This window comes from Salvelinus namaycush, chromosome 25 (genome assembly GCF_016432855.1).
Source record: "Salvelinus namaycush isolate Seneca chromosome 25, SaNama_1.0, whole genome shotgun sequence".
NCBI classification, from domain to species: Eukaryota; Metazoa; Chordata; class Actinopteri; order Salmoniformes; family Salmonidae; genus Salvelinus; species Salvelinus namaycush.
The window spans coordinates 11260322-11332410 of NC_052331.1; the positions used below are offsets into that span (position 1 = coordinate 11260322).

Here is a 72089-nt window from a genome sequence, read left to right on the forward strand (position 1 = left end):
AATACTGGAGGCTGAGACAGGAGGGGTTGGGAGACACTTGTCCCATCCGACGATACCACCGGACAGGGCCAAACAGCCAGGATATAACCCCACCCACTTTGCCAAAGCACAGCCCCCACACCACTAGAGGGATATCTTCAACCACCAACCACAAGGCCGAGTATAGCCCACAAAGATCTCCGCCACGGCACACCCCATGGGGGGCACCAACACAGACAGGAAGATCACGTCAGTGACTCAACCCACTCAAGTGACGCACCCCTCCTAGGGACGGCGTGGAAGAGCACCAGTAAACCAGTGACTCAGCCCCTGTAATAGGGTTAGAGGCAGAGAATCCCAGTGGAGAGAGGGGAACCGGCCAGGCAGAGACAGCAAGGGCGGTTCGTTGCTCCAGTGCCTTTCCGTTCACCTTCACACTCCTGGGCCAGACTACACTCAATCATAGGACCTACTGAAGAGATGAGTCTTCAATAAAGACTTAAAGGTTGAGACCGAGTCTGCGTCTCTCACATGGGTAGGCAGACCATTCCATTAAAATGGAGGTCTATAGGAGAAAGCCTTGCCTCCAGCTGTTTGCTTAGAAATTCTAGGGACAATAGGAGGCCTGCGTCTTGTGACCGTGGCTACATGTAGGTATGTACGGCAGGACCAAATCAGAAAGATAGGTAGGCGCAAGCCCATGTAATGCTTTGTAGGTTAACAGTAAAACCTTGAAATCAGCCCTTGCCTTAACAGGAAGCCAGTGTAGGGAAGCTAGCACTGGAGTAATATGATCACATTTTTTGGTTCTAGTCTATATTCTAGCAGCCATGTTTAGCACTAACTGAAGTTTATTTAATGATTTATCCGGGTAGCCGGGAAAGTAGAGCATTCCAGTAATAATCTCAAACACAACCAAAACAACCTGTAAATGCATCCAATAAATTTGCAGAGTCACAAGCTTGATGTAGTCATTGTGTTCTGTGTGCAAGGAATATGTAACCAAATACCAAACTTGACTACACTATGGGTTCTATATTCGGCTGGCATTGAGGCGCAAATGTCAAACACACATTAGCTTGCAATTTCGTCATCCCAAAAAATAAAATGCCCCTGGCATTTTCCAGCCCTAACGCCAAGTTAAGCAATTTACCTGTCAAACATCAGCTCGTTTTCCCTGAGATGGGAAGGGTGGACATTTTAGAGGTGTGTCCTTGAAGCAGCAATCAGCAGTTGAAACAATAACAAAGCTGACTCCCCGCCCATTTCGGTAAAAAGATGAGGAATGGGGCTGGAGAAATGTAACCGCTCTCAAATACATAGACAGAGCTACGGATTCAAGGATTGACCATCCATGGTATCAAAATTATGGTTTTAACCATGCTTTGATGCTATATGGCGTTTGTTTACATTTACTTTGTTTACAAACAATGGAGTAAAATAATTACATTTTGGGTAGTGATGGGGTATGACAGTTGAACTAAGCTCATGAAGCATTTATGAGTTAAATTCTTCCAGAATTGAATGGGTTCATATGATTAATTTATAAATCCAAAAATGGATGTAGCATCTGCAGATTGACCCTATTTTTTTTTTACATTTGCAAAAGTGACAATTTCATGCAGTGCTAATGGGATGTTTTAAGACCCACAAAAAGCAGGTCTTAACAGTAACGCAGTTGATATAATGGCATGAATTTTGAGAGCAGAAGCGCAGCCTATCCAGCCATGACATACAGTGCCCATGGAAAGAGAAAAGTGCCTTTTGTCCCAATGAATCTCATATTTAGAAACATAAAGGTTGGTTTCCCCTCATTTAGTTTAATTTGAATAAAAACCAAGCATAGCCTACCCACCCCTTAATCCATGCTGGTTTAGCAGCATTGCATATGTGCCTATTTTTATCCTGGGCATTAGCCAAGTAGCCTATGAATAAAGGGGTTTTAAATGGTCTACTGAGAGTGCTTTGAAATATTTTGGATTTTTGCCCTCATGCATTTTCATTATTTACAGTTCACATACCTGCATATTTCATTTCGCTTGTTCAAGTCGGCTGTCGATCCCCATTTTCATAGAGCGCTCCTCGTCCGATTACCAAAAAACACACGCTCCAGTCCAAACTATTCAGTCTTCCTATAATGCTGTATCAGCTGCAGATTGTTTTGAGAATCTGCCTCACACATAGGCAACGATATAATTAACAGGAGCCTAGTATGTTGTATAGATGTGCAAATGTTACACGTAAAGACATTTAGGCCTACGCGTGCACACAGTGCCAGTGCCACAGAATGAGAGAAGTCATTTATAATAGCATGCTTCTTACCTGATCCTATTTAGGAATGAACTTATTAGGAAGATTCACCTTCCATGGGTTTGTGGTGAGGAACGTACATGGCTCGAATGCAATGTAAATTAATCTGCTATTTCTGGAGAAGTGCAAAAATGATCTTTAAAACTTCTCTAGGATAGGGGGCAGCATTTTCACTTTTGGATAAATAGCGTGCCCAATTTCAACTTCCTTCTACTCATCCCCAGAATATAAGATATGCATATTATTAGTAGATTTGGATAGAAAACACTCTGAAGTTTCTAAAACTGTTTGAATCATGTCTGTAAGTATCACAGAACTTATGTAGCAGGCAAAACCCCGAGGACTAACCATTCAGATTTTTTTTTTTTTTTTTTGAGGTCACCGTCTGTTCAATGAGTTTATTGGGATACTAGATTTCTAATCAACCTGTTTGCAGTTCCTACCGCTTCCACTGGATGTCACCAGTCTTTGGAAATAGGTTGAGGTTATTCCTTTGTGCAATGAAGAAGAACGGCCATCTGGAATCAGTGTAACGTTATGTGTACTGTTTGAGAGTTGCGCAAGACTAGAAAAGTAGCGTTAGTTTGTTGACCTCCTGTATTGAAAACAGATAGACCCGTCTTCAATTTGATCGTTTATTAACGTTTACAAATATCTTAAGTTGTATTACAAAAGTAGTTTGAAATGTTTTGGCAAAGTGTAGAGGTAATTTTTGAGATATTTTGTAGTGACAAATTGGAAGCTGTTTTTTTCTGGGTCAAACGCGCCAAATAAATGGACATTTTGGACATATATGGACGGAATTAATCGAACAAAAAGGACCATTTGTGATGTTTATGGGACATATTGGAGTGCCAACAAAATAAATTTGTCAAAGGTAAGGCATGATTTATATTTTATTTCTGCGTTTTGTGTTGCGTCTGCAGGGTTGAAATATGCTACATTCTCTTTGTTTACTGTTGTGCTATCATCAGATAATAGCATCTTATGCTTTCGCCGAAAAGCCTTTTTGAAATCTGACATGTTGGCTGGATTCACAACGAGTGTAGCTTTAATTTGGTATCTTATATGTGTGATTTAATGAAAGTTTGATTTTATATCATTCTTTTGAATTTGACGCTCTACATTTTCCCTGGCTATTGGCCAAGTGGGACGCAAGCGTCCCGCCTATCACAGAGAGGTTATAAGACGGTTCTATGATGTTTACAAACCATTACATTTGCGAGCGGTACAGCGGTCAGTGGACATTCCCCCATCCTCTTTATATTGGATCTTTATCCAGCTCCTGTGAAAAGTTTGGATGTGCGTAAAAAAAAAAACATAGTCTTAATTTGCCGTGTCTGTGTTTAATGCCCACGGGGAGCTATTATGGTGCCTGTAACTGTATTTAAAACAAGGTGTTGTTTAGTTTTTATTCAAATTTGATTAGAATGATACACTGTCTTTGAAGACCTTATCAATAGCCTAAACTTGCTTATTGACTACGTTTGGCAAGTCCATATCCAGACTCTAATTTACAGTAGGCCTAGCCCCTATATCAGTGTGAATCCTATAGCCTATATTTAAAAATGTACTTCCATATTTAAGTAATGCAAATAGAACAATGTGGACTGCAACCATGTTCAACATACCGGTATTTAGCAAATATGGGGCAGGCTATTTAATGAACTAGGCTATAATGGACTAACATTTGAATTGGAGTTGATGACAAGGCAATACATAAAAGACTGTAAATACACAACTTGAAGCAACCACATATTTAGTCAAGAGGCATGTTCTGATTGGCCAGTGAGGTGCCAAGCCTCTACACACCCACAGCTTGTTTATACATCAAAACCCAGCCCTTTCGTGCCACCGCCAGCTACTGCGCCCATAATTCCGGTTATGAAAATAGCAAAAATATTTCTGACACACCCCTGAACCTATGTTGCTTCCGCCAGCGCTTAGATTTACCATTGCATTAGGTTTGTTCAACTAGAGCCATATAGCTGAAATTTGTCCAAATAGTTATGATGATCTATTCCCTTCAAATGGGGGGACTAGATCTATAAAGTGCTTTAAGAGATCTATGAAAATACCCTCGGAAAGTATTCAGACCTCTTGACTTTTTCCACATTTTGTTAGCCTTATTCTAAAATGGATTAAATCCCCCCCCCCCCTCCTCAATCTACACACAATAATACCCCATAATGACAAAGCAAAAACACCTATTTTTTTTGCTAATTTATAAAAAATTACAAACTGAAATATCACATTTACATAAGTATTCACACCCTTTACTCAGTACTTTATTGGACACATTTGGCAGCGATTACAGCTTACACCGAACCCAAACCGGCTGCGCGAGTGTGCCATCGTGCATATATTTATTTTGTCCCCCTACACCAAACGCGATCACGACACGCAGATTAAAATATCAAAACAAACTCTGAACCAATTACATGAATTTGGGGACAGGTTAAAAAGCATTAAACATTTATGGCAATTTAGCTAGCTAGCTTGCACTTGCTAGCTAATTTGTCCTATTTAGCTAGCTTGCTGTTGCTAGCTAATTTGGCCTGGGATATAAATATTTTGGTATTTTACCTGAAATGCACAATGTCCTCTCCTCTACTACTAATTAATCCACACATAAAACGGTCAACCGAATCTTTTCTAGTCATCTCTCCTTCTAGGCTTTTTCTTCTCTTGAGTTTATATTGCGATTGGCAACTTTCATAAATTAGGTGCATTACTGCCACTGACCTCGTTCGTCTTTCAGTCACCTACGCGGGTATAACCAATGAGGAGATGGCACGTGGGTACCTGCTTCTATAAACCAATGAGGAGATGGGAGAGGCAGGACTTGCAGCGCAATCTGCGTCACAAATAGAACTGACTTCTATTTTAGCCCTTGGGAACGCAGACGCTCGTGAGCAGTGTGGGTGCAATAACCTGTCTAGGACAGGGGTTCCGCTAGCGGAACTCCGCCCACATTCCCAGCCACATTCTCCGCCCACATTCCACATTCCACTGAAAATTCAAAAAATATTTTTTAGAATATTTAACTTTCACACATTAACAAGTCCAATACAGCAAATGAAAGATAAACATCTTGTGAATCCAGCCAACATGTCCGATTTTTAAAAATGTTTTACAGCGAAAACACCACATTTATGTTAGCTCACCACCAAAAACAAAAAAGCACAGACATTTCTTTCACAGCACAGGTAGCTTGCACAAAACCAACCAAACTAACCAAGAACCAACCAAACTAACCAAGAAACAACTTCATCAGATGACAGTCTTATAACATGTTATACAATAAATCTATGTTTTGTTCGAAAAATGTGCATATTTCAGGTATAAATCATAGTTTTACATTGCAGCTACAATCACAAATAGCACCGAAGCAGCTAGAACAATTACAGAGACCAACGTGAAATACCTAAATACTCATCATAAAATATTTATGAAAAATACATGTTGTACAGCAAATGAAAGACAAACATCTTGTGAATCCAGCCAATATTTCAGATTTTTTAAGTGTTTTACAGCGAAAACACAATATGGCATTATATTAGCTTACCACAATAGCCAAAAACACAACCCATTTATCAGCAGCAAAAGTTAGCGATCGCAAAAAAACAGCAAAAGATATATAATTTTTCACTAACCTTGACAAGCTTCATCAGATGACAGTCCTATAACATCAGGTTATACAATACACTTATGTTTTGTTCGAAAATGTGCATATTTAGAGCTGAAATCCATGGTTATACATTGTGAAAACGTAGCAACTTTTTCCAGAATCTCCGGATATATTTCTGACACTCACCTATTCTGACCAGATAACTCATCATAAACTTTACTAAAAAATACATGTTGTACAGCAAATGATAGATACACTAGTTCTTAATGCAATCGCCGTGTTAGAATTCTAAAAATAACTTTAGTACGACATACAGCTTACGTTATAGCGAGACAGCGCCCAAAATCAGGGCGGAAAATAATACTAAATATTTGACAGAAATACGAAATAACATCATAAATGGGTCCTACTTTTGCTGAGCTTCCATCAGAATCTTGTACAAGGGGTCCTTTGTCCAGAATAATCGTTGTTTGGATTTAGAATGTCCTCTTCGTCTGTCGAATTAGCAACCAAAGCTAGCCAAGTGGCGCGAAGCTGTCCATCGTCACCAAACGCAGAGAACGGAACACGCTAAAACTCCCGATAAACTTTCAATAATCTGATAAAACTATATTGAAAAAACATACTTTACGATGATATTATCACATTTATCAAATAAAATCAAAGCCGGAGATATTAGCCGTCTATAACGAAAGCTTTTCAGAAGGCAATCCAGAGTTCCTTCCCGCGCCTTGCTGAACAAAGGAAATTGGGGTCATGTCATTCCAAGAGCTCTCTTTTGACCTCATAAAGCTAGACACCCCATTCCACCTCTCACTGCCTATTGACATCTAGTGGAAGGCGTATGAAGTGCATGTATATCCATAGATATACATGCCTCCCTATTCAAGCAAATGAATAGGGAGGCCCTGGAACAGAGCCTCGATTTCAGATTTTTCACTTTCTGACAGGAAGTTTGCTGCAAAATGAGTTCTGTTTTACTCACAGATATAATTCAAACGGTTTTATAAACTTGAGTGTTTTCTATCCAATAGTAATATGCATATTGTACGAGCAAGAATAGAGTACGAGGCCGTTTAAATTGGGCACGATTTCTTCCCAAAGTGAAAACAGCGCCCTCTATCCCAAACAGGATAATTGAATAATATAGATTTCAACATTTATTTTTCAACGCTTGCGCACGCAACACGAGCGGTGTAGTCAGCCTGTTAGTCTTCTTGGGTATGACTCTACAAGCTTGGCACACCAGTATTTGGGGAGTTTCTACCATGCAGATTGTCTCAAGCTCTGTCAAGTTGGATGGGGTGCGTCACTGCACAGCTATTTTCAGGTCTCTCCAGAGATGTTTGATCAAGTTTCTCATGGTCTGAGAGTCCTTTAGGTATCTTTTGGCAAACTCCAAGCAGGCTGTCATGTGCCTTTTAGTGAGGAGTGGCTTCTGTCTGGCCACTCTACCATAAAAGCCTGATTAGTGGAGTGTTGCTGTCACGTTGGTATAAAGGGTCGGGAGACAGGCGCAGGAATGCGCAATAGTTTTTAAAATGTCTTTACCCACAGCGTGCCGTGTAGAGGCACGGGGACGAAGACCAAACAAACACGTATACAACACACAGGGTTGAAACCCAAACAAAAGAGTGAGGAGTATCTCTAATAAATAACACAAGCGCACAATGATTATCACACGGGGCGAGACCTGTAATCATCTACGCAATCCACAATGGCACGAAAGTCAAAACAACATAGCACAGGTACTTACACGAACCAACGGACATTGTAACAATAATGGACAGCACCATGGTGAACAAAGGGCACAAATATCCAAATACTAATCAGTGAGAATAGGGGACAGTTGTGCGTGATGAAAGTTCTGGAGGGATCCGTGACAGCTGCAGAGATGGTTGTCCTTCTGGAAGGTTCTCCCATCTCCACAGTTGAATTAACCACAGGTGGACTCCAATCAAGTTGTAGAAACATCTCAAGGACGATCAATGGAAACAGGATGCACCTGAGCTCAATTTCAAGTCTCAGGGCAAAGGGTCTGAATTATGGGGTATTGTGTGTAGATTGTATTTGTATTAACGTAACAAGATTCAACAACTGAGACATAAACTGAACAAGTTCCACAGACATGTGACTAACAGAAGTGGAATAATGTGTCCCTGAACAAAGGGGGGGTCAAAATAAAAAGTAACAGTCAGTATCTGGTGTGGCCACCCGCTGTATTAAGTACTGCAGTGCATCTCCTCCTCATGGACTGCACCAGATTTGCCAGTTCTTGCTGTGAGATGTTACCCCACTCTTCCACCAAGGCACCTGCAAGTTCCCAGACATTTCTGGGGGGAATGGCACTAGCCCTCACCCTCCAATCCAACACATCCCAGATGTGGTCAATGGGATTGAGATTCGGGCTCTTCGCTGGCCATGGCAAAACACTGACATTCCTGTCTTGCAGGAAATCACACACAGAACGGGCAGTATGGCTGATGGCATTGTCATGCTGGAGGGTCATGTCAGGATGAGCCTGCAAGAAGGGTACCACATGAGGGAGGAGGATGTCTTCCCTGTAATGCACAGCGTTGAGATTGCCTGCAATGACAACAAGCTCAGTGCGATGATGCTGTGACACACCACCCCAGACCATTACGGACCCTCCACCTCCAAGTCGAGTACAGGCCTCGGTGTAATGCTCATTCCTTCGACGATAAACGCGAATCCGACCATCACCCCTGGTGAAACAAAACAGCAACGCATCAGTGAAGAGCACTTTTTGCCTGTCCTGTCTGGTCCAGTGACGGTGGGCTTGTGCCCATAGGCAACGTTGTTGCCGGTGATGTCTGGTGAGGACCTGCCTTACAACAGGCCTACAAGCCCTCAGTCCAGCCTCTCTCAGCCTATTGTGGACAGTCTGAGCACTGATGGAGGTTATTGTGCGTTTCTGGTGTAACTCGGGCAGTTGTTGTTGCCATCCTGTACCTGTCCCACAGGTGTGATGTTCGGATGTACCGATCCTGTGCAGGTGTTGTTACACATGGTCTGCCACTGCAAGGACGATCAGCTGTCCGTCCTGTCTCCCTGTAGTGCTGTCTTAGGCGTATCACAGTACGGACATTGCAATTTATTGCCCTGGCCACATCTGCAGTCCTCATGCCTCCTTGCAGCATGCCTAATGCATGTTCACGCAGATGAGCAGGGACCCTGGGCATCTTCTTTTGGTGTTTTTCAGAGGTAGTAAAAAGGCCTCTTTAGTGTCCTAAGTTTTCATAACTGTGACCTTAATTGCCTACCGTCTGTAAGCTGTTAGTGTCTTAACGACCATTCCACAGGTGCATGTTCATTAATTGTTTATGGTTCATTGAACAAGCATGGGAAACAGTGTTTTCAACCCTTTATAATGAAGATCTGTGAAGTTATTTGGATTTTTAAGAATTATCTTTGAAAAACAGGGTTGTTTCTTTTTTTTTAACACACATACTTTCTCTCTCTGATTTCCTCTTTTTGTTTCCCCCATAACGTCTCTAACCTGTCCTGTCCCCTGCTGGCCGAACGGTCCAGGTGGCCATAGAGGAATGTGTGTTCCTGTTCCCAGTGCTGTACAGCAGTATTTCCCAACATCGAGTACCCCCAACAGCACACATTTTTGTTGTAGCCTCGGATAAGCACACCTGATTCAACTTGTCAACTAATCATCAAGTTGAATGAACTGTGTTTGTCCAGGGCTACAACGAAAATGTATGCTGTTGGGGGTATTCGAAGACCAGGGTTGGTAAAAACTGCTGTACAGAATCAAAGAGTCATCTCCTCTCCGCCGGTGTTGTCCTCGTGAGACAGAGGAATGCTCAAATCCCACACAGCTGAGTTAACAGGCCACTTCTTTCAAACGACTGGCTAATGACCACAAACAAGTGTCTCAATAACAGATGAACGTGGTACCTTCAGGCGTTTGGAAATTGCTCCCAAGGATGAACCAGACTTGTGGAGGTTTCAACTGAAGGTACCACATTCATCTGTACAAACAATAGTACGCAAGTATAAACACTGTGGGACCACGCAGCCGTCATACCGCTCAGGAAGGAGAAGCGATCTGTCTCCTAGAGATTAACGTACTTTGGTGCGAAAAGTGCAAATCAATCCCAGAACAACAGCAAAGGACCTTGTGAAGATGCTGGAGGAAACAGGTACAAAAGTATCTATATCCACAGTAAAACGAGTCCTATATCGACATAACCTGAAAGGCCGCTCAACAAGGAAGAAGTCACTGCTCCAAAACTGCCATAAAAAAGCCAGACTACGGTTTGCAACTGCATGTGGGGACAAAGATTGTACTTTTGGAGAAATGTCCTCTGGTCTGATCAAACAAAAATAGAACTGTTTGGCCATAATGACCATCATTATGTTTGGAGGAAAAAGGGGGAGGCTTGCAAGCCGAAGAACACCATCCCAACTGTGAAGCACGGGGGTGGCAGCATTATGTTCTGGGGGTGCTTTGCTGCAGGAGGGCCTGGTGCACTTCACAAAATAGATGGCATCATGAGGCAGGAAAATGATGTGGATATATTGAAGCAACATCTCAAGACATCAGTCAGGAAGTTGCAGCTTGGTCGCAAATGGGTCTTCCAAATGGACAATGACCCCAAGCATACTTCCAAAGTTGTGGCAAAATGGCTTAAGGACAACAAAGTCAAAGTATTGGAGTGGCCATCACAAAGCCCTGACCTCAATCCTATAGAAAATTTGTGGGCAGAACTGAAAAAGCGTGTGCGAGCAAGGAGGCCTACAAACCTGACTCAGTTACTCCAGCTCTGTCAGGAGGAATGGGCCAAAATTCACCCAACTTATTGTTGGAAGCTTGTGGAAGGCTACCCGAAACGTTTGACCCAAGTTAAACAATTTAAAAGCAATGCTACTGTAACGGATGTGAAATGGCTAGCTAGTTGGCGGGTACGCGCTAGTAGCGTTTCAATCAGTTACGTCACTTGCTCTGAAACCTAGATGTAGTGTTGCCCCTTGCTCTGCAAGGGCCGTGGCCTTTGTGGAGCGATGGGTAGCGATGCTTCGTGGGCGACCGTTGTTGATGTGTGCAGAGGGTCCCTGGTTCGCGCCCGTGTCGGGGCGAGGGGACGGTTTAAAGTTATACTGTTACATTGATGCTGTTGACCCGGATCACTGGTTGCTGCGGAAAAGGAGGAGGTTGAAAGGGGGGTGAGTGTAACGGATGTGAAATGGCTAGCTAGTTAGCGGGTACGCGCTAGTAGCGTTTCAATCAGTTACGTCACTTGCTCTGAAACCTAGATGTAGTGTTGCCCCTTGCTCTGCAAGGGCCGTGGCCTTTGTGGAGCGATGGGTAACGATGCTTCGTGGGTGTCAGTTGTTGATGTGTGCAGAGGGTCCCTGGTTCGCGCCCGGGTCGGGGCGAGGGGACGTACTAAAGTTATACTGTTACACTACCAAATACTAATTGAGTGTATGTAAACTTCTGATCCACTGGGAATGTGATGAAAGAAATCTCACATTCTTAAAATAATTTCACATTCTTAAAATAAATTGGTGATCCTAACTGACCTAAGACAGGGAATTTTTACTAGGATTAAATCTCAGGAATTGTGAAAAACAACTGAGTTTAAATGTTTTATGGCAAAGGTATATGTAAACTTCCGACTTCAACTGTATGTGAGAATGCTGTTCATTGTTTACAGCTCAGCATTCAACACCATAGTGCCCACGAAGCTCATCACTAACCTAAGGACTCTGGGACTGAACACCTGACTCTGCAACTGGATCCTGGACTTCCTGACGGGTCGCCCCTAGGTGATAAGTAAGGCAACAACACTTCTGCCACGCTGATCCTCAACATTGGGGCCCCTCAGGGGTGTGTACTTAGTTACCTCCTGTACTCCCTGTTCACCTACGACTGCGTGGCCAATCACGACTCTAACACCATCATTAAGTTTGATGACGACACAACAGTGGGTGGCCTGATCACCGCCATTGAGACAGCCTTCAGCCTATGAGACAGCCTATAGGGAGGAGGTCAGAGACCTGGCAGTGTGGTGCCAGGACAACAACCTCTCCCTCAATGTGAGCAAGACAAAGGAGCTGATTGTGGACTACAGGAAAAGGCGGGCCGAACAGGCCCCCATTAACATCAACAGGGCTGTAGTGGAGCGGGTCAAGAGTTTCAGGTTCCTTGGTGTTCACATCACCAACAAACTATCATGGTCCAAACACACCAAGACAGTCGTTAACAGGGCACGACAGCACCTTTTCCCCCTCAGGAGACTGAAAAGATTTGGCATGCATCTCCAGATCCTCAAAAAGTTCTACAGCTGCACCATCAAGAACATCCTGACCGGTTACATCACCACCTGATATGGCAACTGTTCGGCATCTGACCGTAAGGCACTACAGAGGGTAGTGCGTATGGCCCGGCACATCCCTGGGGCCAAGCTTCCTGCCATCCGGGACCTCTATACTAGGCAGTGTCATAGGAAAGCCCCAAAAATTGTCAGAGACTCCAGTCACCCACGTCATAGACTGTTCTCTCTGCTACCGCATGGCAAGCGGTACCGGAGCGCCAAGTCTAGGACCAAAAGGCTCCTTAACAGCTTATACATCCAACCCATAAGACTCTGGAACAATTAATCAAATGGACTATTTACATTGACACCCCTCCATTTGTTTTGTACACTGCTGCTACTCGCGGTTTATTATATATGCATAGTCATTTCACCCCTACCTACATGTGCAAATTACCTCGAATGTACCAGTACCCCCCTGTACATAGCCGCTTTATTGTTATTTTATTGTGTTACTTTTTATTATTTTTTACTTTAGTTTATCTGGTAAATATTTTCTTCACTCTTTCTTGAACTGCACTGTTGTTTAAGGGCTTGTAAGTAAGCATTTCACGATAAGGTCTATACTTGTTGTATTCGGCGCATGTGACAAATAACATTAGATTTTATTTTATTTTATTTAGAAATCTGTCCTTTGGTCGGATGAGTCCAAATTTGAGATTTTTAGTTCCAACCGCCATGTCTTTGTGAGACGCAGAGTAGGTGAACGGATGATCGTCGCATGTGGGGTTCCCACCGTGAAGTATGGAGGAGGAGGTGTGGGGGGGGCTTTGCCGTTGACACTGTCAGGGATTTATTTAGAATTCAGGCACACTTAACCTGCTTGGCTACCACGGCATTCTGCAGCATTACATGCCATCTGGTTTGTGCTTATTGGGACTATCATTTGTATTTCAATAGGACAATGACCCAACACACCTCCAGGCTGTGTAAGGGCTATTTGATCTAGACAGAGAGGGATGGAGTGCTGCATCAGATAACCTGGCCTCCACAATCACCTGACCTCAACCCAATTGAGATAGTTTGGGATGAGTTGGACCACAGAGTGAAGGAAAAGCAGCCAACAAGTGCTCAGCATACAGTATGTGGGAACTCCATCAAGATTGTTGGAAAAGCATTCCTCATGAATCTTTTAAAGCTGTCATCAAGGCAAAGGGTGACTACTTTGAAGAATCTCAAGTATTGTCACACCCTGATCTGTTTCACCTGTCTTGTGCTTATCTCCACCCCCCTCCAGGTGTCGCCCATTTCCCCCATTTATCCCCTGTGCATTTATACCTGTGTTTCCTGTTTGTCTGTTGCCAGTTCGTCTTGTCTCATCAAGCCTACCAGCGTGGTTTTCCCGTACTTCTGTTTCTCTCTTGCCCCTGTTTTTCCTAGTTTTTCTGGTTTTGACCACTGCCTGCCCTGACGCTGAGCTTAACTACCGTTCTGTACCTGTCTGACACTACCCTGGATTACCGACCTCTGCCTGCCCTTGACCTGTCGTCTGCATGCCCCCTGTTTTGTTAATAAACATCTGTGATTCGAACTCTCTGCATCTGGGTCTTATCCTGAGGTCTGATAAATATTAAATATATTTGTATTTGTTTAATATTTGTTTTGGTTACTACATGATTCCATATGTGTTATTTCATAGTTTTGGTGTCTTCACTATTATTCTTGTCACGTTCTGACCTTTATTTTCCTTTGTTTTGTCTTTAGTTAGTATGGTCAGGGCGTGATTTGGGGTGGGCAGTCTATGTTATGTGTTTCTATGTTTAGGTTTGTCAATTGGCCTGATATGGTTCTCAATCAGAGACAGGTGTTTTGCATTGTCTCTGATTGGGAACCATATTTAGGTTGCCTGTTTTCACTGTTGGTTTGTGGGTGTTTGTTTCCTGTGTCTGTGTTCGTGCCACTGGGACTGTTTCGGTTAGGTTACTTTGTTATTTTGTATATTTTGTCGTGTTCAGTTAATTATATTAAAACATGGACACTTACCACTCTGCGCTTTGGTCCGATCCCTGCTACACCTCCTCTTCAGACGAAGAGGAGGAAATCAGCCGTTACAGAAACACCCACCAACCAAGGACCAACCAGAGTGGTAAAGGACAGCAGCAGCAGCGGCAGAAGACACAGGATTCATGGACTTGGGAGGAGATTCTGGACGGCAAGGGACCCTGGACTCAGCCAGGGGAATATCGCCGTCCCAGGGCAGAGTTGGAGGCAGCGAAGGCAGAGAGGCGATGGTATGAGGAGGCAGCACGGCGACGCGGTTGGAAGCCCGAGAGTCAGCCCCAAAAATTTCTTGGGGGGTGGCACACAGGGGAGTGTGGCTAAGCCAGGTAGGAGACCTGAGCCAACTCCCCGTGCTTACCTTGGAGAGAGAGGGCGTCGTACTGGTCAGGCACTGTGTTATGCGGTGGAGCGCATGGTGTCACCAGTACGCGTGCTTAGCCCGGTGCGATACATTCCAGCTCCTCGTATCGGCCGGGCTAGGTTGGGCATCGAGCGAGGTGCCATGAAGCCGGCTCAACGCATCTGGTCTCCAGTGCGTCTCCTCGGGCCGGCGTACATGGCACCAGCCTTACGCATGGTGTCCCCGGTTCGCCAGCACAGCCCAGTGCGGGCTATTCCACCTCGCCGCACTGGCCGGGCTACGGGGAGCATTCAACCAGGTAAGGTTGGGCAGGCTCGGTGCTCAAGAGCTCCTGTACTCCTTCACGGTCCGGTATATCCGGTGCCACCTCCACGTACCAGTCCTCCGGTGGCAGCCCCCCGCACCAGGCTGTCTCTCCGTTTTCTCTCTACAGTTGCTCTTGCCTGTCCAGCGCTGCCAGAGCCTTCCTCTTCTCCAGCGCAGCCAGAGTCTCCCGTCTGCCCAGCGCCGTCTGAGCTGCCCGTCTGCCCAGCGCCGTCTAAGCTGCCCGTCTGCCCAGCGCCGTCTGAGCTGCCCGTCTGCCCAGCGCCGTCTGAGCTGCCCGTCTGCCCAGCGCCATCTGAGCTGCCCGTCTGCCGAGGAAATCAGCCGTTACAATTCTACAACGTAGAAAAATAAAAACCCTTGATTGAGTAGGTGTGTCCAAACTTCTGACTGGTACTGTACATTTGCAAACATTTCTAAAAACCTGTTTTCTCTTTGTCATTATCGGGTATTGTGTATAGATGTTGAGTAAAAATATATATTTAATACATTTTAGAATAAGGCTGTATCGTAACAAAATGTGGAAAAAGGGAAGGGGTATGAATACTTTCCGAATGCACCGTCCGTGGCATGCCAATTGATGTTGTACTGAATGCCAACTGCTGTCGCTCTGACAGTGGGTTCCAAGTATTTGGAGAGCAATACAAATAGTTGCAGTGATGAATGCTGATGTTAACTGGTTGTCTATAGGGTCACTCAAGCTGCCATTTATATTTGACTAATAATAGTTCCTGGAGAAAGCTGCAAATGCTACTCTATATAGTGAGACTTGGCTACTTTCAGGCTATGGAGTTCGAGAGGGACTGGCTGACCTGCCAGTCAGCAGGGGTGGCCAACTGGTTCTGTGCTGTGAACTGCAGGCCGTCAACCACTCTCAGGATCTCATCAAGGTTCCATGCCATTGTGGGAGGGTAGAGCAGGGACAAGCTTCAACCTTTTGTCTGGGCCAATGAAAATATTTCTTGACGCGCAAACATGTCACACTTTGGTGGGAAGGAATTAGGGAGGTAGGGGATGGGTTTACTCACATGGCAAACAGTTAGAGAGAGAAAGTGTGTGTTTGACAGAGATGGGGAGTGTAGCAAATATGAGCTAGTGAGCTGTGTTCATTAGTAATCATCATGTGGTGATATCACCCTCACTGATACATATAAGATTACGTCATCGTATCCAGCAAGGGGCTGAGGTAGTGTGTTTTTGCGAGACGGGGTGGTGGGGCCTGGGTGGGAGGGGTAGCTAACTCTTATTAACCAGTGAAGATGGGCTGCTTGCATCAGCATGAATAAGTAACGTTTATGGGAAATAGAGCACAAGAAAGAGCAGGATGATCTCATGGTGGGCCAATGAGTCATACCGGAAACTGAGAAACAGTGGAGAGAGAGAAAGGCTGTCTGAGAGAGAGAGTGTGTGTGTGTGCCTGTAGGTGTGCGTGCCTGTAGGTGTGCGTTCATGCATGCGTGTGTTTTGACACTCACACAGTGGCAGTAAGGGGAATGTCGTCCTTGTCCTTCTCGTCATGGTCCAGCACGCACAGGGCCACTGCCAGCTTCCTGTGACTGTCTGCTATGATGGGGAAGAGGAATGCACAGCCAGACTCCTTCCTCATTGTTGTAGGCTGTCTTACAGGATTACAGCACAGCCCCTCTATTACTAAACGCACTGGTCAATGGTATAGGCACTCAAAACTATGGCTTTAGCCCAAGCGGCACCCTATTCTATGGGCCCTGGTCAAAAGTAGTGCCCTATAAAGGGAATAGGGGGCCATTTGGGAAGCAACCGAAACCTTGGTCCAGACACGATGGTCCTCCAGACTGTCGATGGACAGTGCGATCATCTCTATGTTGCTCCTGCTAAATTCACAGCTGAGTTTGGCGGTTCGGCCCAGCTCTGTGGTGCAGACAGCAGTGTAGTCACAGAGGTGGGAGAACAGGATACCCCAGCTACAGAGAGAAGGGTGGGGGGTGATAGATAGAGGGACAGAAACAGCGAGAGAGAGAGTAGGGGCCTAGCAGAGGAATGACAGCCTCTGTCCACCTGGCTCCTGTGTTTCATTATTTGACCACTATTGCTTTTAGATCAGGGTAAGAAATAGTTATTTCAATGTTTAATACACTTTAATAAAACGTATGTTAAGCAGCCTAAAGTTCCATTCAAATGTTTGATTTCATCATGTAGCTAAGAACCAGGAGGAAAGTAAAAGTGGCATGTAGCTGGCCTCAAGTATGGCCACAGAGATCTTGCACCCATTGACATTTCAGAGTCAGCGTTTTCATTGAGTGGGCTCAGACAACAAATAATTTGAGCAGTAAGTAAAGCAGTTTTTTCTCTGACGTCTCGACCTCGTTAGCCTGACACAACCAACTGACCTACACTGAGTATACAAAACATTAAGAACTCTTTCCGTGACAGACTGATCAGGTGAATCCAGGTGAAAGCGATGATCCCTTATTGATGTCACTTGTTAAATCCACTTCAATCAGTGTAGATGAAGGGAGGAAATGGGTTAAAGAAGAATTTATAAGCCTTGAGACAATTGAGACGTGGATTGTGTATGTGTGCCATTCAGAGGGTGAATGGGCAAGACAAAAGATTTCAGCGCCTTTGAACGGGGTATGGCAGTAGGTGCCAGACGCACCAGTTTGTGTCAAGAACTGCAACGCTGCTGAGTTTTTCATGCAGCTTCCCGTGTGTATCAAGAATGGTCCACCACCCAAAGGACATCCAGCCAATTCCATAAGGTCTACTACACCTGTTGTATTCGGCGCATGTGACAAATACAATTTGATTTGTAATTCGAGTTTATCACAGCGAGCCGTTAGTGGACGTCTAAGTGCCCATCCTGCCTCAGAGGCTCCAGTTGTTCCTATGTCCCCTCTCCCCTCTTCTGCAGCCGGGGCGCAGACGGAGGTTTACTCTGTGTCTTTCAATCAGTGCATTCTTGTTATCATCCTGAGGTTGTTTTTATCCATTGACCTGTGGCCCTCCAAACGGCTAGGGGTGTGCGTCTGTGAGGACTCGTCCTGGGGCAGCATCCGGACCCTAGTGAAGCTGGTGGAGATCACCGGACACTTTGTGCCCTGGTTCATCGGCACCTTGTACTGTCTACTCCGGGATGAAACCATCACAGAGCAAGTAGCCTCTGCTAAGTCCCCAACAACCGGATGACAAAAGAGAGCCTGTGATGCGACTTCCGCTATTGGACGTTAACAAGAGGACACTCCATTTGAACCCCTCCTCCACATTTACTGGATTGGTTGAACAGTGCAGAAGAGAACCTCCCCTGACAGTTTTTTTTCCTTCCCATCAAGACCAGTAAGTAGAGGATCTATTGTAGTTTCAGGAGTTTCTTTTACACCTTCTATGTTAGGTTGCAGAGCAAGAGATGATGCTCCACCTGGTTTTAGGTGAGTAGACTCATATTTTATCATCTGGGTTGGATTTATGTCATCTGGATTTTTATAGACTATCCTACACTGTTGTGCTCTAATCTTTAGATAATAATAAAATGATGCTCTTACAACAATTGTTTTAAACCACAAACTCGTATTGCTTCGGTTACACTCTCCGTTCAGTGAATTGTTCGCCCCACGCATGACCTCCCTTTTCTTTCAAAGCCCTTCCACCGCTTTTATAGGCCTTTGAGCTTCTGATTGGATGAATTATTGTATGACATTTTGTTTTGATACTAGCCTAGGCATAATACTTGATTCAACTGAACAGATGGTGTTCAATCCTACATTTACCACTTAGAAATGTGGATATTATACTGAATTGAATCAAATGGACCCAGAGGTAAACTTCAACATGTCTTTACCCCATGATTGTCGGTCAAGAACCCAGCATTCTTTACTGACGTCAGATCAGTACACATCATCCCCCCTTTACTTGGATATAAACTTCAATGTCAACCTGACATACACAACAACACTTGTACAGCAACCTTTGTGTTAACAATAAATAACTTTTCTTTATCAGCTTACTTTTTTCTACCATATGCAAAAAGAAACGGTATTCCTTTTATTTATTCTGCTACAAAACATTCTGCACCTTATCTTTTTCACAGAATAACTCAAACATTCAGAGTATTTATATTAGTCCATTGTACTTGCCATTTTTCAGATAACGCTTGTTTTCTTTAACTCTAACAGTGGGGAAATTATTTAACGACGAAGTCTGTTAGCTTCTGAGGAAGTTTGATACCAGGCGGTGTCAAAGGAAGGCCTTAAACATTTTCAAAGACTCCAGCCATCCAAGTCATATACTGTTTTCTCTGCTACCGCACGGCAGGTGGTACCGGAGCACCACGTCTGGCACCAGAAGGCTCCTGAACAGCTTCTACCCACAAGCCATAAGACTGCTGAACAGTTAATCAAATGGCTACCCGGACTATTTGCATTGACCCCCTTTTTTACTGACATTATGGCACTGGCTCTATGCACACTCACTGGACTCTACCCATACGCTCACACACATAGACACACTTTCACACTCTTCAAACATGTTGCTGCTACACTGTTTATTATCTATCCTGATTGCCTAGTCACTTTTACCCCTACCTACAAGTACATATTACCTAAATTACCTCAACTACTTTGTACCCCTGCACATTGACTTGGTACCTGTACTTTTTGTATATAGCCTCGTTATTGTTATGTATTTTTTATTTAACCTTTATTTAACTAGGCAAGTCAGTTAAGAACAAATTGTTATTTATAATGACCTCCTACCCTGGCCAAACCCTAACCCGGACGACGCTGGGCCAATTGTGTGCCGCCCTATGGGACTCCCAATCACGGCCGGTTGTGATACAGCTTGGAAACGAACCAGAGTCTGTAGTGACGTCTCTAGCACTGAGATGCAGTGCCTTAGACAGATGCCCCAGTATTTTATTCTGTTACTATTTAATTTTTTATTCTCTTTCTTTTCTTAAAACATTATTTTTTTTACTCTGCATTTTTGGGAAAGGGGTCGTAAGTAAGCATTTCACAGTAAAGTCTACGCTGGTTGTATTCGGCACGTGTGACAAATAACATTGTGATGTGATTTGACTTACCTTTGTCCTAGGATAGCCTGGTTTACTCCACGACTGTCGGTGCATCAAGAACCCAGCATTCTTACTGACGTGGTGATGTCATATTAGTACACGACAGATGGTTCCTCTCCAGTCCTGCATAATGTCCCTCAGGGGTCCATCTGCACACTTTGCACTATGTAGATGAGTAGCCTATGCGCAATTACGTGCAGCATATGCATTGTGAACTCGTTGGGACTAACCACAACAAAGGTTATTTTAAGCTGCATTAAGTTAATGGACAGTGTTGGGCAGAGCTGTGTTGTTTGCCAAAGTCCCATCAATTCACGAAAGTGTCTGATATTGCATTAGTTTGTGGGAAAAGGGTATTTTTGACTGTCTTAGCAAAAGCACAACTGGCCAAGAGAATGGTTGTATTCTGTTTTAAAATTAGCTAGAATTGAATAGAAAAACGCAATTGTTAACACAATTTGGAAAACATTTCTCTGTATATCTTTTTGAGGGGTATGCAACGCATTTACAGAATTTCATTCTATTCTACCAATTGCCAAGTGGCATACAGTAACAGTTGATGAAAAGGCCAAGCCTAATAGTAGTAAAATGCACTGTTGCATTTATGCACTGACTCTACGGATGGGAATATATATATTTCATTATATTTACTTGTCAAAGCTCCCAGAGCTATTATAGTTTGAAAATAAAAAATGTTGATGGGTGGATCAGAATTTATGATATTGTTTTGTGTGTCACATGTTCTACTGGGAAGGACTGACATACACTGTTTTGTAATGACAGTCAATAAAGACATTGCCAACCCATCACCTTCACACTAAAAAATAATAAAATAAAGGGAAGTATCAAACCGCATAGTTTATTTCTTTATCTTATCGTTGGACAGGAAGTGAAATCCTGTGGGTGAGCCTGTGAGAATGAAATAAAATTGTCTGTCATCGGTTGCAACGTCAGCACAAGAACTGTTCGTCGGGAGCTTCATGAAATGGGTTTCCATGGCCGAGCAGCCACACACAGCTTAAGATTACCATGCGCAATGCCAAGCGTCGGCTGGAGTCGTCTAAAGCTCTCCGCCATTGGACTCTGGAGCAGTGGAAACGCGCTCTTTGGAGGGATGAATCATGCTTCACCATCTGGCAATCGAGATGAATCTGGGTTTGGCAGATGCCAGGAGAACGCTACCTGCACGAATGCATAGTGCCAACTGTAAAGTTTGGTGGAGGAGGAATAATGGTTTGGGGCTGTTTTTCATGGTTTGGACTAGGCCCCTTAGTTCCAGTGAAGGGAAATCTTAACGCTACACACGCTATACAGTGGCATTCTGGACGATTCTGTGCTTCCAACTTTGTGGCAACAGTGTGAGGAAGGCCCTTTCCTGTTTCAGCATGACAATGCCCCCGTGCACAAAGCGATGTCCATACATCAATGGTTTGTCGAGATCGGTGTAGAAGAACTTGACTGGCCTGCACAGAGCCCTGACCTCAACCCCATCAAACACCTTTGGGATGAATTGGAACGCCGACTGCAAGCCAGACCTAATCGCCTAACATCAGTGCCCAACCTCACTAATGATCTTGTGGCTGAATGGAAGCAAGACCACACAGCAATGTTCCAACATCTAGTCGAAAGCCTTCCCAGAAGAGTGGAAGCATCAAAGGGTGGACCAACTCCATATTAAAGCCCATGATTTTGGAATGAGATGTTTGACGAGCACGTGTCTACATACTTTTGGCCATGTAGTGTAACTGTTAACCTGGAATCCACACTGAATATGTCTCAGTGCAGATTCAAGGTTACATAGCTGTAATGTTGTACAACTCCTTGATCTGATACTAGACACGTCAACTACTGGCCAGCAGATGGCACCACATGATAGGTTAAAAACAAACCTGCAACGTCTATTGTCTGAAATGCTCTGCACTTCATGTACTGTGGCTTATTCTGTAGTTTAATGTGTATCTCAAGGCTTTGGAATTAATGAAATTGATTCGGCAAACGGAAATACAGGAAATGGAAATACACAAGGGACAAAAAAACATGTAACTTTTTCTTTGGATGTTTACAACCTGCAGTTATATCCTCACATGTTTGTATCGTGTGGTCATGAATGATATTCTGAGCAAATTGTCCCACTGTAATTTATTGAACAAAACAAATGCAGAGTGATAATCTTTTTAGGGATCTCTATCATTTACATTTTACTTCGAGATAAAATGACAAAGTAATGGTGAAGAGTGAAGACACAACTTTAGTAGAAAATTAACATGGACAATACAGTACACTTTTTTATTAAAATAAGTTAAAGACATAATATATAATACAGGAAGAGCAATATCTTAGATTGTTTACATGGAGTAGCACAAAGAGTTCCACCGTAGTGACGTATTTTATTGTAAGATTCATGTTGTTTACATTAGTACATTCTACTAGACAGAGTAACGCACACAAACAAAGGCCTCACTATGAACTTATTAGAAAGCTGTTTGATATTGGTTGATAATATTTTAGTAACAGCACTCCACACCAATCCATCATCTTTGCATAGCCTCCTCTTATTGGCTGTTTCCGCTGGGTTTCCCCAACCTGACGTCGTAGGTGATCATGTGGAAGTTGTCCCAGGCGTAGAGCTTCCTCTGGGCGTGGTTGTAGTCCACCATGCTGTTGTAACGGTAGTGGATCTTGAAGGGCACCGCCATGCCTCGGCCCTGGCCGGTGGCCGTGCCGAGCACGTGGTTGACGGTGGTGTCTGGGGCCGTGTAGCTGGCCACTGTGTAGACCCGACCGCTGATCACGAAGGCGTTAGCCACTGCGTTCTTCCTGATGTTGGTCTCCCAACTCCTCTTCACCTCCAGGCTCTCATGGTCCAGCTGGGACGCCACGATGGCTCCCTTGGCCTTGCTGGAGCTGTAGATGGCCCAATGGCCCTGCTCGTCCACCGCCAGGTCGATGTCTGTGTAGCCGCCCCAAGAGCTGGCCATGAAAGTCGGCGTGTCGGAGCTCCAGACGTGCCGCCAGGCTCTTGAAAACCAGGTTGTAGCGGAGCAGGGTGCGGCTGTGTCGGCGCTGGTAGTAGAGGGAGTCGCGGTAGAGGGTTGCCCCTGTGCTCTCCATGGGCACCGGCAGCACCAGCACCTTCATGGGGAAGCCCTTCTCATTCAAAGCAGCTAAGAAATGGAATGGCCTCCCCTCTGCTCTGAAAACATGTAGCAGCTTCAAAACCTTCTTGACTGAGACAAAAACATTTCTAAATTCCAATCAGTCATGCACTCATTGATTTTAACTTAAAAGGCCCTACTGACTTTTATTGCAACAGAAGAGACATTAGGACATACACAGGTGTAATTTCAATACGTGCAACAACTGGGCTATGTACAATATACACTGAGTGTACAAAACATTAGGAACACCTTCCTAATATTGAGTTGCACCCCCTTTTGCCCTCAGAAAAGCCTCAATTTGTCTGGGCATGGACTCTATAAGTTGTCGAAAGCGTTCCACAGTGTCAATTTGGCTGGATGTCCTTCCGGTGATGAATCATTCTTAATGCACACGGAAACTGTTGACTGCGAAAAACCCAGCAGCATGTTCAACTTAATATAAACATGTTTTCCCATCTCAAGAGGTTAAATAAATAAAAACTCTATAGTAAGTGCCTATTAAGTGCCAAATAAAGTAACAGGGTTGACCGTAACAGGGTTGACGATTTTATCTTAAATCAGCCATAAATACCCTTCTGACAGGTGGAATTGAAGCTTGACTTGTGCAACAGGAAGTGGCAATTGAATACAAGCTTCACAAAAAAAATGAAATTTTTAAACATGTCTAGTCTGTCTATCTATGGGTAACAGGGTTGACGTGTTATGCTCGGCATGCTCAGTTTTCCACCACAAAACACCAGAAAGTGTCCGAAAAGAGTAGAACCGGCCCACCTGCTTTTACTCAATGATTAGACTATTAAATGTTCAATGTGTCTTTTGAAAAAAAGATTTCAAAGGAATAGTTTCACCATATTAAAACAAGAGTTCAGCTCACATAACAGGGTTGAGCTTAAAAGGAGGGACAGACGTAAATTAATCACTAATCACATTAAAAAAATTATTATCTAGATGTTGGCACATGCCAAAATGCAGAGTTTTGGCACTTTAGCAAGCCTTTTTCATATTCAAAATCAGATTGGAATTCTATATGTGGTCTATATTAAAGGGCACTTCATTTAATATAACACGTTTTTAAAATTCAATACTGGTGCACAGCTTCTACTTAAAATGTCAAACGGACACAAAAGTCACTCATTTCGTGGAACGACCCATTCACGACCCATTCACTGGTATGAAACGTAGAGTGTGTGCCTTTTGCACACACTGTATATAGACTTTCTTTTTTTCTACTGTGTCATTGACTTGTTTATTGTGTTATTGTCTTGTTGTTCCATGTGTAACTCTGTGTTGTTGTCTGTGTCACACTGCTTTGCTTTATCTTGGCCAGGTCGCAGTTGTAAATGAGAACTTGTTCTCAACTGGCCTACCTGGTTAAATAAAGGTGAAATAAAAAAAATAAAAGGTTAATTTGTAACGGCGGCCTTCCCTCTCTTCACTAGAAGAGGGGGTGAAACAGGGATCGGACCAACACGCAGCGTAGCCAGTGCTCAACATGTTTAATTAACAAAAACTACTGTGAACACTAAACAAATACAAAATAGGCAAACCGATACAGACCTATCTGGTGCAGAATACAAACACAAACACAGAGACAGGAAACAACCACCCACAATCCCCAACACAAAACAAGCCACCTATATATGATTCTCAATCAGGGACAACGATTGACAGCTGTCTCTGATTGAGAACCATATTAGGCTGAACACAGAAACAGACGAACTAGACACACAACATAGAATTCCCACCCAGCTCACGTCCTGACCAACACTAAACAAGCAAAACACATAAGAACTCTGGTCAGGACGTTACATAATTTAAATTGTGGCGCTGCTTGATTGGTCCTGATATACAGGGTGAGACATACACAGACATTCTTCAGTAACCTCAGTGTTTACTTTGCTACATGTAGCGTTACATGCATGTGAGTACATACACTATACCATAGTATAAGATTGGTGAAAACAGAAATGACTGATTACTTTTGATTCATGTTTCTGGTAAAGGTATCCTTCAAGGTTGGTACAGTAGTACTGGTACTGGGTACTGGGGTGGATACCGGGGGTGTTTTGTTGAGTCCCAATTGAGCCTTCAGGTGGTAGATTTCGATGGTGGGATGGGATGTTTGTAAAGAGTGTCTGCCTTCTGTCTGTTATGACTGTCTGCCAGGTGTGATGATGGCTGATCACACACTATCGCCCTCCTACTGCTACTCTTCCTGGAAGTGTTGTCCAGTCACTGACTGTCACTCAATGCTGACTGCCAGCCCAATGCAGCCAGCCAGGTGTTTCTGAACATAAGCCTTAATTAAGAATACAGACAGACTAACATGGCACGAGACTGAAATGCAAACACTCCATTGTAGACTGGCTACATAGTCACCCTCGTCAGTGACACCCCCCCACACACACATACATACACATAAACACTAATTTAAAGGGTAGAGAGACCAAGATGCACACAGTACCAAATGTCTCTCTCTCCTTCTCTCTCTGATCCAATGAAAACAGTCTGATGTTGATTCAGATATGTTATTTTCGTATCTGACATTTGCTACTGTAAAGGACTACACTACCATGCTGTAATATAATATGCAAATATATCCCCATTTGACTCCCTCACTCTCTTTCCCTGTCCATCTGTATGTCTGTCTGTCCGTCTGTCTATCTCCGATCACGTAATGTAAATATATAGGGTCAAATCATGGAATTCCAGTAATACCCTCTTCACAAAGCAACCTTCAGGCACGTTGTTCTATAAGTATAGGTCCTCGGAATACCAATGACCATAATACTGTATATTTAAAAGCCACAATAAATACTTTGACTCTGTCATGCAACCAAACACATTCCACAAGCCACACAACCACTGTACGTATGTATGTATGTGTCTATGTCCTGGTTTTGTGTGTGTGTGTGTGTGTGTGTGTGTGTGTGTGTGTGTGTGTGTGTGTGTGTGTGTGTGTGTGTGTGTGTGTGTGTGTGTGTGTGGTGTGTGTGTGTGTGTGTGTACACATGGGGAAGGTGTTATGTGCATGTTATGTAAGGGACAACTGTTTTCCTCATCAATGACAGCTTAACAACAGTGAACTCTGGTGAAGCTAATCTAAGAATTAGAGAGTCTGCCATCAAAACAGTGAGGGGGGAGAGGGGAGGGAGGGGAGAGGGTAGGAGGAAGGAGAGAAGGGAGGGAGGGGAGAGGGTAGGAAGAAGGAGAGAGGGGAGGGAGGGGAGATGGGAGGGAGGAGAGAGGGGAGGGAGGGGAGAGGGGAGGGAGGAGAGAGGGTAGGAGGTAGGGGAGAGGGGAGGGGAGAGGGTAGGAGGGAGGGAAGGGAGAGGGTAGGAGGGAGGTGAGAGGGCAGGGAGGGGAGAGGGGAGGGAGGAGAGAGGGTAGAAGGGAGGGGAGAGGGGGGAGGGTAGAGGGGATGGAGGAGAGAGGGTAGGAGGGAGGGGAGGATAGAGGGGGAGGGAGGAGAGGGTAGGAGGAAGGAGAGAGGGGAGGGAGGGGAGAGGGAGGGGAGAGGGGAGAGGGAGGGGAGAGGGTAGGAGGAAGGAGAGAAGGGAGGGAGGGGAGAGGGTAGGAGGAAGGAGAGAGGGGAGGGAGGGGAGATGGGAGGGAGGGGAGAGGGGAGGGAGGAGAGAGGGTAGGAGGTAGGGGAGAGGGGAGGGGAGAAGGTAGGAGGGAGGTGAGAGGGCAGGGAGGGGAGAGGGGAGGGAGGAGAGAGGGTAGAAGGGAGGGGAGAGGGGGGAGGGTAGAGGGGAGGGAGGAGAGAGGGGAGGAGGAAGGAGAGAGGGGAGGGAGGGGAGAGGGGGGAGGGAGGGGAGAGGGGAGGGAGGGGAGAGAGGGGAGGGAGGAGAGAGGGTAGGGAGGGGAGAGGGGGAGGGAGGAGAGGGTATGAGGAAGGAGAGAGGGGAGGGAGGGGAGAGGGAGGAGAGGATGAAGAAAGAGGTAAGGGAATTATAACTCTCCTTCCTCCAAGTAGTCTGGAGAGACCTGACCAGATGGAAGGAGACGTAAAGAAGACGAAGACAATCCATAACTGTACATAATATTGATCTGTATATTAGTCCCCGCAGATCTAGTAAACTGCAGAGGTAAGCACCATTTTCATCTGATTTTGAGAAAAAAAAGTAGTAGTAGGGTAGGGTTAAATTCCATTTAAATTCAGGGGATGAATTCAAATGAAGCTACTGAATTTAAAACCTCCCATTGTTTTCTTGTGGACACATTAAGTGATTTATGACACCAACAACACTGAGCATCAGCAGCAGTAGCACCTATACCATTTAGAGCAGGGGTACTCAAATGCTATTTGAGAAGGTCCAGTCAGTCCCATTTACAAGGTGGCAAAGGTCCGGATGGTAATTTCACGGCCAAGTAACAAATCCCCACCTTGCAACCCATGCGACCCCAAACTGTTCACACCTCTTGATGGCAGAGAGAAAAAATTGTCGTTTTAAAGCTAATTTCCTGAAATTCGACACATTTTCCATGTCTTATGTGTGTTCATATGATACCAGCAGTCGAATCCCGACCAAATTCCCGCCAAAATAACTAAAACTGTGATCCGCGGTCGCTATTGACCCCGTTCTGGATCATGCGGTGTAGATCAGCATTAATATTGCAGATAGACTGTGGTTTCTATCAATGTAATTGTCTGCATCATTTCCAATCCCCCATATATATATATATTTTTTTTTGGGGGGGGGGTAAATATATATATATACATGATATACAGTACCAGTCAAAAGTTTGGACACACCTACTCATCCAAGGGTTTTTCTTTAGTTTTACTATTTTCTACATTGTAGAATAATAGTGAAGACATCAAAACTATGAAATAACACATATGAAATCATGTAGTAACCCAAAATCTTTTAAACAAATCAAAATATATTTTAGATTTTAGATTCTTCAAACTAGCCACCCTTGCATGCTGACCACACCGCTCGTGTCACGTGCGCGAGCGTTGCAAAATAAATGTACAAATACTTGTCATTCAATCATTGCACCCACACTGCTCATGTGCGCCAATGAGCGTCTGCGTTGCCAAGCTCTAAAATAGAAGTCAGTTATATTTGTGACGCTGAACACAGTGCAAGTCCTGCCTCTCCCATCTCCTCATTGATTTATAGAAGCAGATACCCACGACGACCGAACTGAAACCCAGCTAGCTAAATTGCCATAAATGTTTAATGCTTTTCGACCTGTCCCCAAATTAATATAATTGGTTCAGAGTTTGTTTTGATATTTCGACCTGCGTGTCGTGATCGCGTTTGGTGTGGTGGGACAAAATCAATTTGCACACGATGGCGTATGCGGACGCACGCGCGCACCCGGTTTGGGTATGGTGTTAGCCTTGATGACAGCTTTGCACACTCTTGCCATTCTCTCAACCAGCTTCACCTGGAATGCTTTTCCAACAGTCTTGAAGGAGTTCCCACATATGCTGAGCACTTGTTGGCTGCTTTTCCTTCACTCTGCGGTCCAACTCATCCATACCATCTCAATTGGGTTGAGGTCAGGTGATTATGGAGGCCATGTCATCTGATACAGCACTCCATCACACTCCTTCTTGGTCAAATAGCCCTTACACATCCTGCAGGTGTGTTGGGTCATTGTCCTGTTGAAAAACAAAAGATTGTCCCACTAAGCGCAAACCAGATGGAATGGCATATCCCTGCAGAATGCTGTGGTAGCCATGCTGATTAAGTGTTCCTTGAAATTCTAAATAAATCACTGACAGTGTCACCAGCAAAGCATCCCCACACCATCACATCTCCTCCTCCAGGCTTCCAGGTGGGAACCAATCATGCAGAGATCATCCATTCACCTACTCTGCATCTCACAAAGACACAGCGGTTGGAACCAAAGATCTCAAATTTGGGCTCATCAGACCAAAGGAAAGATTTCCACTGGTCTAATGTCCATTGCTCGTGTTTCTTGGCCCAAACAAGTCTCTTCTTATTATTGGTGTCCTTTAGTAGTGCTTTCTTTGCAGCAATTCGACCATGAAGGCCTGATTCACACAGTCTCCTCTGAACAGTTGATGTTGAGATGTGTCTGTTACTTGAACTCTGTGAAACATTTATTTGGGCTGTAATCTGATGTGTAGGTAACTCTAATGAACTTATCCTCTGCAGCAGAGGTAACTCTTGGTCTTCCTTTCCTGTGGCAGTCCTCATGAGAGCCAGTTTCATCATAGCTCTTGATGTTTTTTTTTGACTGCACTTGAATAAACTTTCAAAGTTATTGAAATGTTCCGCATTGACTGACCTTCATGTCTTAAAGTAATGATGGACTGTCGTTTCTCTTTGCTTTTTTGAGCTGTTCTTGCCATAATATGGACTTGGTCTTTTACCAATTAGGGCTATCTTGTGTATACCACCCCTACCTTGTCACAACACAAATGATTGGCTCAAGTGCATTAAGAAGGAAAGAAATTCCAAAAATGTACTTTTAACAAGGCACACCAGTTAATTGAAATGCACTCCAGGTAACTACCTTGACTGGTACTGTATATCTACATAGCTACCTCAATTACCTGGTAGCCCTGCACATCGACTCGGTACTGGTACTCCATGTATATAGCCATGTTATTTTTTACTCGTTATTCATTATTCACTGTGTATTTATTCCTTGTGTTACTATTTATATATATTTTTTTATCTTTAACTCTGCATTGTTGGAAAAGGATCCGTAAGTAAGCATTTCACTGTTAGTCTACACCTGTTTACAAAGCATGTGACAACTACAATTTGGTTTGCTTCGGTCATCCCGTAGCATGTCTGCACCCACCAAGGTAAAGACAATTGGTAGGCCTAATGCCAAATCACATTTAGCAACCTATTCTAATGCTGATGTTTAATGAGCATGTCAAATGTAGGGTATAGCTATTGTTATAACGAATGGAAGAAACAAAATGGCTTTTATCTAACACAGATGTTGGCCTGGTGAGTTTAAAATAGGCAGGCTGTGCCTTGTCCTCTCTGCATGACTTCCTTCTCCAGACATCCCTATGGCCTACAGTAGCCTAGACCTAGCCTACAAACTGACTGTGGTGACCACTATACTGGCCACCTGCTATGGAACACAATGCTTTGCCATCTAACAAAAAACATGATCTATGCACACACGATAGAAGAGGCCGTGATGGAAAGGGGGGCTGTTGGACATGAATGTGTCAGTGTCCTTCAGCCTCAAATATTCGAAATGTAATTTTTTGTCTCACTGCAGGGGATTGATGAAGTGCATCCAACCAATCATGCTCAGTGAGGGGATTCGCAGCCGTGAGTCACGACGGCAAAACTGGCACGATGTAAACAGGGGGCGGGTTTGTTTTGCCTAACCTGTGTGCGCTCTGCCTATAGGCCTACCGCGCCGCGTATGTGTGCCGCGACCACTACTCCATTGCTGTCATTGGGCACCTCATATGTCAATCTTATCACCAGGCGCGGCGAGCATCGCAATTATCGCGGTTGCGTAAAAGAAATATGATTAATCCGTTATAGAGGCGAATTTGTGTTCGCTCGGAATGAGGCTTTGAAGTCCATCCGAGCATATCAACGCTACCTAAACATAATTATATACCACATGACATTCACATTAAGCCGATGCTCAGTTACAGCAGGTGGCGTTGCTTGTAGGCTATAATTGCGTATGGATACGGATTTTGGATTGGATCAGCCTGTTCTTCAAACGCCAAGGAATCCTTGAGAAAGGGTAAATGAGAAATGGCTATAGATAAAGAATAGAATGAATGCTGTGATTTATTTATTGTAAAGGTGTTGCCTGTAAGCAAAACACATCATGTTCGATGCAACGCGAATCATTTGGTGTGGGTAGGTCATTCCAAACCTATGGAATTAGACTGTCTACAATTCCATGCACGGTTTTATATTATGTGCTTTTAGAGCGGGGTTTTATCAAGGACTTCATTACCCAAATGCCCTTGAAGAAAATTGTGTGTGTGCGCGGTGTTGGTGGCAAGCAACTGCGCAATCCTACTCTGACTGCCTCTCTTTCCCTCTCTCTCTCAGTCGAATCAACCCTTGCTTTGCTTGGGGCACTGCGCGTCTGGATGACAACAACATCAACAAGCACGGTAGCACTGGATTAAAGATATAACCGCCCACTTCCTTCTCTCTCAGCTTGAGCCTCTCACGCCCGCTAGCACCATGGGTAACCGGGGAATGGAGGACTTGATCCCGTTGGTCAACAAGCTTCAAGACGCTTTCAGCGGCATCGGTCAGAGCTGCAATCTTGACCTGCCACAGATCGCGGTAGTCGGCGGACAGAGCGCTGGCAAGAGCTCCGTGTTGGAGAACTTCGTTGGCAGGTAAAGGAGCAGCATCCAAGCACAACACGCCAAATTCATCACTATAGGGCAATACATAATACTATCTCGTGTTAAGCATGGGGTCGGGGATGTCGTGTCCATCCCCGTCACGTTTCGTTTCTCGAAACGTCTGTGGCGTCCCGATCTTCTTTGAGCCAGGAGCTCGTCTCCATCTTATTTTTAACGCGCATTACTATTTTATAGCCGGCTTTATGACAAGGGAGCCGATATTTGGGTTACCGCAACCCACTCGAGACTCCAGCCCAATCAGCCAGCCCCATTTAGCCTGTTTCAGTCCCTGAAATCTCAGCATTTGTTTTGAACCATTTGCTTAAACTCATTGAAATGTAAAATGCCCCCCAGTAAAATAGGTAAGGAAATGACTTGTAAGGACTGGTGGATATATACGTTAACACCAGGCAACACTCTTATTACATTAATAGGGTAACGACCCTGGGTTTATAAGCGCGGAAATCTACTCTGCCGCTCGAGCATGCTTTTGCGACACAGTCGATAGCGCGTCGGACCTCGGGGTCGAGGGTTCGAGACCTGCTCCCTGCCTGTTTCATTACATTGGTGTCAGAAGTGGGATCGGACCTTGCACCCACGACAGTGCGTGTGCTTGACCGGTCAGCGCGTTCCTGTAAGACGTAGAGTCGCAAGCTAGCGCGAGGACGCGCTCTTTGAAAGGAGGGAGTAGTGTAACGACCCTGGGTTTATAAGGGCGGAAATCTACTCTGTCGCTCGAGCATGCTTTTGCGGCACAGTCGATAGCGCGCTGCTCCCTGCCTGTTTCATTACAATATGATCAAATCCGTTCTACTGTCAATCATAAAGAAGAGCTTCCATTAGATTGTCTGCACTGTGGGATTAAGTGGTACATTATGGCAATGTGGTTGGTACATAAAACAGATACCATTAGATATGGACAGGAGGGTATAGGTTCAGAAAGATTGCATATACCTTCAAATATTTACAGATATGTGAATGGTAAAGACTGGCAATTGAGGTTAGGTATAGAAGGTTTCCTACTAATCTCCAGGGTCATATTAATTAGTGCACAATGTAGCAAAACATTTTGCAATGGTAACAAAAAGGAGAGTTTCTTATTGAACAAGGTTCACAGTCCCTCTCTATTTCAGTCTGTTTTCTTCCGTTTTGTGCCTAGAGAATATGACCCAGGTCTAGATAGATGAAGTGCAGGGTTGTTGGCAGCAGCATCAGTCAAGGTCCAGCCAGCCACCCCTAAGACCTGGGATCCAGCTGAGTAACAGTCCTGTCTGACTCATATTTTCTGCTAGCCCATAGATAGAGGTCTCAATATCAATATGTGTTCATTCATCTAGCCAACTCGATGACAAGGGGCCTAAACATGCATGTAGACACACACACACTTTAAATACTTTATTTGAATCCACCAATCAAATTGACAAAAAAAGGATCCAAACAGTTCAAAGGTCGTTGTATGCATGGCAGTCCAGGGTACAGGAAGCACCTCCTTCTCCAAACAGCTAGGCTGCCCACGACAGCTGAAACAGAGCAGTACCTAGCCAGTTGCTTTGACCTAGTTTTTGTCAGGCCAGCAATCTGGAGGCCACACACTGCAAGCCTGTGTGCGTGACTGAGACTGCTGAATATCAGCGCCACCAGCTAGCACCTCCGCCTGAGGCTGTCCAAGCCTGCCACGAGGGGCTGGTACTTAAGCAGCTTCTTGGCAGCTTCTCGACTCCATGTTGCCTTCGAATGAGCAGCCCACTTCCAAAATGAGCATATCTCTCCCCCCCCAAACAACAACAATATCTGATGTATTTGGCCCACAGGAACACACATCATCTTCATCAAACCAGCTTCCCCTTACACAAGAGTGGTTAAGCATGTGGGGTGTTGGTGAGACCTTGTCTCACCTTGCTGGCTATCAGGTCAACACACACTTGCCAGGCCATCATTGTTAATAAGAGTTTGTTCTTAACTGACCTGCCTGGTAAAATAGACACACACACACCTACACATGCACTCTCTCGCCTGGTAGCAGACTGGTATGTACCGAAGTCATCGTTCGTTAACGGAGTGCTCTGCTACTTGCCACTGTGCAGCTGTTCATGTTGACTTCTTGTGCTTTAGGTCAGAATTGATGACTTTAAGGACTATTTAATTTGATCAGCAGCATTAAGGGGATCGAGGTGTACTCAGGGGGCTCTGAGGGTAAACTCTTGGACCAAAGAGCCTGATGACATTTTCAGATCAACATTTTTTCCCCGTTCATAATATCTTCTGTTAGTAAGAAGAGACTCCATTTGGTTGTGTGCTGTGATTTTAATTCTGCATTATGTGGTTGTGTGTGTTCCGTATGTGTGAGTCATTGTACACCATAGCAGTCAGTGGCTGTTGGTGGTTCACCCTAGGTTCACAAGGCCTCAGTCTCCTACAGTGCAACACCATCTTTGTCACCGTCAACATAGTCTCACATAGCCAGACACCATCTTATTGTCTCATTCGCTCCTGGAAGGCAAGGTTAAATTCAACCCCACCTCCTCTCTGATTGGCTATCTGTCTGCAGGGACTTCCTGCCCCGAGGCTCTGGGATCGTCACCCGCAGGCCCCTTGTCCTGCAGCTTATCAGCGCCAATGCAGGTAACACACACACACACACACCCACACCCACACACACATTTGGAATCTAATCTTTGCATTTTTCTTCACAGAATGGGCAGAGTTCTTACACTGCAAAGGGAAGAAGTTCACAGATTTCGACGAGGTTCGCCAGGAGATTGAGGCAGAGACTGACCGCATTACTGGGGCCAATAAGGGCATCTCTCCCGTCCCCATCAACCTGCGCGTCTACTCCCCACATGGTAGACATGCACAACCCCTTAACTACTCTCTCTCTCTCATCTCTGTCCTCTACCTCCTGCACTGCTGAACAATTGTGTATTGTTCATTGTGGGCTGTTATCCTCACCCTCCTGTGTGTTAGGTAATATTCACTATGACATGTGTCCTCTCTCCTCTGCCTGCAGTGCTGAACCTGACCCTGATCGACCTGCCAGGCATCACCAAGGTGCCCGTGGGGGACCAGCCAGCAGACATCGAGCAGCAGATCAGAGACATGATCATGCAGTTCATCTGCAGGGAGAGCTGTCTCATCCTGGCTGTCACCCCGGCCAACTCTGACCTGGCCAACTCAGACGCCCTCAAACTGGCCAAAGACGTCGACCCCCAGGGTAAGACGTTGATCAATATTGCTCTGTCATATGATATGGTTACCTAATATTTGAAACACCTGCCCAGGCGTTGTGAGATCTCGCAGGCGTCTGCAATCACGTCAGCCTGGAACGTAGCCTTTGTGTTGTGACTGGCCTGCCCCTGCCTTTTGCCCCTTACCCTTTGAACTCCAGGCCAGAGGACCATAGGAGTGATCACCAAGCTGGACCTGATGGATGAGGGAACAGATGCCAGGGAGGTCCTGGAGAACAAGCTGCTGCCCCTGAGGAGAGGTGGGACATCCGTCTCTTGCTCACTCTTTCTCTCTTCCTACCAATATCTCTCTTTCTTTGTCTTTCTTTATCCATTATTAGGTCCAACCAATCTAATTTGGTTATCTTTGGTATCAGCTTTTCTGTTCTATCCTCCCGCAAGTACTTTTCATTTTGGTTCCATCCCAGTCATGTTTTTTCCCTCATTCCCCCTGACTCCAACCATATTGGAGTGGTTTCACCCTGTCCATTTGTGTGTGTTGCCAGGTTACATTGGAGTGGTTTCACCCTGTCCATTTGTGTGTGTTGCCAGGTTAAATTGGAGTGGTTTCACCCTGTCCATTTGTGTGTGTTGCCAGGTTACATTGGAGTGGTTTCACCCTGTCCATTTGTGTGTGTTGCCAGGTTACATTGGAGTGGTTTCACCCTGTCCATTTGTGTGTGTTGCCAGGTTAAATTGGAGTGGTTTCACCCTGTCCATTTGTGTGTGTTGCCAGGTTACATTGGAGTGGTTTCACCCTGTCCATTTGTGTTTGTTGCCAGGTTACATTGGAGTGGTTTCACCCTGTCCATTTGTGTGTTACCAGGTTACATTGGAGTGGTTTCACCCTGTCCATTTGTGTGTTACCAGGTTATATTGGAGTGGTGAACCGCAGTCAGAAGGACATTGATGGGAAGAAGGACATCAAGATGGCTATGGCTGCTGAGAGGAAGTTCTTCCTGACTCACCCGGCCTACAGACATATGGCCGAAAAGATGGGCACCCCGTGCCTGCAGAAAGTCCTCAACCAGGTAGGCTAACAGACTGACTGTAGACTGACCAGTTAACAGTAACTGAGTCTCTCCTACAGGTTATTACATCCTTGCTATGCATCCCAAAGCCAGTATAATAGGCTTGCTTAGCAACGTTATATTTAGGGTACATTTTGTGTTGTGTTGCCATAGCAACTGACCAACCACATCCGTGACACACTGCCGGCGTTCCGTAGCAAGCTGCAGACCCAGCTGCTGTCTCTGGACAAGGAGGCCGAGGAGTACCGGGGATACCGTCCTGATGACCCGGGACGGAAGACCAAGCAACTGCTGCAGTGAGTCCTTCAGAAAAAAATAAGTTTCACAATCAGGGTTGGGGTCAATTTCTTCTCAATTCAGCAAATCAGCTGACATTTTGTGTGTGTTTAGGATGGTGCAGCAGTTCTCAGTGGACTTTGAGAAGCGTATCGAGGGCTCTGGGGACCAGGTGGATACTGTAGAGCTCTCTGGTGGAGCCAAGATCAACCGCATCTTCCACGAGCGCTTCCCCTTCGAGCTGGTTAAGGTTAGCTAGCTGACTGATGCACATCTTGTTTCATTTGGTGCTTGGCTAGAAAACACTCTCATTCTCAATCGCTCTCCCTTTCTCGCTCTCGCTGCCAGATGGAGTGTGATGACAAGGAGATGCGGCGGGAGATCAGCTACGCCATCAAGAACATCCACGGTATCAGGTGGGTGTTTTACTGTTTACCTCTCTCCTACCACCTTCAACTATCCTCTTCTTCCTCCTTTCCTGACTGTTCTCTATTCCTCTTTCTCCCTCTCTCTCTCTCTCTCCGCAGGACTGGCCTGTTCACTCCAGACATGGCATTTGAGGCCATCGTGAAGAAGCAGATAGTGAAAATCAAGGAGCCGTGTATCAAGTGTGTGGACATGGTCATTCAGGAGCTGATCAACACCGTGCGTCAGTGTACCAACAAGGTAACCTTTTTAGTCAATCAATCCTCATTCTGGTATCCTTTTTAGAATTAGAAAACGTGGTGCGTTTTTAAATGATATTATTTCCTATGATGTACCGTGATAGGATGCGATGTGTGCCTGTGTTTTCAGTTGGATTGCTTCCCCAGACTGCGTGAGGAAACCGAGAGAATTGTGACCTCACACATCCGAGACAGAGAGAGCAGGGCAAAGGACCAGGTAACAACCTACATATCACACACACGTTATGTTCTTCTAAAATTCATTTCCATTCAAATCCTAGTTTATCTAACCCTAAACATAACCCTTACCCTTAATTATAACCCTAAATCTAACCCCTAAGCTTAAAATAGCCTTTGTCCTCATGAGGACGTGGAAATGTCCCCACGAGGGAGAATTGTCCTTGTTTTACTATCCTTGTGAGGACATTTTGGGTATTTTAGCTACCCACAAGGATAGAAGAACCAACACACACAGTACAAATGCACACATGGTTATGTAAACAGTGGACTTATTGACCCAGGGGCTAGTAATACCGCACTGTAAATGAAGCTTTCATGTATTTTTGACCAAATCTTTCTGTTTCCAATTGCAGGTGTTGCTGCTGATCGATGTCCAGCTCTCGTACATCAACACTAACCATGAGGACTTCATAGGCTTTGCTAAGTAAATGACTGACCAGGCCTGCCTTTATTGGCCTGCTAATGTTATTACAAAGTGGAGATGGGGGGTGAAAATAGATGCTGAATACCTGCAGATAATACCGTACAGACCTCTCCGTCCCTTGTCTGTTTCTCTCTGTGCTTACTTTCCTATCGCTGTCTGTTTCTGTCTCTCTGCTTTCTCTGCTCCATAGTGCACAGCAGAGCAGCAAGCAGAGTAACAAGCAGAGTAGCGCTGCAAGCCAGGTCAGCCAGGTGAGATATAGAGGAGGATCTGAAATACTGCACGCATGCACCCACGCGCTCCAGAACAAAAGGCCAAGGGTGCCCACACTCCAACAGTGGGGCTGCAGGCCATATAGGGCGAAACAGGGCCATAGGGACAGCGACTCGTATGCTTCCTGGTTTCTTTATGTCATTAATTTGTACACAGCACACAGTATGTATACTACTGTACATTCTACATACATTATTGCCTTTGTTGCATGCTTTTTTACATTTCATGTTGATTTTGGGGGACCTTTTGCCTTTGTCTTTTTCAGTTGGATGGTGACACTTTTATTATTATGTTGGGTGTGTGTGCAAAACAAATTGATGTTTTTAAGTTTTATTTACCTTTTGTCACTATGTTTAAACCCCTTCTATGTCATCAAGGTGCCCCCATGCATTTCATCCCAAACCCTTAGTGAGAATCTGAGCAGCCCTGTTTTGGGCGTCTGGCCTGGTTGGTGAGTATCACTCGTTGGGGTTAGGGTTGGGCTTTGCCTGCTGTCTGTATTTACTCTACTGCCCAGAGTGTGGCTCCCTCTTGTGGCCACCCTGAGTTGACTGTTTATAGCTTTTTCTACTCTCAAGCTTAACCCTTTACACTCCTGGGAATTGGCCTATATGAATAGGGATAAATCGAAATGATTCTTACAAAATACATTTGAAAAGCATAAGCATGGTAGCGAATGAAAGGGAACAGTTTGGAGATTCTGGGGAAATGATTTGACCAAAGTTGAGGGCACAATAGTTCACAAGACTGAATCCAAACATTACACTGTTGATTTTATGTGCATTTTACATTTAGCCGCATTTGTTGATAACGAAACGTAAAAATACTCTGGATAAATTCAGTAACTGGGGAAAAATGACAAGGGTTTGAGTGAAAGAACTAACTGGTGTCTCGAAGGTGGACACAGTTCCTAAGTCATTTCAATACACTTTTATGACTCAAAGAAGCTTCTTTAACTAGAATGTGCTTTTTGCAGCTCTCCTAGCTGTGCCGTTAAGGAAGCACACTTGTTTTGTTTTGAACACAGCCCTGCATCCCTGCCATCACACAATTACTGTAGTTGTTTACGCAATCCCAAAAAGGCCCATTATACATGGAAATCTTGTTCAGGTGTGCATCATTTGAAAGCTTGTTCCATTGCCAACATGACTAGCTAAGTTATAAAATATGATATTACAGTGTTAGGCATTCACAGGGCAAGTCAGAGAAACAGATTGTAATTTTGGTGTATATAGAAAGTCATGGGTGCATTCAGGTCCGTGTTCCGCAGTGAATTTTCTTCACAATAGACAGACGTTCTGTTCCGAACAACCCAGGGTATGACGCCATGTCACGTTGTGTTTGTACATCAGACCTAGTGGTCATAAATGTTGACACTGTGTATGACTTGAGTTTTATGATATGAAAATGTGAAGTGCACATTTGGACTCGCAGGTGTTTGGCTTGCTCGTACGGCGTCTCATCTTTCAAAACACATAGTCGTCTTCATTAACAGCATTTCTTCACTCAGACAACAAAGAGTCTGCAAAAGTTGCCCAATTAGCAGGAGGGATGGGGGCAACTTCTTATCGCTTGTGGTGCTGAAGATCAGAACGGATTTCGGTCAAAACCCACACAGCACTGTGAGGCCTGAGCTTCATCGTCATGTATAGCATGTTACTGTACACTGACTGCATTCCAATTTATGCGCTTGTCAGTCAACAAACCTGCCATTTTCAACCCGTATAGAGGTACGAGTGTAAAGGCTACTTATAGTGGCATAGGAACAATCTCAGTTAAAGTTAAATAACTAGGGAACATTACTTTGTTTTCATTCCAGAAAAGCTGATAGGCAGATACCAACAATGTCAAGTTACTTTCTAAAACCCCACAGAGTCAACATCAGTAAGTTGGATGTGTCCTTAGGAGTGGGAGTTGGCAGGTTCCGTTGGTGTTGGATCAAGAGCCATACAGCGCTGAGCTTTGAGCTCTGGCATCATTTATAGCATGTTACTGTGTTCCAATTTATGCGCTTATCGGTGCCCAAATCTGCCATTTTCAACCCATGTATGGGTACAAGTGTAAAGTGCTAACTTGAACCCACTCAACTGCTATGGCTGTTAGTTAGCTACTTTACACAGGTTATGGGTCAGTCAAATACATGTTGAAATACTTTAAAATGCTCGATCTGCATTGATTTAGTTTGCTATACAATGGGACCAATAGAATAGTCGCAAAAGCTCCAAGCTAAATTAAGCACACCTTAAGTATTAGAAAGTATTTACCACGATGTATTTGAGCCCGGGTGTGTTAGGTTCCATTCATGCGATTGTATCCCGACGAGGTGCCTTAGGTGTTTTAACGGCCCACTTCCTTCCTGTTTCAGGCCTCCTCTCCTCCCGCCTCAGGCCTGATTGTAAGAGCAACAGTTTACGTTACGACACTCCCTTATCCCTCTGACCACAGGGGGTTACCTGTCAGTCAGCCTCCCACTATATATGGTGTTGAAAAAATCTTTGATTTGTATCAGGACTGAACAAAAATAAGACTTTAGAAATAATGCTTTTTGGGTAACCCCCTTAGTGGTTCTAGGCCATCTGAGACACCTAACTTAATAATCACTCAATCCTTTGATTGCCACTGGCTTGTGTGTGCAGGCTAGTTAACACACCTAACACAAACACTGATGTAGCTCTAATGCTATAGTGCTATAATGCTAATATTGTTTTTTTGGGGGATGTTATGAAGCACTAATAACACGATGGTCACCTCTTAACACTGTGACACAGACCTCTGTTTGTAACTTTCAACATAGTCTCCAGCCACAACAGGGCACTATCACCGAACTGAACTCAGTCACAAATTATGGTTTGGTTTATTTGCAGGTTGATGTTTATTGTCATGAATCTTGCCCTGGAGGCAGAACTGAGCGATTTCCGCTAGATGGGCCAGCTGGCTATATCGTAAAAATTCATTAAAACAAAAATGTGCTTTTTGGTCATAATTTAGGGTTAGGCATTTGGGTTAGCAGTGTGGTTAGGGTTAGGTTTAAAATCAGATTTGTGGCTGTGCCAGCTAGTGACCACTCTACAGAGCTGCCTCCAGGGCAAGATTCATGACAATAAATGTCAACCTGCGGTTTATTCACAAAGATATACACTGAGAATATCATTTAACTTGGAGTTCTCACACAACACACTTTCTCATTGCATTTTATTATTCATACGTCACTTTTGTGCACATCGGTTTGGGTACATGCAGTAGACTAGCTGGCCAGGTTTGACTGACTATGATTGAAGTAGGATGAGGTACAGTAGATGATGCTTCTGTGTGGACATGACAACTCTTCAGTACCTTTTTTAAACCTCTCATACTTTCTGGCAATCACACCACCCACCACAACTATGACCCCATCTTTCATCCCCTGACCTCTAACCTCTGCCCCCTGCTCTCTCTACAGGTAATCCGTAAGGGCTGGCTGACCATCAACAACATCAGCATAATTAAAGGCGGGGCTAAGGAGTACTGGTTTGTCCTGACCGCTGAGAGTCTGTCCTGGTTCAAGGATGATGAGGTGAGTGAGTTAGTTCACCCTCTTCAGGGTGAGTTAGTACAGTCAGTCACAGTAAGTCTGATGTAGTTTATGGCTAGACTTCAGGTGATGGTGATTTGGAACGCCATTTCCCCTGATACAGCCCTCCTTTCTGTTTAATGTCTGGCAGAAGGGTGGGCAGGTCAACAAATGGTAAAATATACATATGTGCTTTGAATCTCTGGCCAATTCCCAAGTGATAAGTATTTTGTTCGATATCTTTGTAGAGGACATAATATAAACCATACCTTCTGACTACCCACTAAATCACAACTCAACGGTGGTTCCACGTTGGCTCTTCAGTGACGTTGCTCTTCTCCTTGCGATGCAGGGTTCTCGTTGATTGGCTGGATGTGGTGTCATTCATAGCTTGACGGGCTGGTGTCTGTCTGCCTGTCTGTGCCTGCTGTACAGGTTCCAGGATGTTCTGCACAGCAAGTGTAGACAGGCAGACACACGGCAACTCCCGGAGTCAGCCAATCCGTGCACTGGTCAGCAGATGACATCACACGGGTAACAAGCAGTCCACATGGTTTAAATCGTCTCTATATACAGTACGTGGTCGATACACAGCTAAATTCACTGGACAGAAATCGCTCTCTCTCTTTGTCTGTTTTTTTGTTGTTTCCCCCCTCTTCTTTCTGTCTCTCCACCTCTCGTCTCACTCTGCTGGGAGTTAAGACATTTGGTTTTCTTTTGCACAATTGGAACCATCCCAAAGAAAACCACTGCTCACACACATGCAAATACACACATCGGCTTTATGACACTATTTGATGAAGAGTAATTCAAAACGGTAACTCGATGGATCATAGACATTCTCATGTCGCGTTAACTTTAGAGCAGTTGTTTTACGAATCTCTGACATTCAACCAGTGTTAGGGGTAATGTGTTACAAAAGTAACACGTTGTGTAATCTGATTACTTTAATGAGTAACGGATGGGTAATATTAGTTACTTTGTCAAACAACGCGTGCGTGACTTTCAGAATCATATCTCTACCGGACGCGTGTTTCCATGATCCAATCCCGACTTGTTTCCTCGTTTAGTTCTTGAGCAAGCGGAGAAAGGCTGTTTGGAGAAATGTCATAACAGCTGCAGTTCATAGAAATGTATAGAGTACGCACCTCTGATCTTTGCCATTGATCGCTTCTGTGATAGCAAAGCCCATAGAGGGCTTTCACATCTAGTGGTAAATGTGCCCTCTGTACATCTCTATGGGTCCCTTTTTAAGTGCGGGGGGCTATAACCAGAACTGGCTGCTCGAGAGAGATTTTGAATGAAACGATTAGAAATCTGTACAGATGTTTTGGCTTACATTTATATATGGCTAATTAAGCAGCACTTGTAGACTAGCAACAGGAAAGCAGCGCCACAGATGAAAGGAGAAAATAGAGCTAAAACCCAAGTTAGTAAGTAGCTATTTTTGGTAGTGAGCTCGCGGCTCGCCATGCTCCCTCTGACAGTCAAACAAACGGGGAGATTTTTAGATTTGTTTCATGAAAGTACATGATAAAGTAATGCTTTACTTTCCACACAAAGTAATATTGTAAAGTAACACACTACTTTTGTAATATGTAATGTATAACTAATCCCACCACTGCATTCAACCAAGCATTTTTCCATATTTCCTTGAGCATCTTACTGTATATTTATTTATTCTCTCTCTCTCTGACCCCCTCCCCCCCCCTTCTCTTTCTTGGTGCAGTTGGCAGTTTCTCTGAAACTGCACACATTCTTGGCAGGAAAATCACACATTTGTAATCCAAACATCAGTCTCCAATGATTCAGCGAGGAGAAATAACCTATTAAATGGCAGTATTCCTCCCTCTCTGTTTCTGAACCCAGTAGCCCTTCATTATCCAGACCATCTATCACCAATACAATTCCACAGCCGCCCTAATATTACAGTAATCATGTTAATCCTACAGTAGCATCCCTACCCAATCAAATATTATTCCCTATACAGTACACAACTCCCAATACAGTAATTTACTGTAACATAACCTTACATACATAAACCTTATACATTCTTTTAACACCATCATCCACTAGCCCCACCAAAATACCAAACCACTAGACCTCTCCTCTAGTTGGTTTATTATATCATCAGTGAAATAATATTTTAGCTGCTTTTACACACTGGACAGAAGACCATCTGCCACACAATAGTTTGACCACAGACTTAAATGATAATAGTATCATATTCTAGCTCTGACTTTGACTGTATCTTTAGGCAACATTGTTACTGTTACCTCCCAACCTAACGCCAATGAAATACTGGAAGGATGTGTTTTGTATTTGAAGCAGGACTTGATGGATGGATTGACCACTTTGCATGACTGTTTGAGTCTATGGAGCCTCTGCTGCTCCTCCCTCTCCCATCTACTGCATCAGAGTCGGGGCTGGATTCTTTGTGTAAAGATCCAGGAGCCTACACACTTCTATTGCTGTTATACCGTACATTTAGTAAGCAGACTGTTTCAAGGACGTTAGAACACATTGGTCTGAGACCTGACTGACTTTTTAACTTTATATAGGTCTTTTTTTCTCTTCTTTTTTTTTGAAACCAATGATATACATTTATTCCACGACGTAAAGTAAGTCTTAAATGCAGTCAGAATATTCAAAAAGTACAAAATAGGAACCGATACCCGACACAGAGTAGAAGACAAAGCAAAGAGATGAGCAAACGGCAGTGGAAGATGGTCAGTGGTGGAGTGTAGATAATCAAACCCACTATGAAACCTCCTTGAAAGCCAGTGTTTCCCCGAAGAGAAGTGCTTCCCTGCCCAGTCTAACCAATGTGCAGACTACTGTACACCAGTAAGACAATGAACAGGTAGTCTGAACACTGGGAGGACGGAGCCGGACAGACTGTCTTAGGCCCCAAAGACATTGACTCTCTGCCATTCCGTAGGCAGTAACGTTTACTGATCTTTGTCTTCCTTCCTTCCTCCATTTTGGCATCAAGAAGTAGGGATCCCCCCCCTCAAACCTCAAAACCTATTTTCTTTTCACCCGTCCGTGTCGCCTCTTCTCCCCCTCTCTGTTGTTTGTCTGTTGTGTTTCTGGGTGTCGCTCCCCTCACTGTCCGTTTGGGTCATGCCGGCATTGCAGAGTATCCAGGCTTGACGTGGCACATTCACTCAGACGACCGACCGGGACAGACTGGCTGAGCACTCAGGGAGGGGATATTGCAAAAAAGAGAGAGGGAAGGAAAAAGAGGGAGAGATGGAGGAAGAGGGAGGGACACGTGTGACCATATATGGGTTGGAGTGACCCCTTGGTGAATACAACCGAGAGAAGTCTGCAATGGTTCTTTTCTCGTTTCATACCTAGTGAGACCCTACCATCCTAGTGAGACCCTGCCATCCTAGTGAGACCCTACCATCGCTCTGCAGGGGGTCACATATGGACACCTCTGTTGAACCACTTTTCGAAATCCTTCGCTTTGTTTCTTCTTCAGGTCTCCCTCTCTTTCTTAACTCCACTCTGGAAGTTCTTCCCTCCTTCTCTTGCACTCCATCTCTCTGTGCTGTTAAGCAGTACCAGATGTCGAGTCTTAACGCCAGGCTGTCATTTAATCTCTCGCTCTCTTTCTCCCTCACTCCCCGGAAAATCAGGCAGGAAGTGGGCCTCTGGAAAGGAAAGTAGAAATATTGAAGAAATAAGAGGGGGAGGGATAATGGAGAGAGAGAAGAATTGAGATGGTGAGGGTTGATGGAGTGTGTGTGATGGAGAATTTAAAATTTTACTCTCAACTCTTTGTGCTCACGATTAAAACCATGTCATGCTCAGTGTTATCCTGACCCGCAGCCCTCTGCTTGATCCGACGTCCATGCATTCAAATGCACACCACAGCGCATTCCCGGAGTCCCCTGTGTTTTTCCACATCTGTATTTCTCCTCTTTATCGTAGCCAGAACGTTTCCTCCAGCCCCAGCTCTCCCTCCCTTTTCAAACGTACCGTGGAGAACGACCCGCACACTAATGACTTCCACATGTCGTCTCCCCCTCTCTCTCCCCCTCCCTGCCCCGCTCTGCCTCCCACTCTCATTCTTCCTCCCACTCCACTCCACTCCATCTCCACCTCTGTGCTCCCCCACCCTCTCCCCTGTGCTCCCCCAACTTCTCCTCCTTCTCCCTACTCTTCTTTCCACATTCCCCTTCTCTCCCTTTCTCCCTGGATCATCGCCCGACTAAGCCAACCTGTTGATTTTAAAAATCAAGCTGAGAAATAAACATAATATGACACGCAGAGATCAGATAGTAATCAGAAACGAAGTAAACATTTCCCTAACATGGTTCTTTGCAGTTGCTTGTTTATATTGTAAAACCTGCTGATATGGTACCTCCCTTTCTGTTTGTATCTCAGGAGAAGGAAAAGAAATACATGCTCCCTCTGGACAACTTGAAGGTGCGCGACGTGGAGAAAGGGTTCATGTCCAGCAAGCATGCCTTTGCCATCTTCAACACAGAACAAAGGTCGGAAACCAGACAGACACATCTTAACACATCTTTACTTGTAATATTATAGCACCACTTCTACTTAAAATATTCCTACTTTAGTACCACTAGTTTTAATAAGAACGATACATACTTTAGAAGGAGACAGAAACCAGATAGTCTGGTGGGCTCGTTTTCTTCCTTTTATTTAAATGGATGAGCCTGCCACGTGCCCCTAAAATGACCCGGAAGCGTAACTAACTTCCTCTTCCCCTCCCCTGTGTTGTGGTCTGACAGGAATGTGTACAAGGACAATCGTTTCCTGGAGCTGGCCTGTGACACTCAGGACGAGGTGGACAGTTGGAGGGCTTCTCTCTTGCGCGCTGGAGTCTACCCCGAAAGGTCTTCTAATGTGAGTGACAGCTGCACTGGTCACCAAGGTTGGGGTCAATTCCATTTCAGTTCAGGAAGTAAACCGAATTGGCTGAATTGAAATGAAATTGCCCCCAACCCTGGTGCCCACCACTGTGACCACTTACCGTGGTGTCACTGCAACTTATTGTCCACCTCATCTGCCCTGTTTATCCTGTTCCCTACTACCCATGACTACCCTTCACTCACTTCCCATGTTGCACTTCTGTTATGTCATCCATCCTATCACTTCCCAAGTGAGCCATCATATCACTTTATTTTCCCATCATATCACTTTATTTTCCCTTTCTCCATCCTCTCTTTCTCAGTGAAGTTTGATGTAACTGTGAAGATGTAGTGAGTCACAATAGATGTAGGCTACACCTTGATATGTTATTTGATATTTGTATTTATTAATGGTCCCCATACTGTTCCCCATGAACAGTACATCATATAACATTATTTCACCGCTACATACTTACAATACAAAATGTACAATACAAACTTTATAATACCACCGTACAACAACCATGCGTGTCTGTACCTTTTTTGTGTGTCTCTATAGTATCCGCTGTTCCATAAGGTGTATTTTTGCCTGTTTAAAAAAAAAAAAAATATATATATATATATATATAATCTGATTCTACTGCTTGCATCAGTTACCTGATGTGGAATAGAGTTCCATGTCTCCATGTTCCATGTTCCAGTCTGTTCTGGACTTGGGGATTGTGAAGAGACCTCTGGTAGCATGTCTTGTGGGGTATGCATGGGTGTCTGAGCTGTGTGCCAGTAGTTTATACAGACACCTCGGTACATTCAGCTTGTCAACACTTACAAAAACAATTAGTGATGACGTCAATCTCTCTCCCACTTTGAACCACGAGAGACTGACATGCATATATGCTACTGTTATAGTGACTCATTTTTGCTAAAAGTTTTTAGCCCTTTTTTAAAAGCCTTCCTTAAGGTTGTTGCTGACGTACAGAGCTTTGTGATTTCCATGTGTAATGATAAGCGCTTTACAAATACAATTATTATTTGCCATTTGATATGCACGTGACTTTTCTACATCTAAAGATGCAAGCCACAAGATCTGTATCACTAAATACAGGCGTGTTAACTTAAAGCTGTCTTCCTATAGGTGGAAAGTGAGGGAGGCGGCTCATCGTCCTCGTCCCAGGACAACTTCTCCATGGACCCTCAGCTGGAGCGGAAAGTGGAAACCATCCGCAACCTGGTCGACTCCTACATGGCCATCGTCAACAAGTGCATCCGTGACCTCATGCCCAAGACCATCATGCACCTCATGATCAGTAATGTAAGGGACCTCTGCTCCACGCTGTCCCAATGGTATCGGGCATGGGTTCAAATAGTAGTTGGCGTTTTTCAAATACTTTCAGCGTTCGCTTGAGCCTGGCTGGTGTGCAACTTTTCACATGATTCTATTGGTTCCGTTGTGCCAGGCAAGCTAACTCAAACAGGCCTGGTTACTGTATAACGCTGTGTGACAACCATGGTAAAAAGAGCTTTTATAAAATAATTTGAATGAGTCCGTCCATCAACTCTCTCCCCCACCACCAGGTGAAGGACTTCATCAATGCGGAGCTGCTGGCCCAGCTGTACTCGGCCGGGGACCAGGGTGCCCTGATGGATGAGTCCCAGGAGCAGGTCCAGAGGAGGGACGAGGTCCTCAGGACCCACCAGTCCCTGAAGGAGGCCCTGGCCATCATAGGAGACATCTCCACCACCACCATCTCCACCCCAATGCCCCCGCCCGTGAACGACTGGCGCAGTGGAGGGGGAAACAGGTAGGCATCCTGGTAGTCCATGGATAATGACTTCCCTAGATATCTAAGTGTAATGTAATGGAGTCAACTATTGGTCTACAGGTGAAGATGTTGGGTTGGCGAGCAGGAGAACCGTGTTTGAAGACTGTCATTCTTTTTAATTTAATTTTTTTACTTGGAGACTGTTGAATGAAATCACAAATAGTTTAGTCTTATCTATGTGATGTTAAGAATATGTCATGCATGAAAGGGTACTGATGGCCCCTTCCCCCCAGGTCTCCTCCAACCAGCCCCACTGGTTCCAGGAGGATGTCATCAGGCCAACGCCCTAGTCCCGGAGGAGGGCGAGGGGCTCCACCCCCTCCTAACCGTCCAGGACCCTTGGGGCCCTTCAACAACAGTGCTGACAGCCCCCAGGTCCCCAGCCGCCCCAACCGGGCCCCTCCCAGCATCCCCAGGTGAGGCCAGGGCATTCTACTTTAGGCCTATATGCTCCTGTGTAGCTCAGTTGGTAAGAGCGTGATCATGCTAAGATCGTGGGTTCAATTCCCACAGGGATCACATACGAAAAATGTGTGTACTCACTAAGTTGCTTTGGCCTTTTGATTAAAAGGTCTGATATATATGGACATGGGTACCAACGTGTTCAGTGTCTCCATAACCAGGGGTAACCCTGAGTTTTTCCTGACCATATAGCTAACCTGACTCGGTTCCCTACATCATGTATAGACGTTCCATTATCTTAAGCGGAATATTTGGAGGGTTATTAATTCAAGTAAAACACACACACATTCCAGTGGTTTGTGGTTACTGAAACAAGGAAGAGTCCACAAGCTCAAGTGTTTCTCTTAGTGCTGAGTGATTAACAAAAATGCTAAATTTTCCTGGTTGTTAAACAACGAATTGACCGACGTCAGTTAAATTACTTGAATTCTATTTTTATTTTTTTTGAGCTCAACTTGACGTTTCTCTAGATAGAAATCAAATCTTCCATGAGAAATTAAGTTAACAGCTATGTGGGACGCTGGGCTGATTTTGGAAGTTAGGCAAATATTCAACTTAGTTCAGCGCAGAAACGTGGTAATTAGTTACAATGACCCTAATCCATTGCACCTGTTCTTTCCGCATGAGAGAGGAATGACGCAACACAACATAACGACGAGCGGGATAGAGACAGTTTGTGAGGTAGCTCTACCCGATGGATAGTTTTAGTAGTTGGTAATAAGCAGCCTTGAAAGTGCCTTATCTACATTGACGAACTAGTAAAATGATTTTGTCAGCCAGCTAGCTACTACTAGCCTTGCTAAAAAGGATGACTCGTTCAATGGGGAGCACGGAGATGACGTTAAATGGTTGGCTGGATGCTACTGCCTTGAGCAGAGATGAGATGATGACGTTAAGAAATGACAAATAAAATGTAAAAAAACAAAGTAATATACACAACTGAATTTTTTTTTAAATTGAAGTAAAAAGTAATGTGATTGCCTGTTTTTAACCCGTCTTAAACTATCTGCTTCTCTTCCCTCTCTCACTCTTCCCTCTCTTCTCTCTCCCCTCTCACTCTTCCTTCCCCCTCTCATTCTTCCCTCTCACTCTCTCTCCCTCTCTGTCATCCTTTGGCCTCTAAACACTACTGCCCTCCCACCCTCCCTTCCTCTCCACCAGTAGGCGACCCCCTCCTTCTCCAACAAGAAATATCCCCCCATCATAAGCAGTCAAAGGAGCTTGCGATCTCTAATGGGACTAGTGTTCATCCCCTAGCTCATCCTCCAGCGCTCATCCTTCCCCTATCCCCCCCAAGCCCCTCTGCTATCTATCTCTCCTTGGTCTTCACCCCCCCCCCCCCCCACCCCCCCCCCCCCCAGTGCAGACATTGAACCCTCTGACCTCAGGCCAGGTGACGATCAATGTCCATGTATCTATGTACAGTATGGTGCTTGTCTTGTGGTGTATATATCTCTATGTACGCTTGTGCTCGCCTGTGGTCCAGGTTTGCTTAGCAGCTTCAGTTCCGACTGGGTTCCAGACCCTAGAACTTCCATCTCCCTTACCTAGAACACAACCTGCGTAGAACCCCTCCACCCCAGCTGCTGCTTCTCTACATATCTATGCTCAGCAGTGGCACTGCCCTACCCATTCCAAATGCAGCATGGCACATAGGCTGCTTTTACTGCACGTACTTGTGTGTATGTGGGAGGCGGAAAAATTGGCCTATATATAGGCCAAGTTCGTTTTAGTATTATATATAACACATTGTACAACACCCGCTTTCTGTATGTTTTTGCCTAGGTGTTCTTCTCTTAGAGACGAAAGGGTGTGTGTGTGTGTGTGTGTGAGAGTGAGAGAGAGTGTAGGTGTGTCTGTGTCAACCCCGTGTGCATGTATTGTCTGTCTGCACGTTTGTTGCTGTTTAAGTTGTATTTGTTTTCTTGGTCCAAGCTGTTAATAAATCAAGACCCTTGAGAGTAATTTGATGTTGGATCGTTGTGTGATTTGTTCCTGTGTTGTAGTAGCAGGAGCCGCAGCAGCCGATACACATATAACACGGCTGAGGACCAGTACCAACAGTATATTATTTCACACACAACCCGCCGCAATAAATGCACTTAACCCTGTCAATGGAGTCTGGTATGCCTGTATCTGCTGGTCAAGTGGTCATCTTCCTCACACCTTTTTCTAAGCTCAAACTCAGAGGCTGGCTGGAAAGATGGAGGGAGGGTGTTCCCAACACAAAGACAGACAGAAAAGTTCACCGATATTACTTCGCCTACCAGAATTATGGGAATATACATATCCCTGTATGACTGAGAACATAGTGACATGTTCCATTTAGCCTTTTCCTCAGGTTGGGTTGAAGCCTCCCCCATGTTCATGAGAGATCACAGGCCACTTCAGAACTCTCTCCATGTGTAAAACATTTTCTCCTCTCCTTCCCCAGTCCTGAGTCCAGTCAGCCACTGTGCCAGAGCTTAAGGTGGATTTGTCTAAAGTGTTCTCTGTCAGTATGCTATTGTGTATGTATGTGGTCATGTCCTCTTTTGAAACTGTTTTCTGCTGTGTGTGTGTGTGTGTGTGTGTGTGTGTGTGTGTGTGTGTGTATACACATACATAGGTATTAATGAGAACTGTTGACTATAATGACCTTGTTACAATCTAGCACTCTCCGTGTCTCTAGTAGCATCTCACTCTACTTCTTTATCTGGAAATTAGACCACTTCAATGACATGAAAGGAAATAATACAATATCAAGCAGAACATGAACAAATGTTATGAAAATATCTTGCCTGTGGGAGGGTATAGATAGACATAATGAGTAATTGTGGAATTGAATTGCAACAACAGTGGTCATTTTATTTGTGTGTCTGCATCTCTCTAAAATAAACTCTTCCCCTCTCACTTTTCATTTGTTCATAGTGTTTCTCTTCAAAATATATTTCCCTGACTAACCTCTGCATGCCAACCCATTAGCCCCTCTATAACTAAAAACAGTAGCTGAACATACAAGTTAAATTCTTTCAAGGACCTTGACTGCACTGCACACTAAGACGGCGGGTTCGTTTTTAAATGAATCAGAAATCCACTCAACTAAAATGAATCAAGGGATGATATTGTGGTGTGGTGCATGATGATCCCCTCAGGAACAGTATCCGTATTCCTCCAGAAGATGCTGCTGGATAGCCATAACTAACTGCAGGCCTACAATTTCAAGTTTAATTCCAAAAAGCTATACATCCATTTTCAGCAATGTTGGTAAATTACCTTTTATTGTTTAAAGAACTTATATCGGTATGTTTTGTCACCATCTAATCATGGCATGAGGTGTTCAATGACATACTTAGGAAAAAGTATCACTTGATGGTTTTATTTCAGAGAGACATGTTTTGTTGTAAAATGCTATACTGTATATCCGCCTCACTCCGAGTATACTACTAAGTTTTACAGTCCAATGTTATAACTATGTTTTTTAAATAAAAAAAGTGTACAAATGAATCAATACAATAATGAGATCTGTATGTAAAAATGTACATTTAATAGTTTAGTCATTTAAGAGATGCTCTTATCTAGAGCGACTTAGTTACTGTAAGTGTATTCATCTTAAGATAGCTAGATGAGAACCACATAAGTCAAATATACAGGATACAAACATTCCATTCCAGCTAAACAATGAAAATATAGTATTTAGCAACATAACCCATTTGAATACACATCTAAAATCTATTGATAAAAAATCTGAGAACAGTCATATTTTAAACACACATGAAGGTACCCATAAACACTTTCCGATAAAGGATTTTGGAACGAAACTATTAAATTTATTATGGGGCCAATTAACACCTCACCAACAATGAGTTACATTCAAAGATGTATATATACACTAGATGACTCACAGGGGACTGTTTTGAAGCCACTGCGCCTCCATCTTGGTACTCCCCCACCGGTATAATTTTTATTTTATTTTGGAAGCTATAGAAATGCATTTAATGTAAACATTTGTTTTAGCTCTTTATTCTATTACAGATACATTAATGCATACTTCTAAACTATACAGTATGTTAGCTAAACATACATTTATATATATATATAAATGTAAGTTCTACTGTTACTGTCCCCACTACAACAAAAATATTGAAATGCTGTGGAATTTTATTAATTCCTATGGAGGACTGCTCCTTCCGTGCATTGCCAATATGGCCGACCGGTGGCTTCAAAGCCTCAAACAGGCCAATACATAGCGTCAATACATAGCAATCCAGGGTTTATATACATCAGTGGTTGCATTGCATCACTTTTGCTTGTTTTCTTTCTTGAGTCAGGCAGCTCCAAATGCAGGTGTTTCAGCCTAGCTCGGTGCTTTCTGTGGTGGTGGGGCAGCCACAGGAAAATACGAAACGTAGGGTTTGGTAATGTTCTCTAGTTGCGCCGTGATTGGCTCAGTGTACTGTCTCTCATGGGGACACTGTCACCGCAAAATGACGTCAAATCACGCTATATCTACCATAGCTTTGATTGGACTGATCATGTCACCGGCATCATACTTTCAAAATATTAGCTAGCAAGCTAGACGAGGAGTCATCATCATGCATCAAGTCGGCAATCTACTGGCAAATCCTTTGCAATCCTTGTCATATGAAGAGAAATTATAGATAAAACGTATCGGTGCTCATCGGCCATTGGACATAAACATTACACAACAAGTTGGAAATCTCAAATTCAACAATGAGTGCTAAGGCGCCACTGTAGCCCCGGGTTCGATCCCAGGCTGTCTCACAGATGGCTGTGACCGGGAGACCCATGAGGCGGTGCACAATTGTCCCAGGATCGTCCGGGTTAGGGGAGGGTTTGGCCGGCCGGGATGTCCTTGTCTCATCGCGCTCTAGCGTCTCCTTGTGGCGGGCTGGGCAATTGCAAGCTGACCTCACGGCCGTCAGTTCGACAGTGTTTCCTCCAACACATTTGTGCGGCTGGCTTCCGGGTTAAGCGAGCAGTGTGTCAAGAAGCAGTGTGGCTCTCGATCTTCGCCGAGTCTGTAGGGGTGTGACAAGATCGTAACTACCAATTGGATATCACGAAAAAGTGGTTAACGCCATGGGCCAGAAAAGATTGAATACATTGGCCATGCTGTCAATCCAGCATGACTTCTGCCATGTTCAAAACAACTGGAAACTCGGAACTGGGAAATCTCAGACTTCATTGAGTTCAAGACAACTGGGAACTCAGATAAAACTAGCTCCAACTGGGAAAATAATTTTGAATGGTCAATCAACTCGGAATTCCAAGTCGCCACCTTCCTGTTCAAGTGAGCACAGCACAACAAGGTGAGTCCAAAAATGTCTTGTATAAATGATGGAAAATGCCAGGGAGATATGCATACTGTAGCTAAGAAAGTAATACTAAGTGTATGTTGTGTAGTAAGCTTTTAGTAGCCCATCTGCCTCACCCTAATAATTTGGTCACTTTCCCCTTCATAATTTAGCCTACTGTTCTGACTTGGTGGTGCACATGTATCCTATAGCCTGTTTTAGAGAAATGTAATCATTGAATATTGTAAGAGCTTTCATTGTCTGCTTATATCCCCTTTATTTATCCTATGGCTCTGACTTGGTGTGCAGTGAGAATACTGTAAGAATGGCCCATGTTCTGAATTCTGTTGCTGTACATTTCAAAAGTGCTGAACAAATAGTTATATTGACTACGTCCGTCCTAGTTCGCTCATTAATGTCTTAATCCAAATTACGCGCCTCTTATGCGCTCGTCATCCCCTTATGTCATAGTTGTACATCTCAATATACAGTAGAAACCACATTTGTTAAAGCAAGTCAGCCATATCAGCTATGTTTTTTTAATGGCAGTAAATTAGGCTAAATTAACTGTTTCGCTCCCAGAGAAGACTCTGTTGATAGCCAGGTGTAGCAGTGGTAAGGATTCACACTACATGGTGCTGAAAATAAAGCTCTGCTGTTGGGAGAGCTTTATGTAGGCCCTAACAGGTTGTGGGCACAGTTTGTCACCGTTATAGTGCAATTAATGTATTGTTTAGTGTTGTGTCGTGGCTTTGCTGGCATTAATCTAAGATTATAATTTTTTTGTTAGCCCCACCAAGATTTACATGCTAAAATCGCCACTGGTCATGAAGTACATTTCTACACAGAGAAGACTATGGTCTTACGTCATTGTAATTACATTATTATATTAATATGCACACAAGAATTTGGTTATTGTCTTAAGTGGGATACTTTCTAACAGACAATGAGAAAAGAAAGCAACTCAGACATTTTTAGGGGGTTCAGTTGAAAGCTCCAACTCATTTGTTTTTGAAAGCTCCAACTCAATGAGTCATTTGCCAATTTACTGTAAAAGTCCATTCACATATCCAGTCATCAACAACAAAATATTTTCTTATTTAATTTAATATTTTACACTTATTTGTGTGATAGTTGGGAATTTGAGAGCTACCTCACTTTTTGAAAACCTTTCAACTTTACCACAGAGTTTCTAAACCCAGAGACGCAACATCGCGAGACTTCCGGGAACGCTTGTGAAGCAGACCAGGCCAGGGTTTGGGGATTGACAAGTCAATGAGAGAAGTGAAACATTAAAATCAAATCCTGTTCCTAGCTCCAACAGTGCAGTAATATCTAACAATTCACAACAATACACACAATCTAAAAGTAAAATAATGGAATTAAGAAATATATAAATATTAGGACAAGCAATGTCATGGTGGCATTGACTAAAATACAGCAGAATAGAATACAGTATATACATATGAAATGAGTAAAGCAGTACGTAAACACTTATTAAAGGCACTAGTGTTCCAAAGTGACCAGTGATTCCATGTCTATGTATATAGGGCAGCAGCCTCTAAAGTCGCGGGGTTGAGTAACGGTGGTAGCCGGCTAGTGATGGCTATTTAACAGTCCGATGGCCTTGAGCTAGAAGCTGTTTCTCAGTCTCTCGGTCCCAGCTTTGATGCACCTGTACTGACCTGCCTTCTGGATGATAGCTTGATAGTTGGCTCGGTTGGTTGATATCCTTGATGATATTTTTGGCCTTCCTGTGTCCTGGAGGGCAGGCAGCGTGCCCTCGGTGATGCGTTGGGCAGACTGCAACACCCTCTGGAGAGCCTTGCGGTTGCGGGCTAGATGCAGAGATGCCATGTCTGTCTGTGCCATCTTACTAAACTTTCTTAGTTGTTAATTTTCTCGAAATCTAAAGGCACAACCTGGATTCGAGCCAATATCTTAAGTAGCGGAACATGTTATTATTACAACCTCGTGAAAGTGACAAACTGACACGTTTTCATTTTCGTCAAAAACAACTTTATATCGAAAGCTGCTTTTGAGGTGACGGCTTGCACATGCGCAGTTCGGCGCGAGATGTGACCGTTGGACGTGTCTGCTCATGAGTTTAGCTAGCCAACGTCGCCATGACATCGACTAAAAGCTATATCGGAGATTTCTATTAGAGAAGCAGTTTCTGCTTATCTTCATACTGTACTGTCTTTGATTTTACTGCGTTTTCATTGGACAGAGCGGGGGACACGATGACAGCTGGGGCAGGTTGGCGGTGCGCAAGGTCTCCAGACAGTACACACAACCACTGGATTTGACAGTCAACAGCACAGTACACTTTTAGGAAACTAGCTAGCTAGCAATTTTAGATGCCGGATCTGTAGCTTGTCAATTCAGAAGTTAGATAGCTACTACGTTGACTTAAAACATACAACTGTTGAATAACGACAGTATTGATACATTTGTAGGTAAACGGCGAGAATGTTGGTCCCTGCGGGATGATGATGAAAAAGAGACTGTGGCGAGTTGTGACAGTGTGCCTACTTGTGTTTTTACCGTGTTGGTAAGTAAAGCCTTACAGTACTTTCTTTCACTTTCATATCAAGAAAGATGTTTTGTATCACTTAGTAACGTTATTCAAAAGTCGTTCGAAGAGATGCTAAAATAATAAACTACAACAAGCATAACGTTAACTAGCTTGCTGCTAGCTAGTTTTTTAGTGGTAGCTAGCAACTCGCTGTCTAGCCAAGTGGTAAGTTAACGTAGCTCTATACTATACAGTAGCCAGCTACTGTAGCTAGTTCAGTCGACTCGTCTGAGATGTCAAATGCAGTTTGCCAGTTACTATACCTAACTAGCTCAATTCAACTGTTCATTTTTCCGTGTTATTGTTTTGCTTTCGTTGTCGTTAGCTAGTTAGCTATCAAATTCGGGGTATGTCAACAATCCATCAAATGCCGCCCTCATCCTGCCTCACCATCCATCACCATTGCAACAAACATGGAACTGTTAGTTGAATAAACAACACTCCTATATAATACTGAATAGGACAGCTTTTAAAAATAGATCAACTCAAAAAACTGGCACTGCATTGTATGCCATTGCTTTGCTGGGTTGTTGCACAGCCAGTATTGAGCCTGAGGGCGTGTGTTCTGTGAAAGACAGTCATGGATTTGACTTTTCAGCTCTTGAGGGGATTACAGCCCACGTAACGTTAGTCAGTCAGCTAGCAGGCTCGCTGAGATTAGGTCTTGACCCCTGGCTGTAAATCCTTTGACACAACAGATGACATGGTCCATCCAGAGGTGCTTATGGAGAAGAATGCACCTAGTTTACTTTAACTACACATCAATGCTACATTCATACTCAGTCAAATATTTAAATAGCCTGAAGACCTTTCGAGGAAAGGTCAAAGAACCTAGCCTGGTTTCTCACACTAAATTATTCCGCTGCTCTGTCGTTCGCTACGTACGTTACATGGTCAACAAGTCGGTTCCGACAGACATTCTAGCTTATAAATCGATTTGTGGAGAACATAGATTGAAATGGCTTGCATTGAGTGATATACTCCTGTGTCTGTGAGAATCAGGGCTGTCTCTTTTGCCTGTGTGAAGCAGGATGTGAAATGTGACACCACTTGAAGCTGATATGTCCCTCCTGCCATTTCATTCGGTCTTCTGACTGTCCATCAACTCCTGGCTGAACCTTACGTCACAGCCACTAACAACGCATATGCCTGGAATTCCTACATTGTAGCTCAGCAGGAGAGAGTGGTTTCATCTCTGTAGTACATTTAGACAGGGCTCGACATTAACACTTGTTTGCTTGCCTGGGGCAAGTAAAAAATCGGGCAAAAATCACAATATGAAATAGTTAGGCTACTCCGATCAGAATTGGATCAGTGTCCTCCCAATTTCTGCAGAGAGCATCAGAGTATAATTATTGTAGGCCTGCATTGACAAGCACAAGCGGTCTTTCAATTATGCAGTTGTGAGATGTGTTTTTGAGATCAATGCATAATTTTTGGTCAGCAAGGAAAATCCTGGAAAAGTCGTGGTGTATGCATCACCTGTGTGTGCCAGTGGGCCTTGCCAGAGGGGAGAGAGGTAGATAAAATAATGATATACATTATACTAACTAGATAACCTGCCAAACTACACTATGTTTTGAATTGGCTATCTTGCTAGTTAACTATTTAGCTATTAGCTTGTATTAATGTCATTATTGTGTCCAATGTCCTAAAAACTTTCCACCGGCACTCGTGTATAACCACAGTTGATACGGGTGCTCAGTTGAAACCAATGCTGCATACTCTGGTTATAAAACCGTCTCTCAAGCGCTCAAAATTGGCTAGGATTTTCCGCTATTCAATACTGGCCATGTAATTCTGACAAAGTTTTTTTTTTAAATCTTAGAATAGCCTAATTGACAAGTAACTCCTATGCTGTCAAGATCTCCCCTGAACACTGAATATTTTAACCTTACAAATAGATAAACATCTTAGTTAGCTACCTCTCCCACCTTAGCCATTTGATCCCTGGTTCACTGAATGAGGGAATTATTTTATAAAGACATAAAACATATTTGATTGTAATGTTGCAGGGTGGCCAACCATCCTCCATGAGTTTCCAGGAGAGCTACTGGGTGTGCAGGCTTTTGCTCCATTCATGCCCGAACACACCACATTGTAAAATATCAGTGGCTCAACAGGACCTTGATAAGCTGACTCTGGTGCGTTTGAGCAGGGTTGGATCAAAAGCCTGCACACCCAGTAGCTCTCCAGATGGAGGGTTGACGGACCACGTGTTTTATACAGTAGCCTGTCAGTGCAGTATTTTACTTTATGGAGGGTTAAGTGCCTTTCTCAAGGCCTCAACGGCAGAATATACTGTGTGATACATGGGATCAGAGACCAGCAGTCTTCCGTCGTCAATACCAGTGACGATAATGAGTGTTATTTTGTGAAGTGGTTCCTTGCATCATACAACACAATTTTCAGTCACCTTTTTGGCCTGTGGTGTTAGACCTTTAAAAAATAAATTTAAAAAAGTATATTTATTTCACCTTTATTTAACCAGGTAGGCTAGTTGAGAACAAGTTCTTATTTACAACTGCGACCTGGCCAAAATAAAGCAAAGCAGTGTGACACAGACAACAACACAGAGTTACACATGGAGTAAACAATAAACAAGCCAATAACACAATAAACAAGTCAATGACACAGTAGAAAAAAAGTGTGTGCAAAATGCATGAGGAGATAGGCAATAAATAGGCCATAGGAGCGAATAATTACAATTTAGCAGATTAACACTGGAGTGATAAATGAGCAGATGATGATGTGCAAGTAGAGATACTGGTGTGCAAAAGAGCAGAAAAGTAAATAAAATAAAAACCGTATGGGGATGAGGTAGGTAGATTGGGTGGGCTATTTACAGATGGACTATGTACAGCTGCAGCGATCGGTTAGCTGCTCAGATAGCTGATGTTTAAAGTTGGTGAGGGAAATAAAAGTCTCCAACTTTTTGCAATTCGTTCCAGTCACTGGCAGCAGAGAACTGTAAGGAAAGGCGGCCAAATGAGGTGTTGGCTTTGGGGATGATCAGTGAGATATACCTGCTGTAACGTGTGCTACGGGTGGGTGTTGTTATCGTGACCAGTGAACTGAGATAAGGCGGAGCTTTACCTAGCATAGACTTATAGATGACCTGGAGCCAGTTGGTCTGGCGACGAATATGTAGCGAGGGCCAGCCGACTAGAACATACAGGTCGCAGTGGTGGGTGGTATAAGGTGATTTGGTAACAAAATGGATGGCACTGTGATAGACTGCATCCAGTTTGCTGAGTAGAGTATTGGAAGCTATTTTGTAGATGACATCGCCGAAGTCGAGGATCGGTAGGATAGTCAGTTTTACTAGGGTAAATTTGGCGGCGTGAGTGAAGGAAGCTTTGTTGCGAAATAGAAAGCCGATTCTAGATTTGATTTTGGATTGGAGATGTTTAATATGAGTCTGGAAGGAGAGTTTACAGTCTAACCAGACACCTAGGTATTTATAGTTGTCCACATATTCTAGGTCGGAACCGTCCAGGGTGGTGATGCTAGTCGGACGGGCGGGTGCGGGCAGCGATCGGTTGAAGAGCATGCATTTGGTTTTACTAGCGTTTAAGAGCAGTTGGAGGCCACGGAAAGAGTGTTGTATGGCGTTGAAGCTCGTTTGGAGGTTAGTTAGCACAGTGTCCAAGGAAGGGCCAGAATTTTGGGATAAGTGACTTGAGCACGCGGACAAGTAAAAAATCTGTCCTACTTGTCTAAAGGATAAGTGGCCACAAAAGATCATTTCAAGCCCTGTTCAGAGATCAATTTATAGCCAATAATCTAAAATAATTAATTAATTGATTTTAAACAAAAAAAAGTACTTTCTGTTTGTCATAGACATGAAAGGCAAGTTCCTAACGCGTTCAGGTAGCCAAGCTAGAGCTGTGTGAGACGTTCACAGTGATGGCCGCAAACGTTTTGATCAAGAGAGACCTGTTAAAAGTACGCACATTTTCTGTAACACTGAACATAAAAATATGTATTTTACAGTTGTGAGGAAGGTGAAATATTATAGTTAGCCATTTTATAATTTGATTAACCTTTATTTAGAAAGCATAAGTCATTTCAAGCCTCATTCATACAGTTTTGTTGAATAAGAAATACAACATATAAAATATTTCATATTTTTATCATATTTGTACTGTTTACTTGAGCTTGTGACTCACCTCAGCAATTTATATATTTTTTTACCGTAAAGGTGAGATTTGAACATTCTTGGAGTATGCAGCATTACTAGTTATTGTTTATGAGCCTCTGGTTAAACAAATGATGGAATGTGTAGCAAAATCAAATACAATTTTATTTGTGACATGCTTCGTATTCCAGTCTGTGCTAGCAAAAGAGTCCTGTAGTTTAGCATCCGCTTTCTCGGACCACTTCTGAATTGAGCTTGTCGCTGGTACTTCCTGTTTGAGTTTTTGCTTGTAAGCAGGAATCAGGAGGATAAAATTCTGGTCAGATTTGCCAAATGAAGGGTGAGCTGTCTATGCGTCTCTGTGTGTGGAGTTATTCTATATTTTATCTAGTTGCACAGGTGACTTGCTGGTAGATATGAGTTAAAAAGGATTTCAGTTTTTCTGCATAAAAATTACCAACCACTAGGACCGCTGCCTCTGGATGAACATTTTCTTGTTGGCTTATGGCCCTATATTTCTCGTTGAGTGCGGTCTTAGTACCAGCATCGGTTTGTGTTGGTAAATGGATAGCTACGAAAAATATGCTGGTAAATACACTGAACCAAAATATATAAATGCAACATGCAACAATTTCATATACAGTGAGGGAAAAAAGTATTTGATCCCCTGCTGATTTTGTAAGTTTACCCACTGACAAAGAAATGATCAGTCTATAATTTTAATGGTAGGTGTATTTGAACAGTGAGAGACAGAATAACAACAAAAATATCCAGAAAAACGCATGTCAAAAATTTTATAAATTGATTTGCATTTTAATGAGGGAAATAAGTATTTGAGCCCCTCTCAATCAGAAAGATTTCTGGCTCCCAGGTGTCTTTCATACAGGTAACGAGCTGAGATTAGGAGCACACTCTTAAAGGGAGTGCTCCTAATCTCAGCTTGTTACCTGTATAAAAGACACCTGTCCACAGAAGCAATCAATCAATCAGATTCCAAACTCTCCACCATGGCCAAGACCAAAGAGCTCTCCAAGGATGTCAGGGACAAGATTGTAGACCTACACAAGGCTGGAATGGGCTACAAGACCATCGCCAAGCAGCTTGGTGAGAAGGGGACAACAGTTTCTGCGATTATTCGCAAATGAAAGAAACACAAAAGAACTGTCAATCTCCCTCAGCCTGGGGCTCCATGCAAGATCTCACCTCGTGGAGTTGCAATGATCATGAGAACGGTGAGGAATCAGCCCAGAACTACACAGGAGGATCTTGTCAATGATCTCAAGGCAGCTGGGACCATAGTCATCAAGAAAACAATTGGTAACACACTACGCCGTGAAGGACTGAAATCCTGCAGCGCCCGCAAGGTCCCCCTGCTCAAGAAAGCACATATACATGCCCGTCTGAAGTTTGCCAATGAAAATCTGAATGATTCAGAGGACAACTGGGTGAACGTGTTGTGGTCAGATGAGACCAAAATGGAGTTCTTTGGCATCAACTCAACTTGCCGTGTTTGGAGGAGGAGGAATGCTGCCTATGACCCCAAGAAACCATCCCCACCGTCAAACATGGAGGTGGAAACATTATGCTTTGGGGGTGTTTTTCTGCTAAGGGGACAGGACAACTTCACCGCATCAAAGGGACGATGGACGGGGCCATGTACCGTCAAATCTTGGGTGAAAACCTCCTTCCCTAAGCCAGGGTATTGAAAATGGGTCGTGGATGGGTATTCCAGCATGACAATGACCCAAAACACACGGCCAAGGCAACAAAGGAGTGGCTCAAGAAGAAGCACATTAAGGTCCTGGAGTGGCCTAGCCAGTCTCCAGACCTTAATCCCATAGAAAATCTGTGGAGGGAGCTGAAGGTTCGAGTTGCCAAACGTCAGCCTCGAAACCTTAATGACTTGAAGAAGATCTGCAAAGAGGAGTGGGACAAAATCCCTCCTGAGATGTGTGCAAACCTGGTGGCCAACTACAAGAAACGTCTGACCTCTGTGATTGCCAACAAGGGTTTTGCCACCAAGTACTAAGTCATGTTTTGCAGTGGGGTCAAATACTTATTTCCCTCATTAAAATGCAAATCAATTCATAACATTTTTGACATGCGTTTTTCTGAATTTTTTTGTTGTTATTCTGTCTCTCACTGTTCAAATAAACCTACCATTAAAATGACAGACTGATCATTTCTTTGTCAGTGGGCAAACGTACAAAATCAGCAGGGGATCAAATACTTTTTTCCCTCACTGTAAGGAAATCCGTCAATTGAAATGAATTCATTAGGCCCTAATCTATGGATTTCACATAACTGGGAATACAGATATGTATCTGTTGGTCACAGATAACTTTAAAAATAGTAAGGGGCATGGATCAGAACCAGTCAGTATCTGGTGTCACCACCATTTGCCTCATAGCTCTACACATCTCCTTTGCATATAGTTATTCAGGCTGTTGATTGTGGCCTGTGGATTGTGTCCCACTCGTCTTCAATGGCTGTGCAAAGTTGCTGGATATTGGCGGGAACTGGAACATGCAGTTGTACATGTTGATCTAGAACATCCCAAACATGCTCAATGGGTGACGTGTGGTGAGTATGCAGGCCATGGAAGAACTGCAACATTTTCTTCTTCCAGGAATTGTGTACAGATCCTTGCGACATGGGGCTGTGCATTATCATGCTGAAACGTGAGGTGTTGGCGGCGAATGAATGGCCCGACAGGATCTCGTCACAGTATCTCTGTGCATTCAAGTTTCCATCGATAAAATACAATTATGTTCGTTGTCCGTAGCTTATGCCTGCCCATACCATAACCCCACCATGATAATAACTCTGTTCACAACGTTGAAATCAGAAAACCACTCACCCACACGTCGATGCCGTCTGCCCGGTACAGTTGAAACCAGGATTCATCTGTGAAGAGCACACTTCTCCAGCGTGCAAGAGGCCATCGAAGTTGAGCATTTGCCCACTGAAGTCTGTTACGACGCCGAACTGCAGTCAGGTCAAGACCTTAGTGAGGACGACGAGCACGCAGATGAGCTTCCCAGAGACGGTTTCTGACAGTTTGTGCCAAAATGATTTGGTTGTGCAAGCCCACAGTTTTAATCAGCTGTCCGGGGTGGCTGGGCTCAGATGATGCAGCAGGTGAAAAAGCCAGATGTGGAGGTCCTATGCTGGCATGGTTACACGTGGTCTGCGGTTGTGAGGCCGGTTGGACGTACTGCCAAACTCTCTAAAACGATGTTGGCGGCTTATGGTAGAGAAATTAACATTAAAATATCTGGCAACAGCTCTGGTTGACATTCCTGCAGTCAGCATGCCAATTGCACACTCCCTCAACTTGAGACATCTGTGGCATTGTGTTGTGTGACAAAACTGCACATTTTAGAGTGGTATTTTATTGTCCCCCAGCACAAGGTGCACCTGTGTAATGATCATGCTGTTTATTTAATCAACTTCTTGATAATCCATCCACCTGACAGCTGAGGCATATCTTGGCAAAGGAGAAATGCTCAATACCAGGGCTGTAAACAAATTTGTACACAGCATTTGAGAGAAATAAGCTTTTTATGCGTATGGAAAATTTCTAGGATCTTCTATTTCAGCTCATGAAATATGGGACCAACACTTTACGTGTTGCGTTTATATTTTTGTTCAGTGTAGTATAGTGTAGTGTAGTATGGTCTACAGCTTATCATGAGCTATTCTCAATCTGGCGAGCAGAACCTCGAGACTTCCTTAATATTAGGGATCGCCTACGATCTGTTGTTAACAAAGAGAGACACACCCCCGCCCTTGAGTTGTCAAGACACTGTTGTTCTGTCATGCGGATGCATAGAAAAACCAGCTAGATTTATATTAACCATGTCCTCGTTCAGACACGATTCCGTGAAGCATAGGTGATGTGACAGATAATAGTTTAGCCTATTTGAACTTGACTCATCATTGAAATTCCTCAGACGTGTAGGGATGTAGTCTTGGCTAATGGTTTTGATGACATTTTACTATATTTGGCAAGTAGGCCTACTTTTGCTTTACTGTCATTGTTTCTTTCTACTGCCTAAATCAAAATCTATTTGTCACATGCGCCGAATACAACAGGTGTAAACCTTACCGTGAAATGCTTACTTACAAGCCCTTAACCAACAATGCAGTTTAAGATAATACAATATTTACTAAATAAATGAATGTAATTTTTTTTTATAAAAGAGCAACAAAATAACAATAACGAGGCTATATACTGGGGGTGCCGGAACCGAGTCAATGTGTGGGGGAACAGGTTAGTCGAGGTAATTGAGGTAATATGTACATGTAGGTAGTGGTAAAGTGACTATGCATAGATAATAAACAGCGAGTAGCAGCAGCGTAGAAAAAAGTGTGTGTGGTGGGGGGGGGGGGGGGGGGGGGGGGTTCTGTAGCCTTCTGTAGCGCCTTGCGGTCGCAGTCCGAGCAGTTGCCATACCAGGCGGTGACTCAGCCAGTCAGGATGCTCTCGATGGTGCAGCTGTATAACTTTTTGAGGATCTGAGGACCCATGCCAAATCTTTTCAGTCTCCTGAGGGGGAATAGGCTTTGTCGTGCCCTCTTCACGACTGTCTTGGTGTGTTTGGACCATGATAGTTTGTTGGTGATGTGGACACCAAGGAACTTGAAGCTCTCAACCTGCCCCACTACAGCTCCATCGATGAGAATGGGGGCATGCTCGGCCCTCTTTCTCCTGTAGTCCACGATCATATCCTCTATCTTGATCACGTTGAGGAAGAGGTTATTGTCATGGCACCACACTGCCAGGTCTCTGATCTCCTTATAGGCTGTCTCATCTTTGTCGGTGATCAGGCCTACCACCGTTGTGTGGTCGGCAAACTTAATGATGGTGTTGGAGTTGTGCTTGGCAATGCGGTCATGGGTGAACAGGGAGTACAGGAGGGGACAAAGCATGCACCCCTTAGGGGCCCCTGTGTTCAGGATTAGGGTGGCGGATGTGTTGTTACCTACCCTTACCACCTGGGGGAGGCCCATCAGTAAGTCTAGGATCCAGTTGCAGAGGGAGGTGTTTATTCCCAGCGTAGCTTATTGATGAGCTTTGAGGGCATTATGGTGTTGTACGCTGAGTTGTAGTCAATGAACAGCATTCTCACGTAGGTGTTCCTTTTGTCCAGGTGGGAAAGGGCAGTGTGGAGTGCAATAGAGATTGCATCATCTGTGGATCTGTTGGGGTGGTATGCAAATTGGAGTGCGTCTAGGGTTTCTGGGATGATGGTGTTGATGTTAGCCATGACCAGCTTTTCAAAGCACTTCATGGCTACAGACGTGAGTCCTATGGGTCGGTAGTCATTTAGGCAGGTTACCTTAGTGTTCTTGGGCACAGAGACTATGGTGGTCTGCTTGAAACATGTTGGTATTACAGACTCGGCCAGGGACAGGTTGAAAATGTCAGTGAAGACACTTGCCAGTTGGTCAGCAGATGCTCGGGAGTACATGTCCTTCCACAATTCATTCTGTTGTTAAAATGGCCACACACTCTGATACGTTATTCATTGTCTAGTGCCTTAAAATCAGCATGGCTTCTCAGGGGTTACATTAAGACTGTTGGCTATGAATTAAAAGGTAAACAAACACTGTACAGCTTACAGTATTTGTGTCTTACCAGACTCCAGTGGCCAAGCAGAGTAGATAACTTACCCTATAAACCTCACTACTAGACAATAGACTTGCTGTTGACAAGGCCAAGTTTGTGTTGAAGTATTTTGACACTGGAGCTCAAGACAAGGACCTTTGTCCCTAGTAGGAATTTGACATTGTTGTTAGTGGAACTATTTAAAGCCTTGTTATGACTGACCGGAGATCTCTGTTGTCCCATGCCAGGATGAACAGGACAGCTGTGACATTGACTTGTCCATTTCCCTGTCACACCGTCAGACTGTCAACAGACGGCATGCAGTTGTCATTTTCTCTGTGCAGCCACATGGCTTTAGGTTTTGACTTTGACCTCCAGCCTGGCCAGCCCCCCACAGTGATAAGATAAAATGTGTCTCTCTCGTAGTGTCAGCCACCTGGTCATTCCCATATCACCTCTCTCAGCTCTGACTGCTGGGAAGCAGCCCCCTCTGATTGCTCATGACTCATTCATGGATTCTTTGAAATCAAGTTGTTTTCCTTCTGATTACGGCTTGTCCTTGTTGGTATAGTAAACATAGTGACGCTAGGTTACAGGATATTGCCACATCTTAACAGGAATCGGGGTCAATTTAATCTAAATGAAGCCGATTCGGGAAGTAAGCTGAAATTCCAATTTCACTTTTCCCATTACTCTCGTCTCTCCTAACTCTACTCCCCTTGCCCAAAACAATAACACTGATGTCTTCTCCTGTGTTTTCCCCAGGCACCCAACTAAATATGTTGGCTGCGCAGAGCAGCCCCCAGAGGCTCAGAGCATGCCTGCACCTGCTCAGGACAGCAGTGGAGAGGAAGACCCAGGCGACAAGTCCCATCACAGGGTACATAACCTGCCCCACCTGTTGGACCATAAGATGTTTTAATTTTCTTTCTACATACCTAATATAAGCAACTTTTCTGTTGCCACACGTTTCTTTTAATGTTGGATCAAACAGCAACGAAAGTTTCCTTCCTGTCCCGTCTGTTAGGGTGTTGTTCAGGTAGAGGAGGGCTGGGGGTCCCAGTATGCCCAGTACCTATCTGAAGAGGAGGTGCTGCCAGAGGGAGAGGAGGTGGAGACACAGCAGCAGGGCCTAGCAGGGGAGGAGGCGGAGACTCCAGGCACAGAGGTGGAGGACAAGGAGCATGTCAAGGTATTCGTTTGGTTTATTTAGATCCCCCATTTAACTGTTACAACCTACTGCTCCTGGGGTCCACACGGTACTGCAATGATGAATCCTAACGACTAGGCCTGAAAAACTACTCCACCCTGGCTTGCTTACTAGATGTGAAGCAGATGTCTTTCTCTCTCTTTAGTGACCTATTGATCAGACATTTTGATTGTTCCTGAAATCTTTTTAGCGTTAAAGGTTATACAGCACGTATGGCTCAGGCTGGTGGGTGGTTGTCGAGGGCCATCAATACTAAGTTCGGTGTTTTAGTGCCGTGATGATGTTTCCCAGACGTTGGACCTGGAGGATTCTGTAGCAGAGAAGGAGCAAGAGGCAGCACGGCCAGAGGTCTGGCCAGAGGCTGAGCAGCCACCTCCAGAGGCCGTTGTCACACAAGAGCAGAATCCAACCCCCGCCTCTGACCTCTCCCCTCCACCATCTGCCCCTGCCCTCAACCCCATCCCCGAAGACCCCTCCAGCACCCCTAGCTCATCCTCTAGTGTACCAGAGGAAATTGTGTCTGATGTCCCTTTGTCAGAATCCAGTGATGCTGATCTGGCCATAGCCGACTGTGAAGCTGGAGAAACCAACCCCTTTGACGGCACCCTCACCAGGTCAGTGTAACGGAGGTGCTCCTGTGGTTAGTAGCCTTACTAGAGGACTGAACCCAGAGAGCTAATGGCTAGGCTTAAATCAGCAGGTTAAGTGGTGCTCAGGTTCGAACCCATTTTTTGAATGTAGGCTCTCTTTCTATTGTCCCCCTATGTAGTCTTCCTGTTGTCCTGGAGAACACATCCAATGCCCTGGGAAAGGGCACCAAGACTGACATAGACCCCCCTCCGGCCCAGGCAGGTCAGGCCTCAGTGGGGCTGGCTCAGGTGGCCAACGCCTCCCACATGCTCAAAGAACCGGTAGAGAAACACCAACATTTTGTTGCACGGCAATAACGTTTTCTGATGCTGATAGTTCCAAAAGTAACAACCTCCGAGTTTAATCATCCCGAACTCAAATGAAAGTATTTGACACACAGACAGTATGTATTTGACCCAGGTCTGATGCTTGTCTGTTGACTGCTATTCTTAGGGTTTGATCTCACACATCGCCACAGAGACAGATCCCAGCGTGGCAACCAAGGATCCGGAGGACAACCCCACCTTTGACGAGTGGAAGAAGAAAATGATGGAGGTGGAGACAGAGAAGAGTAAGATAGATGGTGTTCCTGGCCCGTCTCAGTCACTCAAATCAATTACTGGTTTTGATTTAAAAGTCTATCTCTCTTCATAGCTCAGGCCACTCATACCTCCACCAACGGCGGCTCCCACGCTGTAAAGAAGGTGCAGAAGAACTTCAACAACTATGCATCGGTGGAGTGTGGGGCAAAGATCCTGGGTTCTAACCCAGAGGCTAAGGTATCTATTTCAAACTGTCACCCTCCAAACCTATCTAATATATAGATTTTTATGTCTAGCTTTGCAGATTTTGATGGAAGGATCTTTGTTTCTCAGAGCACTTCAGCCATATTAATGGAGAGCATGGATCATTACATGTTAAATCCCTGCAGCAACAAGATCTGGTGAGTGTGTGTGTCTAGATCCCTGTGTGTTGCTGCTCTAAGAGTTCATGTGTTTCTGTCTCTCAAAAATGTCTTCTGTCCTTATCCTTATACTTCCTGTAAAACCTCCCTGTTGCTTTTTCCCTTTATAACCACAGGTAGAACAACATCCACTACTCCACTCACCACCTACTGTATCCTCATCCCTCAACATCCTCTCTCTTTCTTTCTTTCTTTCTCTCTTTTCTTTCTCTCATTCTTTCTCTCTTTTTTTCATCTTTTCTCTCTTTTTCTTTCTCCTTTCTTTCTTTCTTTCTTTCTTTCTTTCTTTCTTTCTTTCTTTCTTTCTTTCTTTCTTCTTCAGGTTCATCATCGAGCTGTGTGATCCCATCCAGGTGAAGCAGTTGGACATCGCTAACTTTGAGCTCTTCTCTTCCACACCCAAAGACTTCCTGGTCTCCATCAGTGACAGGTTTGACCTGCATCATGTTCATTTAAAGCTGGTGTCCTTAAATTGGTGAAACTGCCACGTCCGTTTGGGATATTACAACAACAAAGAAGTTACTGCAAATAACGAACACTTCCCCCCCTCGGACATCATTGCACAAGCGATAGAACAGCAGAATATGTTCCTCCATTTTTTTTACCACGGCTCCTCTCCTCCGTTTCAACAACAAAACAATTACATTTTAAACCGTTTAGAAACTGAAACGAAAATGAGTGCTGTTTTTTTTTTTTACCAGATATTCTCCCTGTATTTGTCAGTTTTCTTATTTTTGGTGCCTAATGAACACAACCCCAATAGGAATGTCTCATTTTGATATCTTTTAATCTGTCATTTTGATACTGAACATCCTAAATGCTACAAACAGAAACAGTCACTACTACTGCACTAAGGATAGATCAGTAGGTTGAATGATGTTGGATGATGCTCCGTCAGGTACCCAACCAACAAGTGGGTGAAGCGGGGAACTTTTCATGCTCGGGACGAGCGCACTGTTCAGAGTTTCCCTCTGGATGAGCATCTGTATACCAAATATGTCAAGGTGTGTATGGCGTCCTCCTGTTCCTTCTCTACTCCCACTCTACTCTTTCAGGTTTTTGGGGGGGAAAGAGGTACTCTGAATGGGACTTCTTATTAAAATTAAAAGAAAAGATAATCAATACTAGAGTATCCCCCACTTTACTCAAATCCTGCAGGCCTGTGTATGTATGCTGGTCCTTTCATTCTAGAGTAATAGTTTACAATTATACAACGGCTTTCCAGCCGGTGTCTATTCCACAAGTTACCACCGGCCAAATCTATGACGTTAAAATGCCTTCTTAATCTGTTCCATCTGACTACGCAACCCACTGTCTCATCAGCCCAGCCAGGCAATTTATAAACTTGATCTCCACTATAAAAAGCATCTAGACATTATCTCACAGTCTCAGGACTGGAGCAGGAACCAGCGTTCATACACTCGGTCCTGTTTTAAATGCATGTGTGCATGTTTCTTCTTGTAATTATTTGTTTCTCTTCTCTTGTTTCTCCTGCTTCAGATGTTCACCAAGTACATAAAGGTTAGCCCATTTCTCTCTTAGAGGTGGTCGGTCTGTGGAGGAGCATGTAGATAGGAGTGGAGGGAATGTTTAGTCACAATGCTAACAGGAGGAGATGCTTGCTAGCTGATCAGCCCTAGCTTACTGCAGGCCAGGTAGCACAGAATCTATACAATCTGGACCAAGCCAATCAAAATATATTTGTAAATATTATCATTCATCTAGTCATGTCACTCATGAGAATTCCAAATCATTATTACTGTAGAGAAACCCATTCTTTAGGGCAAGGATGTTTGATCACAGCTTCAAAGCGTGCTAGCTTGTCGCTGGTCACCCAGAAAAGCATCAACGTTAACAACGTACTTCTATTTGTCCCACGATTTCTATTTGTCCCACGAGTTCAATGAGAATTTGGCCACCGGCCAAATCCCACCATGCGCTGATGCCTGTTTCCTGGATATAAATTATGTCTGTGTTTCATCGCAGGTGGAGCTGGTCTCTCACCATGGATCTGAACACTTCTGCCCTCTCAGTCTCGTAAGGTAGGCAATGAATAGAAAAACACTGAATTAATGGAACATTTTAGAATGTAATTGGGAAAATCGCAGCTAATATAAAGAAAACATATAGCGAGCTGTAAAAAGCATACATTTACCGAATCCACAGGTATTGTACAGTAATGTTTGCCAATGGATTACCAGCAAACTGAAGATAGTGTGTGTGGGGGGGTTATGTAATAGAGTAGGAGTGGTAAAAATGTGCCCCTAGTCGCCCCTCCTAAACCAGTTGGTAAGGCTGAGCCGAGAGGACTGTTGCATCTGGGACTGCTAGTCAACAACACCTGCACAGGATCGGTACATCCGAACATCACACCTTCGGGACAGGTACAAGATGGCAACAACAACTGCCCGAGTTACACCAGGAACGCACAATCCCTCCATCAGTGCTCAGACTGTCCACAATAGGCTGGACTGAGGGCTTGTAGGCCTGTTGTAAGGCAGGTCCTCACCGGCAACAACGTTGCCTATGGGCACAAACCCACCGTCGCTGGACAAGACAGGACTGGCAAAAAATGCTCTTCACTGACGAGTCGCGGTTTTGTCTCACCAGGGGTGATGGTCGGATTCGCGTTTATTGTCGAAGGAATGAACGTTACACCGAGGCCTGTACTCTGGTGCGGGATCGATTTGGAGGTGGACATGATCCTCCAGCATGACAATGCCACCAGCCATACTGCTCGTTCTGTGAGTGATTTCCTGCAAGACAGGAATGTCAGTGTTCTGCCATGGCCAGCGAAGAGCCTGGATCTCAATCCCATTGAGCACGTCTGGGACCTGTTGGATCGGAGGGTGACTGCTAGGGCCATTCTCCCAAGAAATGTCCGGGAACTTGCTACACAAGGTAGCAAGGTAGCTTGTTACACAAGGTCTACCACTGTGAGGACAATCAGCTGTCCGTCCTGTCTCCCTGTAGCGCTGTCTTAGGCGTCTCACAGTACGGACATTGCAATTTATTGCCCTGGCCACATCTGCCGTCCTCATGCCTCCTTGCAGCATGCCTAATGCACGTTCACGCAGATGAGCAGGGACTCTGGGAAACTTTCTTTTGGTGTCTTTCAGAGTCAGGAGAAAGGCCTCTTTAGTGTTCTAAGTTTTCATAACTGTGACCTTAATTGCCTACCGTCTGTAAGCTGTTAGTGTCTTAACGACCGTTCCACAGGTGTATGTTCATTAATTGGTGGAAGCGCCTTGGTGGAAGAGTGGGGTAACATCTCACAGCAAGAACTGGCAAATCTG

The 72089-nt window shown here is 44.2% G+C and overlaps 2 protein-coding genes and 1 pseudogene across 4 annotated transcripts in view; 2 read left to right on the plus strand and 1 right to left on the minus strand.

Moving 5' to 3' along the window:
- Positions 1-15738: 15738 nt before the first annotated feature.
- On the minus strand, positions 15739-18045 carry LOC120020645 (annotated as a pseudogene).
- A 13151-nt stretch (positions 18046-31196) lies between these two features.
- On the plus strand, positions 31197-50329 carry LOC120020237 (dynamin-3-like). 2 transcript variants are annotated; one of them, XM_038963767.1, is made up of 21 exons: positions 31197-31496; positions 34054-34127; positions 34199-34348; positions 34513-34716; positions 34891-34989; positions 35600-35760; positions 35914-36056; positions 36151-36286; positions 36385-36452; positions 36564-36702; positions 36832-36918; positions 37295-37365; positions 37556-37607; positions 39336-39368; positions 41078-41191; positions 45587-45696; positions 45955-46069; positions 47210-47386; positions 47650-47876; positions 48131-48313; positions 49524-50329. In XM_038963767.1, exons 1-21 carry the CDS (start codon positions 31336-31338, stop codon positions 49564-49566), a joined length of 2547 nt encoding a protein of 848 aa, XP_038819695.1. In that variant the 5' UTR covers positions 31197-31335; the 3' UTR covers positions 49567-50329. The 2 variants fall into 2 exon arrangements, with proteins under 2 accessions (XP_038819695.1, XP_038819694.1); XM_038963766.1 differs by lacking the exon at positions 39336-39368 and having other exon boundaries at positions 49521-50329.
- A 5598-nt stretch (positions 50330-55927) lies between these two features.
- LOC120020238 (SUN domain-containing ossification factor-like) overlaps positions 55928-72089 on the plus strand; it is a 21790-nt gene continuing 5628 nt past the window's right edge. Inside the window, exons 1-12 of one of the 2 annotated variants that reach the window (XM_038963769.1) lie at positions 55928-56210; positions 66755-66869; positions 67017-67181; positions 67491-67813; positions 67969-68110; positions 68283-68400; positions 68484-68608; positions 68705-68772; positions 69116-69223; positions 69692-69797; positions 70294-70314; positions 70780-70835. In XM_038963769.1, coding sequence (XP_038819697.1) covers positions 56146-56210; positions 66755-66869; positions 67017-67181; positions 67491-67813; positions 67969-68110; positions 68283-68400; positions 68484-68608; positions 68705-68772; positions 69116-69223; positions 69692-69797; positions 70294-70314; positions 70780-70835 — 1412 coding nt within the window. In that variant the 5' untranslated portion in view covers positions 55928-56145. Of the gene's footprint in view, positions 56211-66754; positions 66870-67016; positions 67182-67469; positions 67814-67968; positions 68111-68282; positions 68401-68483; positions 68609-68704; positions 68773-69115; positions 69224-69691; positions 69798-70293; positions 70315-70779; positions 70836-72089 lie in introns of both variants that reach the window. The other variant, XM_038963770.1, reaches the window with a different exon arrangement.

What these genes read in the sequence shown, in the direction of transcription:
- LOC120020237 (XM_038963767.1), top strand. Translation starts at nt 31,336, where the DNA reads ATGGGTAACCGGGGAATGGAGGACTTGATCCCGTTGGTCAACAAGCTT. An exon ending in TGCGTCAGTGTACCAACAAG is followed by an intron (nt 36,703 to 36,831) that starts GTAACCTTTTTA and finishes CTGTGTTTTCAG; the next exon opens with TTGGATTGCTTCCCCAGACT. An exon ending in ACCCCGAAAGGTCTTCTAAT is followed by an intron (nt 46,070 to 47,209) that starts GTGAGTGACAGC and finishes GTCTTCCTATAG; the next exon opens with GTGGAAAGTGAGGGAGGCGG.